The sequence below is a fragment of the Talpa europaea genome (genome assembly GCF_964194135.1).
Source record: "Talpa europaea genome assembly, chromosome: 13".
Classification (NCBI taxonomy): Eukaryota; Metazoa; Chordata; class Mammalia; order Eulipotyphla; family Talpidae; genus Talpa; species Talpa europaea.
In genome coordinates, this window is record NC_140080.1 from 46497876 (window position 1) to 46569964 (window position 72089).

The window sequence follows — 72089 nt, forward strand, 5'->3', positions numbered from 1 at the left end:
ACCACACTACTGGAAGACCACTGGACTAATGAGGAAATCAAAGAGGAAATTAAAAAATTCTTTGAATTGAATGACAAGGAGGACACCAATATCCTAAATGTATGGGACGCAGCAAAAGCATAATAAGAGGAAAATATATAGCAATAGAAGCTCACATCAAGAAACAAGAAAGAACTCAAAGAAACAACCTAATCTCGAAGCTCAAAGATCTAGAAAAAGAACAACAACAACAAAAAACCTAAAAAACCAGTAGAAGAAAAGAAATAATAAAAAACAAACCAGAAATAAATGAAATTGAAACTAAAAAAACAATCCAAAAGATTAATGAAACCAAGAGCTGGTTCTTCGAAAATATCAATAAAATAGACAAACCCCTAGCCAGGCTCACAAAGGAAAAAAGGGAGAAAGCACAAATAAACAGGATCGTCAATGAAAGAGGAGAAATCACAACGGACACAGCAGAAATGAAAAGAATAATCACTAACTACTATGAACAGTTATATGGAAACAAGTTCAACAATCCAGAGGAGATGGACAAATTCCTACAACTCTACAATCACCCAAAGCTAGATAAAGAAGAAATAGAACACCTAAACAGACCAATTACAAGCAGCGAAATTGAAATGGTAAACAAAAAGCTCCCCAAAAACAAAAGCCCAGGACCTGATGGATTTACAAATGAATTCTACCAAACATTCAGAGATGAATTAGTGCCTATCCTTCACAAACTCTTCCAAGAAATTGAGAAGGAAGAGACAATACCAAACACATTCTATGAAGCCAACATTACACTAATACCAAAACCGAATAAGGACAACACAAAAAGGGAAAACTACAGGCCAATCTCCCTAATGAACACTGATGCAAAAATCCTCAACAAAAGTTTAGCTATCAGAATCCAACAATGTATCCATAAGATAATTCACCACGACCAAGTGGGATTCATTCCGGGGACACAAGGATGGTTTAACATCCGAAAATCAATCAACGTTATCCAACACATCAACAAAAAGAAATATAAAAACCATATGATAATATCAATCGATGCTGAGAAAGCTTTCGACAAAGTGCAACACCCATTCATGATAAAAGCCCTTGAAATTCTTGGGATACAAGGAACATACCTCAACATCATAAAGGCCATCTATGACAAGCCAACAGCCAGTATCATTCTCAATGGTGAAAAGCTGAAAGCAATTCCATTAAGATCTGGAACAAGACAAGGATGTCCACTCTCACCACTGCTTTTCAATATAATACTGAAGTCCTAGCCAGAGCAATAAGACAAGAGAAAGACATACAAGGAATCCAAATAGGAAAAGAAGAAGTCAAACTATCACTATTTGCAGATGATATGATAATTTACATAGAGAACCCCAAAAACTCCACAGAAAAAATTATTCAACTCATCAATCAGTTCAGTAAAGTGGCAGGATACAAAATCAACACGCAAAAGTCAGTAGCCTTCCTATACACAAACAATAAATCTGAAGAAGAAGAAATAAAAAAAAAAATCCCTTTTATTATCAAAACAAAAAAAAAATCAAATATTTGGGCATAAATCTAACAAAAGAGGTAAAGGACCTATACAAAGAAAACTATAAAACACTGTTAAAAGAAATAGAAGAAGACACAAAGAAATGGAAAGACATCCCCTGCTCATGGATTGGAAGAATAAACATTATTAAAATGGCCATCCTACCAAAAGCAATATACAGATTCAATGCTATTCCAATCAAAATTTCAATGTCATTCTTCAAAGAAATAGAACAATTATTGATGAAATTCATATGGAATCACCAAAAACCCCGAATAGCCAAAGCTGTCTTGAAAAAAAAAGAAGGGAATGGAGGCATCACACTCCCAGACTTCAAACTATACTACAAAGCCATAATCATCAAAACTGCATGGTATTGGAACAAGAACAGACATACAGACCAATGGAATCGAATAGAAAATCCAGAAATAAACCCACAGATTTATGGTCAACTAATCTTTGACAAAGGAGCAAAGACTATGCATTGGAGCAAAGAAAGTTTGTTCAATAAGTGGTGCTGGGAAAACTGGGTCGTGTCCGGAGCCGCCTGGAGCATGCGCCGTGTTGCACAACACACGTGCCATTAATTAGTTTTCGCTTTACCGTTTCGCCTGCTGAGAAACCACAGGTTTTTCCTATTAATCAAATGAGACTGGGAGGTACGATGGGAGGAGCTACTAGGATATAAGAAGAGAACCACGAGAAGGTCAGGAGATTATTATTATTGCGAGAGGTTACCGCGAGAGGAGCAGAGAGAAGGTCAGGGAAGGTAGAAAGACAGGGAAAAGTAAAAGAAAGGTAAAGGAAAAATAAAGAAGCAAACGCTAGCGTCAAGTTGTCTCAAGCCCCTCATTTCAATCCTCAGCCCTTCTCTTTTTGTGCCTACGAATCCCGCGGGTCGGGACAGGGTCGCTACATGCAAAAGAATGAAGCTTGACCACTACCTCACACCATACACAAAAATCAACTCAAAATGGATTAAAGAACTAGACATAAGACCTGAAACCATAAAATACATAGAAGGAAATATAGGCGAAACACTACGTGATTTGCACATCAAAGACATCTTTACAGACACATCACCCAAAGCAGTGATAGTGAAGGCAAAGATAAACAGCTGGGACTACATCAAATTAAAGAGCTTCTGCACAGCAAAAGAGACAATAACAAAAACAAAGAGAAACCCCACCAACTGGGAGAAAATTTTTGTACACAACACTAATGATAATGGACTGCTCACAAAAATCTGCAAAGAGCTGATGAGACTCAACAACAACAAAGAAATAATCCAGTCAAAAAATGGGCAGAAGCGCTAAAAAGAAACTTCTCTGAAGAGGAAATGCAAATGGCCAACAGGCATATGAAAAAATGTTCAACATCACTTGTAATCAGGGAAATGCAAATCAAAACTACCATGAGATACCATCTTACACCAGTGAGAATGGCACATATTAAAAAAACTAGCAACAACAAATGCTGGCGAGGGTGTGGAGAAAAAGGAAGTCTCCTGCACTGTTGGTGGGAGTGCAAACTGGTCCAACCACTATGGAGAGCTGTGTGGAGATTTCTGGACCTACTAAACATAGAGTTTCCATAGGATCCAGCAATTCCACTCCTAGGTATTTACCCAAAGGACACAGAAACATCAATTCCAAAGAGCACCTGCACCCCTATGTTTTTAGCAGCGCTATTTACAATAGCTAAGCTATGGAAACAACACAAATGCCCAAAAATAGATGACTGGATCAAGAAGATGTGGTACATATATACCATGGAATATTACTCAGCATTCAAAAAAGATAAACACATGCAATTTGCAGCAACATGGATGGCGCTGGAAGGGATCATGCTCAGCGAAATAAGCCAGAAAGAAAAAGAAAAATACCGGATGGTCTCACTCATAGCAGGAATCTAGAAAACTCAAATAAGGGACCAGGAAAATGAATAACTGTAAGAAAGTGAAAAACAAAATCAACAAAACACTATGAACCAGAGACACTTTTTGGGGGTGGGGGGCAGGAGGGGAGGGACTGGGGTCAGAATGGGGGGGGCTGAAATTGTATGGGGAATATAAAAATAAAATTTATTATTAATTAAATAAAATATAAAAAAATAAAATTGCAACACTGCTCCTGATCCTCCCCAATCTTCCCTCCTGGCATGCCAACCTTCCTAAACTGGCTGTTTCTTTTTTTCTCCATGGCGTTGATCTTCTAGCCTTCTGTCTTATTGATTTATTTGATTGTGTGTTTTTTTGTTTATTTATTTAGATATTTATTTTACTACTTGTGCTCCCACGTGAACAGGCACTTCTCCTGTTTACTTCACTGCTGCATTCTGGAGCCTAGAAGAAAAGCGGGATGATGGCACACGGGAGGTGCTCAGTAAATATCGGCTCAAGGTAAAAATAATTAAATGAAGCTCTCCCCCCTTTTGAAATGAGTGAACTCATTAAGAGTGAATTTTCTCAATTTAGCACCACCACTCCCTTCCAGAGTTACCTTCATCCACACCCATCTCAGAATTTGTTTACTCCTCCTTCAAAAAATAATCTGTCCTTCCAGTCAAGGGGCAGTCTTCTATTGGTGTTGCAGATCTGATCTCTTCAGTCTTTCCAACACATTGTCCCTGTGTTTTCCTAGCGCTATTCTCTTTCTTGCACTTCAACTGCCCTCTCTTCTGGCTGCTCTCTTCAGCCTTTTAGAAAATAGGTCTGTCTGGAATATCTGCCCGATTTCCAATTATCCTCACTGTATTGAAGGATCTCCGGTTCAGAGTCAGAAATTTCACTGTTGTTTCTGAGCCACAGAAAAGAGCGATCAGAGAGCTCTTTGTAGATGCTGGGACTTCCCTCACAAATTTATTTCTCATGGTCCTGGTGAAAGACAGCCATCCCCTTTGTTCCACGCCAGAGTGGGTGAGCTGGCCTTGCATAATCAATCTACTCTCCTCTTCCCAACTGCTGGGTATCTTCCTCCACAGTGTACCAAGGCAAGTCTGGCATTTCACCTTCATTTAGTCTTGCCACATTTTGGTTCACGTTTCAGTCACCAACCACATGGCTGGTCCTTTTCAGTCCCTCAAGTTAAAGCAGTGAATCTAGAATCTCCAGTGATCCTCTATCAGTAACTTTGGTCTGATCCAATATTAAGTCCCTTCTACCATTAGCCCCACACCCTTCATATCCATTCTCACACAAATGCCCCAGATTTCTATGATTCACCAAAGCGAGTAATTAAGCGGGTACCCCCTCCCTGGTCCCAACAAAAGGTACAAGCAAAAGGTCAGGATGCAGCTGGTCTGACCCTATAAAGAAACCTGGCTCTGGAAAATGTCGTCTCTGAGGAAAAGAAGCATGTTTGAAACTACCACTTCCAGAAGAGTCAGCAACTTCAAAGAAGACTGACGCCTCAGAGAGGTGAGGGTCCAGAAGATAAGGCTCCAAGGAGTTAGGGTAAATTTTAACAACCCTCTTTGTTGCCCTCAATGCTCAGACAACATCAAATAGATAGACCAACTGGGCACCCACTGGGGTCCTTGAAATGTTTTCCTTGCAAGTTGGATAAAACTGGCATTGAAGAGCTCAAAGTTGAGGCAGCTTTCCCAGAGCTCCCCGAAGGCTGCTCCCAGACTCAAGTCCTCAGTCTTGAGTCTTCAATAAACTCACTTAATTTCTGTTTGCCACAATTTATTTAAGCCAACACTGTCCGTAGGAAATATATATATATATATATATATATATTTTTTTTTAATCACACAGCTTTTTGAGACCGTAGCTTACCTCATCATTGGTCTCGCTTTGTAGGTCACCCTTGAAGATCTGCTAGAACGGGATCTAATTATAGGTCTAGAAGCAAAGAAGGGTGGAAAGGGCAGCTCCTGAAAAGAATCAGGAAACTTCCTTGGGGAAGGCCATCACAGCTTTTTCAGGCCAAACAGGGATAACTGCCTCAAGTGGGTGGGAAGACTGCTTCTACTGGCAAAAAGAGACTGATCAAAATCTAGGGGTTCACCTCTCCCCAGCCTACGAGGACTGTGGATGAGCTTTACTGAGAGCTCTACCCATTCCTGCAATGTAACTGTGGTCACTGACCAGCAACTGACGCTCCCTTGGCACAGTCGCACACCACAGAGCACACAAATCAGGGTCAGTGGCTCCTCCAATCCACTGCACATGGGCCGTACACTCTGGATAGCACAGGTCCACGGTTGTCACACTGAGCACACCGCAATTACCTGCCTTGGCTGTGACCACACACCCCGCTAAAGCCAGGCTTGTCCAACAGTCTTAGGCTCTGTGCCACATCAACATAGCAGGAGGGTGGGTGCAGCCCGCACCGGGGACAAACCTGGAGTCCTAGCTTGGCTGGTCATGGGGGACTATGCTCTTGGCTCCCATGGGACAGCACGGGCACAAGGCCATTGCTATAAGGGCAGAAGACATAGCAGAATTGACTAATACACAGAACAAGGCCAGAGAATCAGGCAAATGGGGATACACTGGAAGAGATCTCACATGAAAGAGCAAGACCAAACAAAGCAACCAACCAACCAACAAACAAAAAACCCAAAAGACTGCAAAGAAACAAATACTAGCTAACAACCTGATGAACACTTCAGAATAAAGGTTAAAAAAGATGATCACAAAATCAGGAAAAGGATGGGTGAGAACTAGAAAATTTAAGGTCAAAGCAGAAGTCACAGAGTTAAAGAATACAATGACAGAAGTGGGGTCCAACAGCACAGCGAATGAAGCAGATAGAAGAGTGGACGAATGAGCTGGAAAACAAAGGACTAGAACTCATGCAGACAGAGCAGCACATGAAATGATTAATTTTAAAAAGCAAACACACCCTTAAGGAGCCGTGGGGACAGTATCAGGAGGAACAATATTTGCATTACAGGGGTCTCAAAAGGAGAAGAAAGAAAGATCCAGGAAAGTATTTGAGAAAATGATGGCCAAAGACATCTCTAATTTGGGGACGCTCTGAGAGCTCCCAGCAACAGTAACCCGAAGAGGTCCACAATAAGACAACGTTACAGGCCAGAAGCAAATAGCATAACAAACTCTGAACACTGAAAGGAAAAAACTTCCAACCAGGAATTCTTTACTCAGCAAGGGTAAAAATTCAGAGTTGAAGGTTTAATCAATTAAGAGTTTCCCAGATAAGCAAAAACTAAAGGAGGTCATTGCCATTAAAGGAGTCTTGCAATTGGGGGCCTCCCTGGTGGTGCAAGGGGTTAAGTCCTCTCCTGTCTCACCCGCTGCTCCCCTCAGCAGTGTATTTCAGTCAATCTGCCTGTTCTGCTCCCCACTCTGTCTCTGGTGAATCTTCTCACCTCCCCCCCTCCCCATCCCCACACTGCTGGCCTACACCCCAGCTCCTACATATGCATAAAAAAATAAAATAAACCTTTGAAAAAAAAGAAGTCTTGCAATTAACAAATGTTAAGGGAACTTCTATAAACTGAAAAGAAATGGTACTAACAACAAGAACATACACAAAAGAAAACACAATTCTCCAGACACAGGCAAAATGTAAATACCCGTATCTATCTATCTTTAGATGTATCTATGTTTAGATAAATAGACAGGGAGGGAGATCTGTTAGAAGTCTATATTATTATTTACCTAAATAGACAGGCAGATAGAGAGAGGAATTGGTTTTAAGGAACTGGCTCATGCAACTGTGGGGGCTATCAACTTGACACGAGTAGGGCAATTTGCAGACTGGGGACATGGAAATCGATGCTGCGCGGAGGAACGTTTTTTCTGCTTGAGACACCTCAGTTTGAAATACAGGCCTTCAACTTGTTTGTATGAGGCACACCCTCATTGATGGCAACTGCCGTTATGTAGAGCCAATTGATTACACATGTTTTCAACACCTTCAAAATACCACCACGACATCTAGATTCGTCTTCACTTAAATAACACAGTACAATACAGCCTGGTCAAACTGAAATATAAAACTAACCATCACACATAGTAAAGTCAACCAAATGGTCCTTCAACGATATGAAAACCCTTGTAAGCAAGAATATCTTAAGTGTTCCAAAATGGCAGTAAACCTTTGGTGAATGGACTGAAGGTACAGTCTGGAGAAGCAATCCTTGCATAAGCCGCTCTGTGCCCTACCTCCAAGAACACCATCGTTCTTAGGAAGCTATCACCTTCTGTCTGTATTTTAAGAAGTTTGTGTTCAAAAATGTGATCTTCACCCCTCTAGCAGAAGTCACACTTTAAAATTATACCTGAGTGCTGTCAAAGAGCACGTTAGTTTGAGAACGATGTAAAAAGAGGAATGGCATCGACTGAATCTGTTGCCTGCTTTCCTCGGACCAGAAAACTTACAAGTTACTACTTCATCTTCTCTCACTGACCAAAGTATAACCCAAACCAGGAGAACAGGCTTTGTAAGTGGGCAAGTAATGAGCCAAATAAACAAAATGGTACAGGAAGAAGTTTCACATATGGGTTTAAATAATCCTGTCATGTCCACTAAAAAGTGAATTTTTCAAAACCTTCCTTGGTAACGCCAACTAGGATTCACTGAGAACTTGGCACCTGCCGGGCACTTTTCAAGGCCCGATCAAATCATTGGACAAAATGATGATTCCCGAGTGGCGCTCGTACTGTGACAAGATAACTTCCCCATCCAGCTATTTTCTCTGATCACAAGAAACCAAACATGAAAGGGCCAAAATCTATGCGCCGGCTGCGCCAGCCAACTTCTAGTTCTGAATAAGGTCAGTTAGCCGGCACCATCTCTTGACTAGCGTAGAGTCTGTTTAAGCCGCACCGTTTCTTGCCTAGCATAGAGTCTGCCTAAGCCACAGCGCCTGAGTTTCAGTATACAGTAGGCGACTTGACACGCCAGTGGCAATCCGGGGGAACAGACAAACCTCCCACACTCAAGTCCAGCCCAACACGGAACACTCCACCCTGAGGAGCTTCTCCAGATGCGAATCGCCCCCCTCTAGGGAGATAAATGGCGCGGTTTCCAAATAACGAGGTAGGGGCGGACCCGCCAGGCCCTCAGGAGAAATAAGACGTTGCTCATTTTTAAAACGACCGCTAGGACAGGGGCTGGGGGCCGGGGGCGGGCTCACGCCGCCCCCCCCGCCCCCTCCCCCCCCCCCCCCCCCCGCCTCCGGCTCAGCTGTCTTCCTAGCAAGGGAGGAGCACACGTGAAGGGCACAGAGCAGAGAGCTGAGACTCAGTTACAGACGCACAGGGCCCGACAGGGAAGGGCGGAGGTCACGACTTCCTGCGGTCCCCGGCGTGGGGCGCGGCCGAGCGTGGACGCCCCCGCTTCGCCGGCTGACCTCCGCCCAGGCCCAGGAGCTGTCCGCGCCGGCCGGCTGCGCGGTTCGTGCCGGGGTCACCTCCCCAGCGTGCACCGGGCTGAAGGTGCCCTCGGGCCTCCCGCTGCCCCCTGGCGATCTCGGGCCCCGGCTACCTCTCAGGACTGTGCGGCCGCCGCCGCCGCGCGGGCCGGACGACGGCTCCTCACAGGCCACGCCGTGTCACTCGGGAGAGTGGCAAGGCCGACGGCGGGTCCGGGAGCCGGAATCTGCGAGACGCTGCCCGACGCGAGCCCCCCAGCACGCCTCCCTCGGCGCCGCGCCCACTAACAGCGCGCACGCGACCGCGGCGCCTGCCCGCGCGGCCTCAGCGCGCCGCCACGCGCAGCACCACGGGACTTGTAGTTCCAGGCGGGGCGCGCCGCGCCGCTCGCCGCCGCGTGGGGCACGTGGTCCGCGCCGGCCAGGAAGTGGCGACACAACGGCCGCGGAGCGTGGGAAAACCGCTTCCGCAAATAGAGTCAGTCTGCGGGCCTGCGGCGGCGAGGCGGCGCGGCGCGGCGGCGGCGCGGCTCCTTCTCTTTTTGCCTTGCGCCCCGCCTCCAGGGTCCAGGTGCCAGGTGAGCGCAGACTCCGCACGGCGGGCTCGCCGCCATCGGCACAGTGCCTCGGTGCCTCCGCGCCGCTCCGCGGTGTCCGCGGCCCGAGGCAAAACGGCCGGTTCCTGTGGGCGCGCGGCCTTGTTGCTCCGGGGCCGGGCCCGGCCGGGCCGCGTCTGGAGAAGCCCGGGGTCGCCCCGAGAGGGCGGGCCGGGAGGGGCTGTCGCGGCCGAAGAAGCGTCTGCGTGTCCCGTGCCGGAGGTCGGAAACCTGCCCTGGAGGTTTCCTGAGGCTGGGCCGCACCCTGACGGAAGAGGGTGAACTTAGCCCAAGAATTGCCTTCTTGCCTGTGCGGTGTCCTTTTCGGGCTCCCCCACCCCCAAACTGACCCCATCTGCAGAGCGAGCGGACGAGCGGAGCTCATCCTGCTGGAGCGTCTAGCCCGGCGGTCGGTCCGGTCGCCCTGTTGGGGCGTTCCCGGAGGAAGGAAAGTGACCCCAGCGGGGCCGGCCTCGGAGGGGTGGCTGGAGAAGCAGATCAGCGTGCCTTTGGGGCCTTGTATTTTCTGTCCTCCTCTGTGTCCGTTGACTCCACCCTCAGCTCCTTCCTGGCGGATTCTCAGAGGCAACGCTCTTCCGTTTGTAGTTTATTCATTTTTCCACTTGGATGCCTGGGTTCAAACGTTTTTACCCGTTTCTGCTGTCCTTTGGAATTCTGTGTCATTTATTCTGACTGGTGTTTTTATGACTTCTCTGCTGAAAGAAACTTGCTTGTATCAAGCAAATTCACTCGTATTCTCAATACTAACTTGGGGGACAATTCCAGCAAAAAGTGGTAAATCACATTGGTGTATTTGAATGTGACACTAACTTTTCATGTTACAAAGTGAATGGCAAGGGGGAGCCAGGGATTTGATAATTCGGTGCCAGTTTTATTAAATTGCAGTTTTATTATTTTTTTATTTTATTTTTTTTTACGATTTTTTTTTTTTTAAAGATTGATTTATTTATTTATACAAGCACTGGGTACAGTCAGAAGCACGGGAGGGTGAGAGAATTCACCAGAGCCAGAGCGGGGAACAGAGCAGGCAGACTGACGAAATACACTGTTGAGGGGAGCAGCGGGCGGCAGGAGAGGTCTGTCCCGCCATGTGGGACCCTCTCCGTGGCCAGGGATGGAACCTGGGCTGCAGAGGCTGCAGGCAGCTTCGCAGCCCAGTGCTCAACCGTTGCACCACAGGGGAGGCCCTAAATTGCAGTTTTATTAAATACAGTAGTTTATCTGAAAACTACTTTTCTCAGTTGATTGTTTTTGCTTCTTACTCCGTTTTTCCTGTTTGGCATGTACTGGTATTGTGTTACCCCAAATCTCGGGTGCTGAAACTAATAGCCTTTGAAACCCTTCCCGGTTTACTGTAATTTTTTTCCATAACTTACTCCATCGAGCAATTGTATTTATTCGGTTTGTTGTCAGAAGACTTTTTGCCCTCTGTTACCTTCAGGTTCCAAATATGCTGAATCTCATTGATTTTCAGACTTTTACTCTCCCTTCACTACTTGATTTCACTAAGAGACTTACCATTTTAGTAGTGGTGGTATAAACCGGCCTAACGGGTACAGTGCCTCGCTCATTGAGCTCCTCTGAACTAGGAGATAATAAAGTTCTTGAACTTAGCGAATGGATCACTGTTACACTTCCTGTCCGTTGGATAGTTCAGCTTCTCTCTCCCTCTCCCGCCACCGCCCCACCACGCCAGCTTTACACGTAGACCTGAGAACATTTGAAAGAGAAGTGGTCTCTAAGATGCAGGCCGGGTCTGTAAACTTCTTGTCCAAAGTCAATTCTATGCCTTTCGCTTTCTGCTTAATTCTGACACCTGTTACCGGCTGAGGATTTCAGAAGTCCAGTGTGGGTTCCCAGAATTTTCCTGTTCTTGGTGCCCTTGGTGTCTGGTTTGGTTTGGTCAGTTGGTTGGATTGTTTTTTTCCCCGGTATCTCAAGGCGAAGAGAAAATATCTGACAGTTCCAGATTTACTGTGCCTGTATGGGTTTGGTATGGGGCCAGCACACAGTGTCCAAACATACAGTGTAAGGACCCCGTAGAAATGCAACTAGGACATGTGCATCCCCATTTCCTTTGTCAGTTTTAATGCTAATAGTGATTTTTTTGGGATAAGATTGAAGTGTTTGTGGGTTGCAGTTAGCATAGGCAGGAGTTCCTGCGTAATTTATAGCAATTAACGCTGTTTTCAATGTTAGTCTCTCTAAAGTGAGATATTTTTTTAAACTTCCAGTTGATCACTGCAGTTAAGTGGCTTAACTTCTGGTTAAACTTGTCGAAAACTTGTCTGGTTAAACTTGTCTGGTTAAACTTGTCAGCGTCTTGTAATTACATGTAATGTCCAATCTTTTCCATTCCAGGGTTAACTCATGAAGTTTTGCCTCCTGTGTAATCAAGAATGGAAACTTCTGCAAACACAGCGGAATGTGAAAAGCTCTCTTATGGAAAGGCAAAAGCATCAATAGGTACAGAAACAGAATCTTCATTCGGTACTAATGAAAACACAACTGCTTCTGGGGCTGGGCTTTCTGAAAAGGCTCCTCCTACCTGTGGGCAAGTGGACACTGCAAGGAAGAGAAAAATGGAATCTGAAGGTGATCTTGTAAAGGAAGGTTCTAGATGTAGGGGAGACACGCCATCCAAGGAAAGAGCACTTGCAAAGGAAAGGTTAAGTGGTGGGGAAGAGGGCTCATTGAAGAAAAGAAAGCTCGAAGCTGAAAATGTCCTGGAGGAAAAAGGTTCTGGTGATGAGGAAGGCATTTCAAGGAAAAGAAGGCTGGAACCTGGTGATTTTCCAGAAGACGAGCCTTCTGCTGGAGCTGCCACTCAGAAAAAGAGAGAGACAGAACTTGAGGACGTTCCTGAAAAGCAGAAGGTACGTCCAAAAAGGTACCTTACTTCTTATGCGGTTTGTCACATTGAAATGTGGAGCAGCTGTAAGATAATTCCGGTATTTACAAAATCTTAGTGACTGTGGCCTTTAAGATAGAGTAGGCTTTTAACTCTTCTTTCTGTTTAGGTGACACTTCTGCTAGTGAGGTCATTTTTATCTTCTTTTCAAATTCTCAGTTTGATGAGAAACTTGAAGGCTAGCTTTTATAGTTGTGTTGTTCTTAGTGTTTTTTTTTTTTTTAAAAGACAAGGGTATGCAGTCCCTTTTTTTATCAGGTGTTCATCTCCCTTTTTTTGTGTCTGAAGTAATGGAGATTTTCGCTTAAAGTGATAAATTTCAAAGTCATATCCAGATTTACGTTCCTTTCTTAATGCAGTGCCTTAAACTATACAGAGTTGTTTCTAACTTCCTGATTGGGGTAGTTACAGACAGTTTTAGTAACTAGATGCAAGCGTCTGGAGCTTAACAGGGCTATTCTAGAGCAAGGGATTGCAAGTCATTTTTCTGCTGGGAACACCATTTTGTGAAGGAATCTGATGTCTCATATATTTTTCTCCCCTAGAGGTCAATCATGCGCCAAACAGCCGAGGGACGTTTGCTAAAATAGGGAGTAGGGGAAAACAGATCTTCTGCATAATGACTTCCGTGGCTAGTGCATTGCATACTGAGGCTTTTTGATTTCGTTGTATTGTATCCTTCTGTAGGTCAGGTGCCATTTCCGGCTTACTTTCCTCATGTTCTGATGCCTAATCTCGTTCCATCCTCTTTTTTTACAGAACTTGGAAGAGGGACACAGCTCCACAGTGGCTGCCCACTATAATGAACTTAAGGAAGTTGGTTTGCAGATGCGTAGCCAAAGTCGAATATTTTACCTAAGAAACTTCAATAATTGGATGAAAAGTATCCTCATCGGTAGGACTGGTTTTTGTTTTTATGGTGTGAGTTTTTATTTCAACTGCCGGCTTACATTTTTTGCCTTGGTGGTTAATCATACACCAAACTGCTAGGTCTTTAATTTCTATTTATTCTGTTGTCAAACCTCATTGGCGTAATAGGATTGGAGCTAAAGACTAAAGCTGGGCCTTTGAGATCAATTCTGTTCAGATTGGCTCTGGGTGGACAACATAGGCTGGGCTAAGTTGAGCTAATCAGGCTCAAAAGGCAGTGTGCTTATTTTTATACTGAGAATTCAGGTACCAGGTGGTACTGCATAATTATTTCATTTTATTCTAATAGTTCTGAAGCAGTGGCATAGCCAACAGTAGTTGGATTCAGCGTCCAGGTTCCCTTAAGTGAGGAAGGTGAGCAATGCCATGTTTTTTATCTTGAAGCCTTTCATGACCTGATAAAGGTCATGTGTGTTGACTGGCCATATGAACTTGTTTTTCTTATATGGTGTCTGGGGAGAAATAAAGTTTCCTTTGAGGGTTGGTGAAGACGTTCAACTGTTTGGAGGCAGCCCTTTATCTGTGGAAACTTGCCTCTGAAATTAAATGGAAGTCAGTGCAGAGAGCATGACTCAGAATATAACAGTTGTTGTTTTGTACAGCTAGTACTCAGACTCTTACACGAGTTTGGAGAATTTTAAAAAGCCAGTGTGTTTTGAAGTCATTCACAGTAAGGATTTTATTCGGTCGTCTTGTGTTTAAGCCCACCTCAGGGAAAGTGAGCAAGCTTTCTTGATTGCGTTCTTGATTACATCAAAAGAAAAAAATAAATGTGATAATTGTGGGTACTTTCTACGAGTCTGGATGATAGTTTGCTTCTTTGGAAAGCAAAATTATCCATTCTGAAAAAACAATAATAAATAAAGAGTATAAATAAACTACATTAACCATACAAATGTCAATTCTGCTGCTGCTGCTAAAAAAAAAAAAGTATTAGGAATGGGAATTAGGCCCATTATTTCAAACATACTTTAATATTTTCTGTCTCTCTTTGTTTTTGTTACTCATATGTTACGACAAAAATATCATTTACTTGACTGGCCGTAATCAGTGTCAGCTTCTGTATGTATTTATCTGTTTGTTTGTTTGTTTACTTGCTAGCTTACTTATTTTAGGTTAATGTTATGGCACTTTTAGCCCATACTTTAAAGGCAGTCGTGGGAACCTCGCCCTAACTTCTTTCCACCTTGTCACATCCTCTCCTCATTGTCCACAGTGATGCTGCAGGTAACTTACCCTTCCTTGGGTATTTTATCTGAAGTGTCATTTCTTCATTGTGCGTTGAGTGAATGTATTTAAGTTCAGCCATATTCTCCACATTGTGTGTTTATTTTTATAACTAGGAAGACAGATAGTTTTGGAAAGGACACCTTAAGGCTTAGCATAAAGTAATCTCTCGGCATCTTCACAGTGTTCCCTTCTGCTTCAGCTGTCCCAGTGGGGTGGTCGCACTGTCTGGGGTCTGTCTTTGGGGTCGTTGTACTCCACACCAGTCTTTCTGTCGTGGTACAGTCAGTGTGGTCTGTGCCAGGCTCGCTCTCTGGCTTTTCCGTTGTCTTCTCAATACTCGTTCTCTGTCATGTTCTCTTTCCGGTTGGTGCTTATACTTTAGTGAATGACTGAGCGTTCGCCTTGATTGGATGAAGATGTCTCTGAATGGTGTTTCATGAGGATTTCTCCTCTCTTACCGTGCGGAAACAAAGATTTGTAATTATTGTTGTTTTCCACTCTTTCAGTCTGATATTTATGTTCTTCAGGGTCATTGTGAAAGTTGAACATGGATCACTCGTGCTCCTGTTGAAGTTACTTTAAGATGTTAGAGGCGGGCCTCCCCGGTGGCAGAGCGGGTGGAGCGCAGTGCTGTGAAGCTGTCCGCAGCCTCTGCAGCGCGGGTTCGATTCCTGGCCGGCCAGGGAGATGCCCACATGGCGCGGCAGACCTCTCCTGTCTCGCCCGCTGCTCCCGTCAGCAGTGTATTTTGGTCCGTCTGCCTGTTCTGCTCCCGTCCTGTCTCTGGTGAATCCTCTCACCCTCCCGCCTCTCTGGCCTGTACCCCGGCTCTTGTATAAAAATAAATAAATCTTTAAAAAAGGGAAAAAAAGATGTTAGAGGCGATGAAAAGCAGAAGTATTGATGGAGATTGTTTCAGCAGTCAAATGGAAAGTATTAATCTCAGAGTGATAGATAGGGAGGGAGAGGAGCTCTGGAAGTGAGTATTGTCTCCGGTTTTTGAATGGCTGAGTACCTCAGTTATCGAAGAATATGACTGTGCTTCCAACCGCAACTTGAACCATTTGACTCCTGATATGTGATATTTATATTATATATGTAAATAACTGTGTGTATATAATATTTAAATTGTATATATAAGTAATTGTGTATATAATAATCGTGGTCTGGTAGATTGGGGTGAAAGATTCCATTTTCACTTCAGAGTGTTTGGTGTTCTGAGCGTAAAAATAAGAGGTTTGCACGGTTTTTTTTGACTCGTGCTCTTATTTCTTTTGGTGGTACGCTTGGCGTCTTTTATGAAAATCAGGTACTCGCATGGTCCCGTGTCCATTTTGATTTACGTAGGTGTACAATGAGCTAGACGCTCAGCGTTGGAATGTGAAAGGTACCGAAAATTATGAACAGCTAACTTTTCTCCTATGGACAAGTGTTGAGTCTTCTTATAAAGGTATTAGAATTTAAGGTGTGTGCCAGTTCACGTTGAATCAAATTTGGAAACCCATGTCAACCGTTTCAAATTCCAGAGACATATTCTTTCATCTTTCCTGCTGCAGGATCAGATAATTTATCTCTTAGTCATATTCTGAAATGTTTAGCAAAAGTCATGATTAATTACATCACTGAATGTGTTAATAGTTTATTTTCTTTTTATCACACGTCAGGCAGTAGTCAGTCACAGGTCACCAGGGTTGCAGTTTATGCTTTAGCAAATAACAGTAAAGCGATCGTTTACCAGGACTGATTTCTCTCTTTCAGGGGAATTTTTAGAAAAGGTGCGACAGAAGAAAAAACGCGATATCACTGTTTTGGACCTGGGCTGTGGTAAAGGTGGAGACTTGCTCAAGTGGAGAAAGGGAAGGATTAACAAGCTTGTTTGTGTTGGTAAGATAAATGATGGCATGGGGAAGAGTAATTTGTGGTCATTCGGGTAGGGGAAAATTGGAAGGATCTCATTATCAACATGACACGCAAAGTAACTCACAACAGGATAATCTGGGGTCTACACTGTAAGGGTTGTTTTTTTAAGATGAGTTAGGAGCCTTTACTGATGGTGTTATACTATGATTAATGAGCCTGAGATAACTTGTCCTTCTTACCAGGAAGGAAGCAGTCAAAGACGACTAGAGTCCTGTGTAAAAGAGAAACTTGAAAAGGCTTCCGCTGAAGAAAGCGAGGGCATTTTCAACATAAGTGATTACAGTGGATCAAAACACATCCCATAAAGAGGGGAAAATCCCATTGTTCACCCCTGGAGGTTGTTAGGGCCAGCCATTATTTGTCGTTCTGTAATTCCTACGATAAGGTGGGGGTGGGGATTGAGTACTTACTTATCTTCCCTACCCTGCATGAAAAGTGTTTCAGGGCCGCCCTGGCCCTGGTGGTGCAGGGGGTTAAGCACCCACAGTATGAAGCCATCCCAAGCCTCTGCAGCACGAGTTTGATCCCCGACCGGCCAGGGAGCAGCTCACATGGTGAGGCAGACCTCTCCTGCCTCTCCTGCTGCTCCCCTCAGCGGTGTATTTCAGTCAGTCTGCCTGTTCTGCTCCCCACTCTGTCTCTGGTGAATCCTCTCACCCTCCCCCCCCCCCTTGTCTCTGGCCTGTACCCCAGCTCTTGCGTGCATAAATAAATAAATCTAGGGAGAAGAGAAGAGAAGGGAAGAGTTGAGTTTCAGGGGAACCAAATGGTTGCAAAGGGAAGTTCCTCTTTATTAAAAAAAAGAAAATCATAATCCATCATGGCAGACAGAATGTTAGAAAAATCACCATTTCTCCACCCTTGATGAAATAATAGGTCTATGCAGCAGTCATAAAAAGAAGCTAAAGCTGGGCCTCCCTGGTGGCATAGGAGTTAAAGTCTCAGCTCTACCAAGCCATTGCCAGCCACTGTGGTATGAGTTCGATCCCCGGTCAGGGAGCAACCCATATGGCTCAGCAGACCTCTCCTGTCTCGCCCCCTGCTCCCCTCAGCAGCGTGTTTCAGTAGATCTGCCTGTTCTGCTCTTTACTCTTGTCTCTTGTGAATCCTCTCATCCCCCGCACCTCTGGCCTACACCCCAGTTCTTGTATGCATAAATAAATAAAAAAAGAATCTTTAAAAAAAAGGAGGAGGAGACGCTAAAGCTGTTGTGTGGAAGACTGATAAGAACTTACAACTAAATGAATCAAACACCCTAACTAATACTGGAATGTAGGACAAGCAGTCATCACATTCTTTGCTATGCCCAGAGTAGGAGGAAGTATAGAGCATCACCTCCAAAGTATTGCCTAAATTGAGGCTCCTCGGGCGCAAGGGATTAAGACGCAACCTATGAGGCTATCCGCAGCCACTGCAGCACGAGTTCGATTCCCGGCCGGGGAGCTACCCACATGGTACAGCAGACCTCTCCTGACTTGCCCACTGCTCCCCTCAGCTGTGTGTTTCAGTTAGTCTGTGGTGTATTCGCTCACCCCCCACACCTCTGGCCTGTACCTCAGTGCTTGTGTGCATAAATAAATAACTTAAAAAAAAAATAAGTTGATGCTTCTCAGACTTCTTGGTTGTGTGACCACTGTACACTTAAAAATATATGAGGACCCCAAAAATTTGTGTGTGTGTGTGTGTGTGGTTATAGCTATTGGTTATAGAACTTAAAACTGAGATGTCTTAATATGCCTTTAATTCATTCAAAAAGAAAAGTTAATGCAGGGCCTCCCTGGTGGCGCAGTGGGTTGAGCACAGCGCTGTGAAGCTGTCGCAGCCTCTGCAACACAGGTTTGATTCCTGGCTGGCCAGGGAGATGCCCACATGGCCCGGCAGACCTCTCCCGTCTTGCCCGCTGCTCCCCTCAGCAGTGTATTTCGGTCCATCTGTCTGTTCTGTTTCACTCTGTCTCTGGTGAACCCTCTCACCCCCCACACCTCTGGCCTGTACCCCAGTTCTTGTATAAAAATAAATAAATCTTAAAAAAAAAAAAACAGTAAAAAAAAAAAATGTTAATGCAAAGACTGGCATTTTCAAAATGATTTTGCAAATCCCTTTGGCATCTGGAAAGTAGGCGTCAACTGGATGCTCACACCAGTTTGTGCATTCAGTATGTTGTGGTGTTTCGTTTGATCGGTAGTTGTAAAATGTAGTGTTTTAGTTGCAAAATGTAGTCACCTTTGCAGACTGAAGTTGTTCGTCTTGGGATGAACCAAGACCCACTAAGGTGTGTTCCTTAAATTAGCTCCTGTGTGAAATTTGAAACCCTATCCACGAACTTTTCTTGGTCTGTACTTAAGTTGGGTGGGCTGTTGTGTGCCATGAACAAATCTGTTGCACTGCAAGATGCGGTAATAGTGGGAAAGTAACATTCCCTAAAGTTATGCAGACCTTCTTCTGGTTTTCCTTGAAGTCACAGATGCACTTTGTTGATTTTCAAGAATACATACTACCAAGTCTGAGTAACTAACAGGTTGTCTTTCAGCCATTCTTTTCAAGTGCAAATGACTTGATGAAAACAGTGGCCATTTCACCTCAACACAAGCCTGTCTTGTTGTTTTAACTGACTGTCAAACTTCCTTAGGTAGCAGAAATGTTTTTGTTGCTTCCTGCGCATCCCACAGAATATGAAAATGAGTGTTCAGGAACCAAGATTTAGTGAAATAATAATTCTTACTGCTTTATCAAGGACTTTCTTAAATGAAACTGGCTTTTCTGCTTTGTGGTCAAGAATATATCAAGTGTTATCAGTCCATGATAAGGTGCCAGCATTTTACCCCTCCCTTGCTTTTGCACCATTAGTGCAAATCGCCACACAGGAGAAAAGGCAAATAACATATCACTATGAAAGTTGAAACCTGATGTCTGTAAAACTGGGTGTACTGCTGGGTTTTGTAATTCAAGTTGGAATCTAAACTTTCTGCTTTCACTTTGGGTTTTTGTTTTTTGTTTGGTTGGTTGGTTGGTTTATTTTATTTTATTTTTTTTTTTAAAGTAAATATATACGTTCTTATTCATTTTTCTCTCAGGTGTAATCCCCATAAAATTCCCACCACCAAGTCACCTGTGCACCATCACCATCGTCTCCTGTGCTTTTCCCTCCCCTGTTTTGTTCCCTCTCCCTCCCCCTCACCTGCTGTATGTCTCCAATTTATGATTTGTCTGCTAGTTTGGTCTTTTTTTTTTTTTTTTTCTCTCTTTACCCCTTGTTTGCTTTCCCTATATTCCTCCTACAAGTGAAACCATCCGAGATCTTTCCCTTTTTCCCTCGATTTACTTCACTGAGCATAATCCCTTCCACCTCCCTCCAGGTTGCTGCGAATGGCATTGAGCTTATCTTTTTTGATTGCTGAGTAGTATTCCATTGTGTATATATACCACATCTTTCTTGGAACAGTCACCTGTTTTGGGGCATTTGGGTTGTTTCGATATCTTTGCTCTTGTAAATAGTGCTGCAATGGGACACAGGAGTGCAGGTTTCCTTTTGAAAGCTGTGTGGTCCTCCGCACAGCTTCCCATAGTGCTTTAACTTTGAATGAGTATTTAAAAATCACGATAAGACTTTTGCCTACTGAGAGAGCTTTTAATGTGTTTTGAAAAATAAGTGGACATTTGCGTTGGAGTAAAGACGGTCTTATTTTGAAGGAAATAGAAGATTTTTGCTTGTAGGAAGGCTTGCTAAGTTTCATGCTGAAACTTGCCAGTTGAGATCAAAGTCTAGAATTTTGCCATTTCTGCATTTGCATTTTGTTATCTCCCTGGATATTTGTTGATGGTTACTAACACCTGTCTTCCCCCTTCTAGATATCGCTGATGTTTCTGTCAGACAGTGTCAACAGAGATATGAGGACATGAAAACTCGTTCTCGCGGTAATGAATATATTTTCAATGCAGAATTTATAACTGCCGATTGTTCAAAGGTACAGGGTTTTTGTAAGATTGTTCACTTAATTTTTTCATGTTTTCATTTGGGTAAATGATGTGGTATCCTCTCAACTGGAAAGTCTGTCTCGATACATTTCCTTAAATGACCCACTGGGTAGTGGGGGAAGTCTTTTGCTTGTAATAGTTTGAACTTTTGAAATCACGGGCTGCTTTTTTGTTTGGAGGAGGTGTATTTTCCAGTATTTTGAAATAAAAGTGTTCTGTTCACCTTGTAATGTAATAGGGTAGTTTTCCAACATGCCAGAGTCTGCTTTTTCCCCACCTTCCACCTGTTTCTGAATCTCTAAGCATGACTGAAGTCTGAGAACTACAGGGGAATGGGGAAAGCCCCACCTTGAACTTGATGTTACTTAGTATACTCATCAGCTTACTAAACTATCACAAGGTATCTTTAACCCTATCACAAGGTATCTTTAAACATTTTTGGTTGCGGTTTTGAAAATGAGAAGGAAGAGTGGCTGAGTATAGTGCTAGAAGGCTGGAGAGCTGGGAAAACCATTTTGGGTATTGGCAAATGCATCCTACAAGGCCAGCTTTGTGGTTTTCTTAATCCCAAGTCAATGATGTGTCTTTTGACTTTTGACTTGCAAGTAAAACCGAGTAAAAGGATCACCTCCTTGAAAGGTCATATTTGATTGGTGTATTTTTAAGCATGCCTTCTGATTCCCTAGTTTTTAAAGTCACTGTGAAGCCAGATAACAGAATGACTCATTCTGACCTTTCTTGTAGGTACCGAATGACAGAAGGACAGATTCAATGTTAGGGTCTTAATTCTAGACACTAGTTCTCTAGAAAAAAATATGTAAATAAACCGTGTTGCACGTAGCTTCAAGATCTTAACCCATTTTAATCTGTTTCAGGAACTTTTGATTGACAGATATCGAGACCCAGAAATGTGCTTTGACATCTGCAGTTGCCAGTTTGTCTGTCACTACTCATTTGAGACCTATGAGCAGGCTGACATGATGCTCAGAAATGCTTGTGAGAGACTCAGTCCTGGAGGCTATTATATCGGTACCACTCCCAATAGCTTTGAACTGATGTAAGTACTTTAAAGTATAGTGCGGTTTATTAAATACTCAGGATTAAGCAGATTTGAAACTAGCAAATATCTGTTAGATAGAGTTTCTAAAATACGCCATGTTGAGCTTACAAGGACTGAACGTCGATAGTGTATTTGCATAGAGACGCAATTGAAACTTTAAGTTCAAAAAGTCAGGTTTACCAGTGAACTTTTAAAACCTCTGACTCAGTTGAAGACTGATGTCATGTGGAGCCAGCGTGTATTGCCCTTGGCCAAACTGCAGAGCAGATACTGAAACACAGAGACTTAACCACCTGTCGTGACAGCAAAACATTCTTCCAGTCAAATTTTATTAGTGAGATGATGATCTTCTGGTATGCAGCTTCATAAAAAAAATGGCTCGGATTCCATGAGAAGGCTAAGCAACTGTCTCTTTGAGATTGTGGCCGTGGGGATTTTTCATGTGCATGAACTGATCAAAGTAAGTCTGAGCTAGTAACGGTTTTAATCTTTTCCTTTTGATTTGGGGGACAACCCTTACAGAAGACGCCTTGAAGCTTCAGAAACGGAATCATTTGGAAATGAAATATATACTGTGACATTTCAGAAGAAAGGAGATTATCCATTATTTGGCTGCAAATATGACTTCCACTTGGAAGGTGTTGTGGATGTCCCTGAATTCTTGGTCTATTTTCCTTTGCTAAATGAGTAAGAATGTTATTTAATCTGTTATCATTCTCTTGTTTGTCGTAGGAGAGAAAGCAAAGGAATATTGAAAAAAAAAAAAAAAAGAATATTTCTGTTCATTCCTAACTTTAAATGGGACTTAAAAAGTATTGTAATTTAGAAAGGGGGTAGGGGGGCTTGGGTGGGTTGTGTTGGGATAGAGGAACTAACTTTAAATCCAGGGTTTGTGCCATAGGTCTCTCAACAGTTTACGTACTTAAGTCTTTTTCATTTCCGGAATTAATTATTTTATCCTGTGGTTAAAAAAAGAAAAAAAAAAAAAAGCCAACCTTTGACACTGCAAATGACAAAAGATTCCCCTCCCCACCCCCCTCCGTTTGGAAGTAACTGCTAGTAACTTTGTCAATAGAAAGTGAGTCTTCATCAGGCAAATGTCCTCCTTTGACAGGGAATTAGTATTAAAAGTTGTCCCATATTTCGCTATAGCTGTGAATTTGCCTGTGTCCCATAGGCAATGTTGAATAAGAGTCCTCATTCAGGAAAGTGTTCATTCATGCACCTGAATTCCTAGGAGCCCTGGCAAACCACAGACCTGGGAAAAGTTGGGCTAACTGAGTTTTCCAGACCTGTGAGACTCTTTGGTCTTGGGGATCTCCATGAGATGGGAGCAGAAGAATGCACTTAAACGTAGGCTGCGCGACACTTGACCAAACTTGATTTCCTAAAACAAGTCAAGTTTGTTTTATGAAATGAAAATCCTTTTTTTCCTGAGGAATGGTAGAAGGTTATTTGAATTGTGTCTTAGACAGCTTGTAAATTTATGGGCATAGGATGTTCAGTAGTTCTACAATATATGGAGATTTTATGCAGTAATGTAAGACAGTTCAGTGTAGCATGTGACATGATGCATAACACCCACAAATTATAAACCTAAGCCAACACTTAAGTATTTAAACATCTTTTTTCCCTTTAAAATCAGTAACCTTCTGGGAAATGTTACTGCTCTTCACCTCTGTGATAGAATGAGTGTTGTGGGTGTCTTGTTTGACGTGCTTGGTATGACAGCTTATTGGTTTTTATTTTCCTTTTAACAAGGTTTATAATTTTAGCATGCCCATTATGATAAGGAGTGAAATGAAAGTTTGTTTTTTTGGTCCATAATGCTCAGCCAGCACTCAAAACTGCCTAGTGATGGTGAGTGTATAAAGTCACACGTCCTCACTTAACTATGTAAAGTTTTAAAAAATGATTTACTGAAACAGGTATTCATTTGGTGAAATAGAATCTCAAACCTGTGTAGGGATTTTTAGATGCCCTTTTGTCATTTCGTTGAGAAACTGAACAAACATATGATTGACTTGTATAGGGCAAACCTGCTCACCATTTGAGTTCTTTGTATTTATTGGTGTAACACTTGCCTTTATGTCTGAAGCCTCATTTTGGAGCCTTAGGATAGCAAATGAACTGCCCGGAACAGAAGAGGCTTTTTGTCTTGCTCAAGTCTTTCTGAGGAGGGCTGACTCAAATTCCAGGGTATCCCTCCATACATAGGTCTCCTACACGCAAATCCCAGTGGCCCTGGGATGTCTCCCCTCACCCTGTCGCCTCACAGCACTTCCCCTTGTATGCTCTCAAGGGTCCCTCCCCATTCTTCCTCTCCTCATTAGCCTCTGGTCGGAAACCATTTCCCCAGACTCCCTCCCTTTGGCAGGCATGGGGAAAACAGAGAAGCCTGACAGGGAGACCCAGGGTAATTGAGGATTTCAGCAGGCCGCGTCTGTGAGGAAATCGTGTTTGTGTTCACATCTGAAGGATGAGTAGGCAATGGCCAGGTGAAGACTGGAAGGAAGAGTGTTTTCGCACCTGGGGGGCAATCTGTGTGTGAAGGCCCTGAAGTGACAGATAGCCTGCTTGGCTAGTTCGAGGTGGTGAAGGAAAATCACTGTGACTGGGACTTAGGGAATCAGGGGTCCACGTGGCTCAAGATGAGGCAGCAAGCGGCCCTTGTTACTCGCGTGCCGGAGAGGCCCTGTGACAGGCTTTGGGATTGCATCCTAAGAGTGCTGGAGAGCCAGTGAAGGGTGTTGCGGCGGGAAATGACTGACTAGGTGTGTAGGTTTGAAAGCTTCATCTGGCTGCAGCTGGAAACTGTGCTGAGGGGGAGCATAAATTTGGAGGCAGAAAAACAAGCCACCGTTAACAGCTGAGGGCTGATGGCGATTGAAGGAGAATGGTGTAAAAAACGGACCTACCTGGACTATGTTGTACCGGTAAATGATGATGTGTTGAATGCAGAGGGTAGAGGGGGGCGGGTAGCTCTCATGGAGAACCCCGAGGTTTCTGGCATGAATCGCTAGGTGGATTTACTGAAATAGCAAAGATTGGCAGGAGAACAAACCAGTGGGTTCAGCCTTAGATGTGGAAAGGAAGAGAAAGCCCGCGACACATCCTGGTGGAGATTTCTAGTAAGCATTGGACTAGATGAGTGACGAAAGAGCTGAGCTCCAGAGAGCTGTGGGCATGCTGTGTAAAGCCAGGGAGTGAAAATGAGTAAGGTTCTGAGCCAGACTCTTCAGAACCTTGAGGGGCCAAGCAGCCCCAGGTGAAGGCTAAATTAATAGCGTATCTTGCCGGGGTATGCAAGAGGTGAAACACTTACATTTTAAGAAGGAAGTTGGCAGCTGTCTTCAAAGCCACGATTAGAGATCAGGTTAAATAGGATGGCATCAGTAGAAGAAAGCCTTCATCATCCTTCCTGACCATTTGACTTTAGTAGGGTTACCTGTGATCCGTGGAGAGTTACCAGAGACATTTCTTCATAGGCCTGGTTACTGGTATGTTACTGCTCATTCATTTTGCGTCATGCTGTATTGAATTTTTAAAGGAGATGGTATTGCTCAGTTCAGCACAAAAGATGTTGCTGTGGTGTGGAAGTAAGCTGTTGAGGAATTACCAGTGTTCTGGAAGCCTTTGCATTAGTTTTTGTTTTGTGTTGTACAGAATGGCAAAGAAGTACAAAATGAAACTAGTCTACAAAAAAACGTTTCTGGAATTCTATGAAGAGAAGATTAAGAACAGCGAAAATAAAATGCTGTTAAAACGAATGCAAGCCCTGGAGGTAAGTCTTGAGAAAAGGTGCAAAAGTTCCAGGTCACAGCAGGACTGTTTGGCTATTTTTCAGGTTCTTTTCAGGTAGACACTAAACCTTTATATAAATTACACGAGCTATTTACAGCTGCCCTCTGGATCTTCAGCACCGAGGGCAGAGCTTGGTAGAGCAGCTTACCCTAGCAGGTACTACATAAATACAGGATAGATGGTTGGATGGATGGTCGATGGATAGTGCTGACCTCAGATTCCATTTTCTAGATAGTCCATCTTTCTAGATAGCGCTGTTGGCATATAGGACTGGCTAATTCTCTGCTGGCAAGGCAGGGGTGGGGACAGGGTCGGGGCACTATATTGTATGCACTTCAGATGATCAGCATTCCTGTCGTCTGCTAGATGCCAGTAGCACCCCTGTCCACCTAGGAGAGAGCCCAGAAATGTCTGAGACAATTGCTAGCTATCCACTGGGGTGCAAGGTCACCCCAAGTTGAGAACCACTTCTTTTCAGTAATGTCCTTTGGTTACGGCAGTAATTTAAAACCTTCCTGGCGAGGGTCCAAGAGAGGCTCGTGCCGTGCATAATTCTGTTCTGTGGTGACGGTCCAGCAAGATGCCAGTCTGTTCATGCTGGGACCTGCTTTAACTCCTGGACTCCTCTGTGCTTCCCCTTTTGCCGCGGTGAAGGGCACCTATGCAAGCTTTAAACTCTGCACAGCCATTGATTATGGTTTTTTGGTTTGTTTGTTTGTTTGTTTTTATGTCTTGACCCCTTTGTTACTGATCAGCAGACTCTTAGTAATGAGATGCTCACTGAACTTCTTAATAGAATTTGTGTAATTTAGACTTTTTTAAAATACTCCTATTTAGCCTCGTAATTACCCCCATGAAGTAACACAGCAGCCATTCCTCACACTTTCAAATGGGCGTTAGGAAGTTAAGAGGAGATAAATGACTTGTTCAAGGTCACGTGGCTGTCAACTTGCAGATTTTTCTTCCGTTTTTATAGGTGGCGTTCACATAAAAGTCCTTTTGGGTGCAACACCCCACCCCCATCCCTCAGTGGACGCGACCTCCTTAAGTGTTCAAATTGAGTTTTGCAACCAGCAATCACTAAAATGTTACAGTCTTTATTGGTTGTATTCTCGTGTTTTAGAATTAGAAATGTTTGTGTGTGTTTTATAGGAGAAGAGGCTCACTCTTGTTTGTTTCTAGGAAAAAGGGAAAGCTAGAGATAGCGTAGCTCCTTAAATTGCCACAGGTGCACACCATTCATACATCATTGTTACCTGGCAGTGCTTTGCATGTAAAGTGATCAGTTGGTAAGATGTGGTTTCTTCAAGGAACTCGAGGTACACTGAGGAGCCGAGCATGCGAGCAAACCAGTACAGTGTGAAAACTACAGTAAAGAAGGAATTCTGCAGTGGGGGTATGATAGGGCCCTTGGAGAAGAAAGTTAGGCAGTGGGAGTGAAGGCAGAGAAGCATGAGAGTGGGGGTGATTGAGGAAGTCTACTAAACTTTCAGCATTTCTTTAGCACAACAGCTCTCCTGTGTTCCTTCTCCCCCTTTGTCCGGCTTTGAGGATGTGGAGGGACGATGAGACCGGAGGTGGAATGAGCTATCAGGGATGCTGTTGCTTTAGTCCACGTCAGATATTGAAATGGACCCGCTCTGTTATGTTTGCTTAAAAAAGCGTTTTTTTGTAAAGCTGTCAGACAGCAGCTGGCAGAGAGTTGCAGCAAGAAAACCAGGAAAACAAAACCGCATGGTCTGCTCTTGTGGTGCTGTGAAACAGAGGGAAAGGAGAATGGAAAGACTGGCACTATAGTTATAAAGTCCTGACACCTGTGTATTTCTGAGAGAGAGAGAGAGAGAGAGAGAGAGAGAGAGAGAGAGAGAGAGAGAGAGTGTGTGTGTGTGTGTGTGTGTGTGTGTGTTTGTTCTCACCAGGGAACAGGTCTGGCAAAGTTACTGCCTTAGGCGGAGATACTTACTAGGGTATGTCTATTTTAGCAAGTTTTATTAAAAACAAATCAGTTTTGTGGCTTTGCAGTCTTAGATTGCTTGGTGTTTTAAAGTGATCGGTAGAGGAGAGGAGCCTGATGTCCGGTGATAGACAGATAATGAAATGACGGAGCCCTGCCCTGGCCGGTTGACAAGCAGAGGTACAACAGGGTAGTTTGGCAGCCATTCATTGGCGGTAGAGTTTTGAAGCTTTGCGATTGTGATGACCCCGCAAAGACTGAGATTGAAGGTTTAGAACAAACTCAGTGATAGGTAGTAGTAAGTGATGTTCTGTATATCCCTTGCGATCGGTTATGGTAACAACATGGACGTCCAAATCACTAATTGTGCTTTACTGTGAGGTCTTTCTTGAGATGATGAAGGTGTCCGGGCGGGGGGGGAGGCGGGGGGTGGGATAGGTGATAAGATACCTTTCTTGGGTCATTTTCTTAAAACCTCACCAGGCAGACCTGCACTTCAAGTGGATCCTTGCTAGCTGTTCTGTTGTAATAAGACAAGGAAAGAAGTTATAATGAGTATATAACCTTGAAACAGGGCACTAGGGGTCCTGCAGCAGATCAGAAGGACAGTGCCTGGTGGATGACAGGTCACTGCCCGGGTTCTTCACCCGTGTACACAATTGCAAGGCCACTGCGGCTCAGGGAACAACAGTGGGGTTTATTTAACAAATGCGGGAAACAGAGTTTTCGGAAGCCCTAAACAAAAAGCCGCTCACCCAAGAGGTCGCTGTCCACCAACGTGGGCCTGGACCTCATGGCAGCCAGTGCACAGTGGGCCAGGACTCAACTCACCGCAGCCAGAGGCGCTCATATGAGATGACGCCGCAGCAGCCCACAGCCATAGTCTGAGGTCGGGCTGATGGACGTCACCAGACGCTGGGCCAGACAAGCCATGGAGGCAGCCGCACTAGCAGGCGGTGTCAGACAACTAACACCTCCAGAGGTGACCCAACACTGAGTGCTGTTCACCCGTCAAGAGTGCTGGACAGCACCAGCCAATAGTGCTGGTCAGCACTGGTCACCAGGAGGCAGCGATGTCAGCAACACTGTCTCAGCAGCTCTTTGTGAGGTGTTGAGCCACACCCAGAACAAGTAGCTCTTTGAGATACCAAGCCCTGAGGCCTCTGGTGCTCCTTTCAGGGGATGTCCGAGGAAGGGCAGTGGCCCCCTAGGCAGCGAAGAGCTCTCTGGCTTCTCTTTTTCCTCCAGAGGCCGGCTGCTGGATGCTTTCTTCTTCAGAGGTCAGGAACAGAGTCCTTCTGTGAAAGTCTGAGTGTCTCTCCTGAGGCCAGGAACCGAGAGTCCTCGTCAAGCACAGAGAGAGACAGTGATGATCCAAGTCCCAAGCTGGCTCCTGCCCCTGCCTTATCTCCTCCTTCAGAATGCCCCGTCTACAAGTCTGATGAGACCATTTTCAGCCCTGGGGCTGATTGGACTGTTTACCAGTCAGCTCATAGCTCACACCAGATTGGTCCATTCCACGATCCAGGCACCAAATCCATGGGCCTCTCTACTGCTGTAGCTGGAGGGAGCCTTGGTGCTGGAGCTGGCCCGTGGGGCCTCGTGCTCCTCCCTAAAGCCCTGAACCGGGGACTGCATGCTCAGGGGGTCGAAACTGCCACCCGCTGTCACTGCCGGCCTTGGCCTGCCACCTGTGCCCCAGTGGGGCCTCTGGTGGTGGGTGCTAAAATGCCCACCTGCACTGCCCACAAGCAGCTTCTCAGGCCAAGTGCAGAGCCCCGAGGAGGGCAGGGGAACCCTGACTCCACCTTTGTAGGGTAGAAGGTATTTTAAATTTATTATTTTCTGCCATACATTATGTTTTGATACATGTGTATTCCAGAGCACTGTGCTTTGGAACATAAAGAGATAATACTTAAAATGGATTGCAAATAGTGCCTGAGGTCATTGGAAGAAGTCTTTGGCCAAAACTTGTTTGTGACTCGTGTGTGTGTGTGTGTGTGTGTGTGTGTGTGTGTGTGTGTGTTCCTTCAGATTCTTGTGGAAAACTGGACATTGCCTGTATTTTGGATGCTGGGTTATTTTCTTCATGTTCTTCAGCTCATTTGGTTAAACTCTATTAACTGGAGTGTTTCATTTCTATTATTTCTAATTGCTGCTCGTCTTTTCCATGACTGTTAAATCACCGTCGTGTTGAAATTGACATGTAACCTACCTTCGGCTTTGTGTGGTAATACACAATTTCCTTGATGGGCCATCAGGAAGAGATGAGTGTTTGCTGGTAACTGGTGGGGATGAATGATAGAATTGGGCCCAGCTCTAAATATGCTGTGATGATCAAAATTGATGCCAGCAGCAGCTTTGTTGTCACCCATTTTGTTTTCCTATTTCAGAAGTGTGTATACTTTGTATTCCTGTAGCAATATTTGGGGATTATTGTCTTAGTATGTGTCAGTGATTTTTGTATGTTTAAATTGTTAAATAATAAATTTCGATGAAATAGCTTTAGATAGGAATTTTGTTTGCGTCCTTAGCCATATCCTACACATGAGAATTCCAGACTTGCCTCTGAGAAGGTGGATGACTATGAACATGTGGCAAAGTACATGAAGAACACGCAAGTAAAGTTACCCTTGGTAAGTGTTCATTTTTAAAAAGCATATTTTAATGAAAATGGGGGCAACATTCCATACATGCTGTCTGGAAACTTGGGAGATTATTTCAGTGGTTTACTGGTTCACTTTGTTCCAAATCAGATACATGTTAGTCTGTTTCCCTAAGTTAGGATGACTTTGTATTGCTACAGACTGTAGAAGAAAGTGTACTTAATGTGACCTGAGGGTGGGGGCAGTTAAGGATGGGGGAGAAGTACTAGTCTTGGTTTCAGAGTTTGCTAGCTCTCCCATTATATCTTCGCCTAGGCACTACTGACTTCCAGTGTCCCTTGGATCAAATTCAGCGCCTGGTGAACCTGGGTGGGGAAAGGTTACGTCTTCATTTGCGCTGGCTTCTACATGGAAGCTCTCAGTTTCTTTAACTTTGAATGCCAGCCCACCACTGTGACGTAGTCCTCAAGAGATTTTGCATAAGACATCTCTGGGGACAGTTTAGGCTATTGTTTACACTCATCGCTTCTTCAAAATTATGCTAATTACTGGAATTTCCACCAGGTCTCGTTAGTCAGGGTATTGCTGTATGTGTCTATTACTGTATCGAAATGGTTTCAGATCTTCTACAACTTTCAAGTATATTTAATTTCTCTTGTATGACTTATAACTTTGTAACTCCTTGGTAAAACACAAAAATCGTATTTCCTCCAGCAGTACTGTTTGATGTTTGAAGCAAGATAGGACTTTTAATTTTTTCATTTTGCAAGTTAAAAATAAAAATGGATGCTTTTCCCAGTCGCACACACACACAGGACAGGAACACATGACTTCACACAAATTTACTGATCGCATGAAAATCGGTGGACTAATAAAACATTTGGCAAAAGTGCTAAGGAGATGGCATGAAAGGTGAATCTCACTGCTTTCTTTTACATGCTCAGATCAGTATGACATTCACAGTATTTTTTAAAACATCTGTAGCGAAGTGAGGGATGCTTGGGCAGCTCCATTGTTGAAACATAAGTACGTTTGTACTTGCGTGTTCAATCTAAAATTTTCTTTCTTTCTTCTTAATTTTAGGGAACCTTAAGTAAATCAGAATGGGAAGCTACCAGTGAGTATATCTCTTCAGTGCAGATTTATTGCTATTTTCAAAAAGTGATCAGTAAAATCTGAAATGAGAAATTTTCTAACAGGTTAAGGCGTGTGTGCACTTGTGTGTGTGTGTGCGTGTGCGTGCGTGTGTGTTTTCATATTTTCACATAGCTGCCCCATTCTTGCACTGTTGCTTAGGACCAAGAGGAAGATATATGCAGGGTGTTGCCTAATGTAAACTTTCACAAGCATGCTCAGATGCTTTTCTGCCTACTCGTTACCACATAACCATCTGTATCGGTTGTCTTTACCTCAGATGCCTATTGGACATTTCGGCTTGTAGAACACTGCCATGTATTTTATTTGATTCTGGTCACTGCGGTGTGGTCAGTGAAGGCACGCTAAGTAATAGAACCTTGAGTGAAGCGTAGTGAGCAGGGTATTTTAGAGGACTGGGGACGGGCATAATCCAGGGACATTCTGAAGCGAGGCCCCTGTCTCTGGAAGGGAACTCCAAGGCCTGGTGGATCTGTGAACTCCCATGGTTCTTCAACAGAAGTCAGCTCCAGAGTCTCACTCTTATCATGTTGTGTGGTTGCCCTGAAGACTTAGAAGGTAGTTCCCACCGTTCGTTTAAATGTCTGTTGATTATGTTGAAGGCACAGGTGGTCAGAGAGAATCCATTCCATAGACGTTTGAGCGTTGCTGTACGTTAACGGTCTGCGAAAGGGTGTTGGGGGCGCAAAAACGAGTGCGCGAGTTACTAGAGCTGTCTTGCAGAAGTGTGCTGTGTAATGCACACGTCTGCACTAATGCACAATTAAGTGCACTACAAGGCAAGCTGTTTTAAGGAAAGGAGGAGCGATTAATGAATTGCAGTGCTGATGACTGGATCACCTTGCCTGTTTTTCGTCTATCTGATCTACCTGCTGCAGTGCCAGCCATATTTCATTTCTCCTCAGAGAAATTGGAAACTAGTAGATAAAGGGGCATGACCAAAGTAGACTTTGAAATGGCTGGTGGTGTACTCCCCTCGTTGAGAAATGAACTCAAGGAGTGAAGACTCGGGGCCTGTTACCCTGACTTGCTAGTTGAATGCCCTGGTGCATGCCCGGAACATCTGTGTGATGTTTCGATGATTTGTCGTCTTTGCGGGTGCTTTCTGACCATAAAAATCTATCTGTATCTCGTTTGAAGACATAACGTGTTTGAACTTGAGTGTGATTCAGAATGAGGAGCCACGATGCTTTTAGATGTCTTTTTGAGTCAAAGCAGGAAGACTTGTTTAAGGGAGCATGCTCTTGGGGCTGGCTGCGTGCAGGAATATCGCTGTTGGGGCCAGATAAATCAAACCCTCCAGCCCTACAGTTGGATAAGTGGGTGAATGTTGGTGTGCATGTTATGCATGTTCCTTTTAATTCTTAGCGGTAGGTTTTTTGTTTTCCTTTCCTTAGAGAAAACTGAGTAACGCTGTCATTAGTACTCGTAGGGGTGTAGTTGTTATACCTGTCTACCTCACACCAGGTAAAAAGAAGTTAGTCGTGCACATTTTTTTTAGTTTTGATTTTCTTTGCTTTCCTTACCTTCCACTGTTTCAGAGATTTTGAGAGCTGTCGAATTTGTTTTCTCAAGGGCAGTGGTACCACCGGGTATTAGAGTACGCGGGTATTTGCTTCTAAGTAAGCACATGTACGTGATCCCGTATCTGCTTAAATGTGATGCAGCATAATGGAGAAACTCTTGGAAATAATGGGACTGTTGCTCTTTAGAAGCCGCTAAGACTTTTTTGACCACATTGGGTCCAGGACCAAGACTGTTGTTCTGTTTGCCCTGAGGATAGGAGAAACCAAACTCTGACTTATATTTATTCTCTTTTTTAGGTATTTACGTGGTGTTTGCATTTGAGAAGCAGCCGTAAGCACGTCTGCAGTAGCATCAGAACAGCTGTTGCATCCTTACGCAATTGTGAATGATCCATCTGAGATAGACTGGACAACTTTCCGTTTGCTGCTTTTCATTTCTAAATGTGCAGAATGCTGCCTGGAAACTCCGGCGGATAAATTTGACCCTGCTGTCTGTGACAGATGAACATTTGTGTGTGTGTGTGTGTGTGCGCGCGCGCGCGTGTGTATGAGTGGGGACCTTTACAAATCTTACTTGTACGTAATGTCCTCAGGAGTCCATTTGCCTGTACTGTCTTAGCTCATCAAAATTGTAATAGTACATGTAAGAGCTGCTGACATCGTTCCACGGTGCTCTGATTTCCTCACTGTTTCTTTACAGTATTAAAGTTATTGCAGTGGTGGAATTGATGAGGGAACACACTGGTCTGGGTGTGGGTGGGGTGCGGTGTGACCATTTCTGTATTTTTGTTATATAATGTTTTTCGAGATCAAGTGGATAGCATTCTGTGCAGGCTAATGTACGTCTTCAATATGTGTTGCTGAGTTGTGGTTAAAACAATTTTGGGCTGTCATAAAAGTCACTTACCTTGGAATTTCAGCCAGTTGTGACTAGTCATTATAAATAGCAACTGCCTTATTTGCTGGTATGATGCAATTCTGGAACTAAATAGAACTTTTTAGATCACAGCATATAATCTTGTGGGTTGGGGGGTGGGGGGGGGGCACGAGAAGGGCTTCTCTCATACGATATCCCAAAAGATTTATATTTCCAAGTGTGAAGACTGATTTGTGTTACTTATCTTCATTGAACAAAACTGCTGTACTTCTCCTCGATGTTAGATCCAGGTTCCTGATGCTACGTCCTTCTAGATCCGTTGCCCCATGCAGCCCAGAAAGAAGCCCTGCCTGTCCCTCTGTTTCAAGGGGGTCCTTTTCACAGTAGGAGCGGGCATCTCATCCCCATTCAGAATTTGTAATTGTCGTATCAGAACTGTTGGAGTACTTCAGCCCTGGCTCCTTGCTTGATGGCATTTCCACAGCTGCCCCCTGGGTGAACTGTTGTCCTTACTTGCATCTCTGTATGGAAAGGACACCTGCCCTATGATAGGTGTGAAATACTTACAGGCGATTATTGCATTATGTTTTTTAGAAGTCACTTAATTATTTAATGCATGGCTTAAAAAGACATTACCTTCTATGATTATCTATCGTGCTGGTTAAAAAAGCAGTTTAGTCTCCATTTATTTGTATAGGTTGATCGTTCAGTGTTAGAGTAGCAGATCTTTTATCAAGGGAACTCAGTTTACCTAATTTCCGTTGCTTTTACAATCTCCATCTCCAAACTGTTTCCAGTTTGCAAAACTTGAGTGCTTTGCCTTAGTGGTGCTTTGACCTAAGTCACTTGGGGGAGTTTAACAGTAGTACATCTGACTAACGTGGCTGCCATTATCTTGCTAAGGGTTCAGCAGCCGTGCTGGGGGAGGTGGGAGTGGAGAGCCCTTAGGATTACATGATGGAAGTGCATTTCACTTCTGGGGGAACTACCAAAAAATATCTGCGTAGGGCAGAGTGTGGAAAGCTTCCGATGGCGTCTTAATCCTAAATAAGTGATCAAATTGTTTTTAGCTTCCTTTGCCCTGTCCACTCCGTGGATGATGGGGGTGATGTGGAGGGATGAATCCCCCCAAGGGATGGTGTGAGCAAGCTTGCTGGTGATAGCAAGCAGAGAGAAAAGAAAGGTGGAGTCCCCAGGGCTTTCAGTGTGTAGACAGGAACACACGTTCTGTGTGGGGAGGGAGATAGGTGAGGTGGCGAGGTGCTTCTGCCACTTGCCTTTTGCCTTGCGCTTTGCTGGCCTTGCCTTTGTTGTTCTTCCCTCCGCTCCCAGATGTCTCCTGTCTCCAGCGGCAATGAAGTGTCCAGGTAGTGACTAGGGAAGAACTGTTTGGCAACGGCAGCCTCTGCCCCCATCTCCCATGAGCAAGGGAGGACTTGTTGGTAGGACATCCCCTATGTCCAGTCCCCTGCCCCTCCCCCAACACACCCGGCAGTCTAAGCATTGGAGGGATTTTCCAGGCGAGACTGGTAGCTGCTAAGAGAGGGACGTGACTTTTCACTCCTGGGGCAGTGATGTAAGCAGATCCTGGCGGTGAACGCAGGACGCTCCCAGACCCGCCCTTCAATTTGTCCTCTATGAGTGTCAGGTGGAACTGAAGATCAGATCAGCCGTTTGTGGAAAAGACAGCCTGAGATCAGTGTGATTGATCTGGGAACATGGCTGGATTGTGGCAGAACTGAGAATTCCCCATTGAATTCGGGCCTACGGTTATGCCGAAAGGAAAGGTGCCCGTAGCCTGTGCGTTCGTGGAAAGAAACTGGCCATTTCCACACCTCACCCTCACCTGCAGACCAGCCAGGGTGTGACTGCTCCTCCACCTGCCTCTACTTGTAGCCTGACTCCCCCCCACCCCCCGCAGAAACTTGCCTTCAGGGAGAAAAAGGATTGCCTCGAGAACTAATCTGTTTACTGACTGAAAGGTAGATATGGGGCACAGAGTTTCCTAACCTACCTCCTCCCCAGACCTGTGATGTGAGGAAGTAGGATTGTCCCCAACATGGGTGCTAACAGAGCCTCGGAGCAGAGGTGTGCAGCGTGGGCCCGGCTGTGAGGCAGGGCGCGATGCTGGTCAGCCCTGGGAAAGCAGCACGGCGTTGGCAGCTCCAGGGGGCCAGGTCTCCAGTCCCACCCACTGAACTCTTCTGGGGATTCATCCTCCTTTCTGTCCCAGCCCGCTGACTTCATGTCCTTCAGGTATGTCTTCAGGTATCCTCCTGGTGAAGATTCGGCTACTTGGGTAGGTCTGCCTCCTTGGAGAATACGCCGGTGTGAATATTCTAGCGGTTGAACATCTTTGTTGTTCCTCTTTGTTGATAAACCACTTACTGCCGTCAGTCTGAGACTTTGTGTCTTGAGCCAGTCACGGTCAAGGTCTCAAGGGCTCCAAGGTAGAGACCAGGGCCCTATAATAGGAGTTATACCCCAATGGTTGTGGGGTTTCCTGGCCATTTGGTCAAATAGGAAGTGTGGGTGTGTGATGTTACCACCTCCCTACTTGCTGTTAGGTCAGCTACTACATGCCTGAGAGGTGTCTTCTTTCTTGCCCTCTGGCAGCAGCAGACCCGATTCTTCAAAGTCTTTCAGGGAGGTGGCTGGCGACTGCTCTCATTTATTCAGTGATAAACTTAAACTTACTTAGCAGATGTGCTGGGGCCGGGGGACAGCCAGCTCTTCTCCATCTCACATCCTTGTAGATCTCTCCTCTGCTCCCCTTTACCCCTGAAGGGGGTGTCCCTGGTCCCCGCTGCTTTACTGACCGTGTGGGGGACAGCCCAGGAGTGCTCTGCACAGCTTGACTGTGGGGACTTTGGGATCGGCCCCAAAGCCTTCTGCATCCTGAGCCACTTTTCTGAATGTTCTAACATGTGTTGACTCACTGGGATGCTTTTGAAAACTATGCGGCTAGCCCCATTATCCTTATTTTAATGGTGAGGATAACAAGGCACAGAGTGGTTACAAGTTTGACCAAAGGGGCCCAAGATCTGAACACCCTGTTTGCCCCTCACCCAAGTTGGGCCTGCCCTCCAATTGCATTTACCTACCACGAGGGGTGTCTGAGAGGCCCGCATGACTCCTCGCTGTTTCAGTACCTGCAACTTGAAGTGTTATTTATGTCCTTTGAGAGGAATATTCCTGATTAAGAAGCTTTTGGGCAGAGGGAGCAGATGTCCACTTGATCTCACTAGAGAATGAGGGTAAAAAGTGATAAAAATAGACTTGGACTTCACATTTTGGTAGAACTACTTTAGCAACCAGACCTGTACCATATGGCATTCAGTTTTTATGTTTTGGGTAGGTGGGGGCAGGGTTATTGAGGGTGTTTGTTTTCTTCTCACTCTCACCTTTTATAAGAGCAGTTAGTAGCCGAGTGCAAGTGTGAAAGAGTGTAGTGGACAATGGGAGAGGCTCAGGGAGGAGGAGTCATTTCATCGTTCTGAGCTTCCGATCCAGGTAGAGGCATGTCATTTTAACCATTTCTACAAGTTTAACATCTACATAAATAGTCTGTGTATTCCCCTCCTCCCCCAACAAATTAGGACACAATGCACAGAATCAGCACCCAGAACAACAATGTAGTGTCAGGAAGGCACAGAGCAGGTTTTCTATGATTCAAGCCAATCATGAGTGTAAAGGAGGAGTCCTGAAGCCCTCGGTCCTTTCTCAAGCTTTTATTGAACTCTTACATGTGGTGCAGCAACCAGGTATATGGTAGGCAGGGGTACTGGGAGGCCAGGAGGCTGGTAGGCCTCCAACCCCTGCCCCCCTCCAAGTCTTCACTCTGGATTCCCTGGCTTCTTCTGGCTTTCTTTATCCCTTTCTCTCTCCTGCCTGTCTCCTCCTTCTCTTGGTGACCACCTCATTACTCCTCCCATGGCCCACAGCTTACAACAATGTAACAACTGCAGGTGCCCCATCAGGCAGGGCAATCCTAATGGTGGGAGGGCAGAAAAGCCTGAAAACCATTTACCCTACAAACAAACATTGCCAGCACCCAGGACACCCTCTCATGCTCTTTTCCAGTTTCTACCTCCCGAAGGGTAGGCAACCATTATCCTGACTTCTAAGAGAATAGATTAGTTTTTTCTGGCATCGGACATTATGTGAATGAAATCAAACAGTGTTCTGTAACTGGCAGCTTTGCTCAAAATGTTTGTGTGATTTTTGTTGACACTATATGTATTTGGTTGTTGGAAAAGTCATGTATTTCTTCTGTGTTTTTCAAACAAATGCATCATGACTTCTGACAACCTGATACATGCTTTGTTCTCACGGCTGTGTAGTATTTCACTGTGTGAATAAAACACATGTTGTAGATCTGATGGCGTTTGGTTCACTTCTGTAGTAGCAGGATGGGCACAGAGCAGGTTTTCTGTGATTCAGCAGATGGGGTAAAGAAGAGTCCTGGAGCCCTCGGTGGCTTTCTCAGGCTTGTATTGAGCTTTTACATGTAGTACAGCAACCAGGTACATGGCAGGAAGGGGTGCCGGGGGACCAGGAGGCCAGTAGGCCTCCTAGCCCCTAGCAAGTCTTCACTCGGGGTGTCTCTGGTGTTTTCTCCCCTTCTCTCTCCTGCCTCTCTCCTGCCTTTGCTTCTCTTGGCAAATATCTCAATATTGCTGCCATAGCCCACAGAAATAAACAGTACAACTTACAGCAATATAACAAATATAGGTGCCCCATGAGGCAGGGCAATCCTAATGGCAGGAGGGCAGAAAAGCCTGAAAATCATTTGCTCTATGACTTCATCTCCAGTTTGTGAACTGTTTTTAATAGTCTGCCTCAGATATTCCAGTGCATGAATTTTAATGTATAAAGGTACACATTACTGCCTAGGAGAGGAATTTTAGAATTCCAGTGTGTACATTATGTTCAGCTTTACTATAATAGATACTGCCAAACAGTTTTCCTAAGTTCCAGTTGTTCCATGCTTTTGCCAACACTTGGTAGTGTCAGTCTTTTCATATGGAGTCTGGTAAACCAATTAGGCTGACAAGAAATACAAGCAAGAAAAGAATGGAGCAACATATTCAAAAAACTCCAGGGCAAAAAATGCCAGGCAAAAATACTTTATCCAGTGAAGCCCTCCTTCCTTTATGAGGGAAAAATAAGGAACGTCTCAAACAAAGTCTTTGTATTTTTTCAAACAAAATCTTAAGAAATTTGCTCCTACTCACCCCCAATTCTAAGAAATAACACAAGAAGTCTTAAGATCTAAGCCAACACAAGAATGAATAGCAATAACAGCAAGATATTGAATAAGAACCACAGAACGATGAGCAGAACAGCAAAACAGCCTTCTATGTTATCACTAATCACCATAAACACAAATGGACTAAAGTCAAATTCAAAAGACAGAGTAGCATGTTGGATTAGAAAACAGAATCCAAACTTATGCTATTGCCAGGAAACACACCCAACTTCTAAAGATAAACAGATTGAAGTAAAGGTTTGGAAAACAATTCTACATGCAAATGGTCCCCCAACGATGGCTGGGGCAGCCATATTTATAATATCAGATAAAACAGACTTTAAGCTACAAAGGGTGACAGGAGAGACACATGGATACTATATATAAAGGGGACACTATACCAGGAAGACAACACTTCAACATATACTCACCAAATGATGGAGCACCAAAGCATTAGACAATGACTAGCAACGTTCAAAACAGTAAATACATATGGGGTAGGAAACCTCAACACCCCATTCACCAATGAACAGATCAGTGGGACAAAAAATAAGCAAGGCCTTATTACAAAAGTCTAAATCCTTAAGGACCTTATTATAAAGATCTAAAGCCTAAAATAAAGATCTAGACCTCATGGACCCAGCAGACATCTATGGGATTACAATTATCAAAATAGCAAATTTACAGATCAATAAACTTGCAATAAAAATCTCAATGGCATTCGTCAAAGAAATGGAACAAATATTGCTGAACTTCATATGGAATCACAAAAATCCTTGAATAGCAAAAGCTCTCCTGACTAAAAGGGGGAAGAATGGAGGTATAACACTACCAGACTTCAAACAATACTACAAAGCCCCAATAATAAAAACAGGTATGGTATTGGAACAGAGACATGCACACCAATAGAACCAAATTGAAAGCCCAGAAATAAAACCACACATACATAGCCAACTAGTCTATGACATGGGAGCAAAGAATATACACCATCAATCGATGGTGCTGGGGAAACTGGACAACCACATGCAAAGGGATGAAACTAGAGTACTGTCTCACACCATATCAGCATGGGTAAAAGACTTGAATGTAAGACCTGACACCATAAAATAAAAAGAAACCTCAGAAACATATTTGAGGACACATCTCCAGGAGCAGGAAAATGAAGAAGATAAAATAGCTGGGAATACATCAAACTAAAAAGCATCTATACAGCAAAAGAGACATAACCAAAACACATCCCAAGGAGTGGGAGAAGATATTTGCCCACCATACAACTGAGAAGGAGCTGATATTAAAGATCTGCAAGGAACTTATACAATTCAAACAAAGTGAAAAACCCAGTTTAAAAATAAACAAAAAGCTACAAATATGCTTCTCCAAAGAGGAAATGCAAATGGCATAAAAAATGTTTAACATTACTAATTATCAGTGAAATGCCACGTACTTGTGAGAATGGCCCACATTAAAAACACTGGAAACAGCAAATGCTGCTAAAAAGGAAAACTCTTACAGTACTAGTGGGGTAGCAAGCTGGCTTAGCCACTATGGACAATTGTGTGGAGGTTACCTCAGAGCACTAAAAACAGACCTACCATATAGGAATCTAGCCAAAGGACACAACAACATTATTTCAAAAGGAAACCTGAACCCCTATATTTATTGCAGCACTATTTATGGTAGTTAAAAATGGATTCAACCTAAATGCCCCCAAACAGATGACTGGCTCAAGAAGATGTGGCATATATACATAATGGACTACTACTCACCTATCAAAAAAGATACTCATGCCATTTGCAGCAACATTTTTTTCTTTTTATTTTTTTATAACATTCATTTTTATTTTTTATTTTTTTTTTGGACATTTTATTTTTATTTTTATTTATTTATTTTTTATAATAAATTTTATTTTTATATTCACCATACAATTGCAACCCCCCCATTCTGACCCCAATCCCTCCCCTCCCGCCCCCCACCCCCAAAAAAGTGTCTCTGGTTCATAGTTTTTTGTTGATTTTGATTTTCACTTTCTTATAGTTATTCATTTTCCTGGTCCCTTATTTAAGTTTTCTAGATTCCTGCTATGAGTGAGACCATCCGGTATTTTTCTTTTTCTTTTTGGCTTATTTCACTGAGCATGATCCCTTCCAGCGCCATCCATGTTGCTGCAAATTGCATGTGTTTATCTTTTTTGAATGCTGAGTAATATTCCATGGTATATATGTACCACATCTTCTTGATCCAGTCATCTACTTTTGGGCATTTGGGCTGTTTCCAAAGCTTAGCTATTGTAAACAGTGCTGCTATAAACATAGGTGTGCAGGTGCTCTTTGGAATTGATGTTTCTGTGTCCTTTGGGTCAATACCTAGGAGTGGAATTGCTGCATCATATGGAAGCTCTATGTTTAGTAGGTCAAGAAATCTTCACACAGCTTTCCATAGTGGTTGGACCAGTTTGCACTCCCACCAATTCATTTTTAAACAATATTTGCTTCCTCCTCCCCAGGTGTAGTCACCATAGAATTTCCTTCACCAATGCACCCGTACACCATCACCACAGTCCCCTGTGCTCCTCCATCCCTCTACCTCAGATAGCTCTCCCTCCTCCTCCCCTGCAGGATGTCTCTGACTTATAATTGTCTATTCTTGTTTTGTTGTTTTTATATTATTATTTTTTACACTGATGTCTTATTTGGTTCCCCTGTATTCCTGCTAGCAGTGAAACCATCCAATATTTTTCTTTTTCCTTCTGACTTATTTCACTGAGCATAATTCCTTCTAGATCTATCTATGTTGTTGAGTATATACACCACATCTTCTTGATCCAGTCATCTATTTTTGGGCATTTGGGTTATTTCCAAGTCCTGCCTATTGTAAATAGTGCTGCAGTAAACATAGGGGTGCAGTTGTTCTTTTGAATCAATGTTTTTGTGTCCTTTGGGTAGATCCCTAAGAGTGGAATTTCTGGGCCATATGGTAGCTTCATTTTTAGTAGACTGAGGACCCTCCAGACAGTTTTCCATTGTGGTTGGACCAGTTTGCACTCCCACTAGCAATGTAAGAGAGTTCATTTTTCACCACAGCCTCGCCAACATTTGTTGTGCTTGTTTTTTTTTGATATGTGCCATTCTTACTGGTGTCAGTTGGTATCCAATGTGGTTTTGATTTGCATTTCCCTGATTATAAGGGATGTTGAACATTTTTTCATATGCCTGTTGGCCATTTGCATTTCCTCTTTCGAGAAATGTCTTTTAAGTTCTTCTGCCCACTTCTTGACTGGATTGTTTATTTTGTTTTTATTGAGTCTTGTGAGTTCTTTGTATATCTTTATGATCAGTCCCTTATCAGTTGACTGGAGCGCAAAAATTTTTTTCCAGTCAGTGTGGTGCCTTTTTGTTTTGGTTAATGTCTCTTTTGCTGTACAGAAGCTTTTCAGTTTGATGTAATCCCAGGGGTTTATCTTTGCCTTCACTATCACTGCTTTGGGTGGCGTGTCTTTATAAAGAGTTGCTGAAATCTATGTCTTATAGTGTTTTACTTATATTTTCTTATATCTATTTTATGGTTTCAGATCTTATGTCCAGTTCTTTTATCCATTTTGAGTTGATTTTTATGCATTGTGAAAGGTAGTGGTCTAGTTTCATTTTTTTGCATGTGGAGGTCCAGTTTTCCCAGCACCGTTTTTTGAACAAATTGTCCATGTTCCATTGGATGTTTGTTGCTCCTTTGCCAAAGATTATTTGTCCATGTAAGTGTGGCTTTATTTCTGGGCTCTTTATTTTGTTCCATTGTTCTGTGTATCTGTGTTTGTTCCGATACCAAACTGTTTTAATTATTATGGCTTTGTAGTATAGCTTGTAGTTTAGAAGTGTGATACCTCCATTCTCCTTTGTTTTCGTCAGTAGGGCTTTAGCTATTCAGACTTTTTGCGTGTGTGTGTGTATGTGTGGTTCCACATAAATTTCATCAGTATTTGTTTTATTTCTTTGAAGAATGTCATTGAGTTTTTTATTGGCATAGCGTTGAATCTGTAAATTGCTTTTGATAGGATGGCCATTTTAATAATGTTAATTGTTCCAGTCCATGAGCAGGGGATATCTCTCCATTTCTTTGTGTCTTCTATTTCTCTTAACAGTGTTTTATAATTTTCTTTGTATAGTTCCTTCACCTCTTTTGTTAGGTTTATTCCCAAGTATTTGATTTTTTTGTTTCAATTATAAAAGGGATGGTTTTCTTGATTTTTTTTCTTCTTCAGATTGATTGTGTATAGGAAGGCTACTGATTTTTCCGTGCTAATTTTGTATCCTGCTACTTTACTAAACTGGTTGGTTATTTTTGAATTGTTTTTCTGTGGCTTTTTAGGGTTCTAAAACGGGTCCCAACATGGATGGAACTGGAAGGGATCATGGTCGGTGAAATGAGTCAGAAGGAAAAAGAAAAATTTCAGGTGTCTAGACTTATAGGTGGACTATAGGAAAGCTGAAAAAAGGGTTAGGAAGAAGTCAAAATTAGCATACAGCAGGGGAAGGAGAAGAGGAGGAGTCAAGATAGGGGAAGGGAATAGCACAAGGGAGTATGGTGATGGTTCTAAGTGATATGGTGTGGGAGAAGTACTGGACTGCACCTGAGGGGAGAAATCAAATATGTACAAAACACGAACAACTGTGTACGAAGATACAAATTAATATGTGCCATTCTTACTGGTGTAAGATGGTATCTCATTAAAAAAACTAGCAACAACAAATGTTGGTGAGGATGTGGAGAAAAAGGAACTCTCTTGCACTGCTGGTGGGAATGCAAACTGGTCCTACCACTAAGGAGAGCTGTGTGGATATCCCCCAACCTTCCATATGATCCAGCAATTCCACTCCTAGATATTTACCGAAGGACACAGAAACATAAATTCAAAAGGGCACCTACACCCCTATGTTTATAGCAGCACTATTTACAATATCTAAGCTATGGAAACAACCCAAATGCCCCAAAATAGATGACTGGGTCAAGAAGATGTGGTACATACACACAATGCAATATTACTCAGCAATCAAAAAAGATAAACACATGCAGTTTGCAGCAACATGGATGGAGCTAGAAGGGATCAGGCTCAGCAAAATAAGTCAGAAAGAAAAAGAAAAATACCAGATGGCCTCACTCATAGCAGGAATTTAGAAAACCTAAATAAGGAACCAGGAAAAAGACTAATTAATATGAAGTAAAAATCAAAATCAACAAGCAACTATAAACCAGAGACACACTATGGGAGGAGGAGGGAGGGGAGAGGAAGGATTAGGGTCAAAATAAGGGGGGGGGGGGTGCAATTGTATGGGGAATATCACCAAAATGAAAATGCACACATTGTGCAAAAATGAAAAATGATGTAAGAATTATAAAATAAAATATAAAAAAGATACACATTAAATAAACAATAAAAAATATAGATGCCTTAATTTGGTAAAAATCTCACAGTATAAAAAGAGATAATTTTGACAATAACAACATTAATGTGGAAGTCAGAACCAGTATATTCAAATGAAGATGAGATGAGATTAGCAGAAAAAGGGCTATTTGAGAAAAGAGATATTCTATACAAATCCCATGGTTAGCAAAAAACTGGAACAGAGATACAACACATAAAGGGGACAATAAGAAATGTAACAAAAGTGGCAGATAGAAATATAGAATATAGAAGCAATGAATATACATAACAATTGGTAAACAAAGGATGAATGGAAGTAGCAAACCCTCATATCACTAATCACCCTAAATGTCAATGGACTGATCTGAACAATCAAAAGGCACATTGTGCTCAGATGAATTAACAAGCAACCCAACTGTATGCTGTATCCAAGACACCAGCTTCATCTTGAAAGGCAAATACAGTCTTAAAGTAAAGCAGTGTGAAAGAGGTGGAAAACAATTCTCCAAGAGATGGAACAGCTACACCATATATCCAATTAAATAGACTTGGAGTCACGAAGTTGACAAGAGACAAAGATGCACACTATAATGAAAGAGGTCAATATGCCAAGAAGACGTAACACTTACTAATATAGATGCATCCAACGGAGGAGCACCAAAATATATAAAGCAAATGTTAACACACCTAAAGGGAGACATTGACAGCAGTGCAATAATAGTGGGAACTTTAAGACTGAATCAGGAAGAGATAGAAAATCTAAACAGAAATTCTGAATCACAAGTAAGGAAATCCAAATAGCAGCCAAATACCTTCCAAAATACCCAATTGTGGGAACACCTTTACCAGCAAACCTACCAAGCTTGCATAATATGTATCCTTCTCAAACTTTTCCCAAAAATTGAGGAGGAAAGAAAGCTTCTAAACATAGTTTTTTGAGGCCAACATTACCATCGCACCCACATGAGACCAGTACATCACACAAAAAGGGAAAGTATAGACAAATATCTCTGATGAACATAGATGCAAAAACCCTCGACAAAATGCTAGCAAACTGAAGTCAATAATACATTAAAAAGATCATAGGGCATGATCAACAGGAATTGTTTTAGGCATGCAAAATGCAAACATAGTTCAATATATGTAAATCAATGAATGTGAAGGAAAAAATCTTATGATCATCTCAGTAGATATCAAAAAAGCATTTTAAATTCTCAATAAAATGGGTATAGACGAAAGAGACTTCAACATAATGAAGGCCATATATGGCAAACCACAGCAAACTTTATACTCAGTGGTGGAAAACTGGAAACTTTACCTCTAAGATCAGGTACAAGGCAAAGATGTCCACTTTCACTGCTGTTATTCAGCATAGTATTGGAAGCCCTAGACAGAGCAATTAGGCAAGAAAAAGAAATAAATTACCAAATTGGAATTGGAATCTCTACACTATATGCAGATGACATGGTAATATGCATAGAAAACCCTAAGGACCTCAAAAAATACGATAAAGTGGCAGGCTACAAAACTAATATACAAAAATCTATTTGTATCTATACACAGACAACAAACCAGCAGGGCAAAGAAATTAAGAATATGATCCCACTGACAGTCTCATAAAAATAAAAGAATAAAATACCTAGATTAAATTCAACCAACAATACACTGAAACTGTACACTGAAAACTATATTGAAGTATGGTACACTGAAAGTATTGTACACTGAAATACTGAGTACACTGAAAACTGTATTGAAGTTTGGAAGTGTGATATCTCCATTCTCCTTTGTTTTCTTCAGTAGGGCTTTAGCTATTTGCATTTTTTGTTGGGTTTTTTTTTTTTTTGTGGTTCCATCTGAATTTCATCAGTTTTTGTTCTATTTCTTTGAAGAATGTCATTGAGATTTTTACTGGCATAGCATCGAATCTGTAAATTGCTTTTGGTAAGATGGCCATTTTAATAATGTTAAAAAACAAAACAACAAACAAAACAACAAACACAAGGAAAGACAGGCTATGCTAATGGAGAGGAAGGCTTAACATCATTAAAATGGCTATATTCCCTGAAGTTATATACAGATTCAATGTAATCCCTATCAACATCTCAATGGTGTTCCTTACAGAAATAGAACAGGAAGTTCTAAAATTTATTTAGAACTAAAAACGGCACTGAATTGTCAAGAAATCATGGACTAAAACAATACCAAAAATGGAGGTATCATGCTGTCTGACTTCAAGCTAGACCACAAAGTTATAATAACTGAACTAGCATAGTACTGAAGCAAAAACAGACACTCAGTATCAATGGAACAGAATGGAGTGCCCAGAAATAAAGGAATACATAGCTGGGCAACTAATTTATGACGAAGAAGTCAAGAGTATATACAATGGAGAAAGGAAAGTCTACCAAAATGGTGTTGAGAGAACTGGACAGCCACAACAGTTGCAAAAGTATGAAACTAAATTGCTATCTTATACCATAGACAAAATTAAACCGATTCAAGACTTCACTTTAAGACCAGAAACCACAAAATACACCTAGGAAAAGAAAGGTGGTAAAGTCTCTAACATCAGTAACGCTAATGTGTTTATGCAATGATCCCCAGTAGTAAGGTAAGTAAAAGCAAATATCATCCCCCGTAGTAAGGGAAGCATAATCAAAACTAAAAGGCAACATTCTGAGTTGGAGAAGACAGTTGCAAATCATGTATTCAACGATATATCCAAGACATAAAAAGGACTCAAACTCAAAACAATAGAAAGCAACTTCATTTAAAAATTGGCCAACAAGGTCTCCCAAGACATAACAGCCAATAGGCACATGAAAAGATGTTCATTGTAACATCACAGAAATGCAGACCAGAACAATAGCATATTATTGTGAGAATGACTATTATCAAAAAGACAAGAAGGAAGTGTTGGCAAGGGGGTAGGGAAAAAGAACATTGTACACTATTGGTAGTGGGAATGAAAACTGGTACTGTCACAGTGGAAAGTGGATTGAGAGTCCTCCTCACAATATTAAGACTGGAAATATCATATGGCTGGCTTATTCCACTTCTTGGTATTCATCCAAAGAACACAAAAACAACAATTTAAAGGGTCATTTACATTCCTGTGCTCATTGCAGTATTTATAATAGTCAAATTTGTAAATGACTTACATGCCCATTGATGGATGAATGATGGATAAAGATAATGTGATTTATATACACAATAGAATGCTACTCCTAGAAAAAGAAAAGAAAGAAATCTCGCCATTTGTGACAACATGAAGGAACCTGGAGGGCAGTAGGCTAAGTGAAATAACCCAGATGAAGAAACACATACACTATGACTTCATATAATGTGGAAGATAAACAAACAAAAACTCTTAGATTCTAAGAACAAAATGATTACCAGAAGGAAAGGGGAAGGATGGTAGACAAATCAGTTCAAAGGGGTCATTCGTATGGGAGAGGTTGCAACCAGACTTTTGGTGGTGATGATATATATATTTTATGATGCTCTATATCTGAAAGCTTTAGAATGTTATAAACCAATGTTACTTCAATACAAATTTTAAAAAGAATAGAATTTGAATTACTACTTGAAATCTCCCATTGAGAAAAGCTCAGGCTCAGATGACTTCCCTGGTGATTTATTTCTAATATTTACAGGAGAAATAATACCAATCTTTTACAAACTCTTCCAGAAAATAGAGGCAGAAACACTTCTCAAGTCATTCTATGAAGTCAGTAGTTCCCTGATACCAAAACCAGGAAAAGACCACACAGGCCTGTTGTGCTTTCCTGGAGCTGGTTGCTATGGTCTACTTCACCTTCCTGGCACACTTCCAACTGGGATCCAGTTGGGAGGAGCATAATGAGACGTGAGAGGAGCATAATTGGTGTTGATTTCTGGTCTTTCCTGTTGACAATGGTTCTAACAGAGTCAACGCCCCCTCACACTTCTGCTCCGTTAGGTAGTTCCTCCAGGGTTCTGGCTCTCACTTGCATCAGATCACTCCTGCCCCTGCCCCTACAGGCCTAGGAAGTGTAATGTTTGCCAGTTCTGCCCCTCACTTCTGCTCCCCAAAGATGTTCCTGTCTATATACCTCTTCATATGAGTTGTGGAGATGACAGAGAAATTGTAAGTAACTCTAAAGTGACTTTGTCTGGCTTCCACCAATTAATCACACACAAATTGTGGAAAAGCCAGTAACTGGCTTCAGGCAAGGGACACTTAAGGTGGGCCACACAATGGGAGAGGGGTAAAAATGCCCTGAGCCACACTGGGCTTGAGAGCAGCATGGGTGCCCTGGTTTTATGGGGTTGACCACCAGGGTGAGAGGTAGTGGGTATGCAGGCTGCCCAGGGCTTTGTAAGCAGGGTTTTGGCTGGCAGGGTTTAGGGTTCTGTGCATTTCAATAAGAGGAAGGTAAAAAAATAAGGACTAGGCTAACCCAATAACACAAACAAGGGCCATGTTCCAGTGGCCCTATAACAAAATCATGACATTAAAATTGATAAAGGGAATGTGCAAATTGCAGTCAGGAACCATGATTTATGCACTTCTACCATGCCTGACCATTTCGTACCCTACACTTATAACCACGAATACCACCCTTGGCAATCCGGCATACTGGAGACCTGGAATTGAGGAGTTTAGAAAGAAAGTACCAAACATCACGAGAACTGATAAATGCTAGATATATCTTCAAAGAGGACAAACATCGATTGCACTGGCATGCAGACATCTCTCCCTTTTGAATTTTATTTCTTTCCCGTTGATAAAAAATATGAAACCTCTTGGAGCCATTTTGGTCTGGGTAACTAAAACTTGGTCAGGAGGCTATCGAGAATTAGGCCCCAGGCACCTCTGGACAAGTTGTGGACTCTTCCAGATCAGGGAAGGAGCTGAAACAGCAAACCACCACAGAAGATGGAGGGCTGAAATGTGACCAATCAGTGCTTAAACTCTCCACCAACCAGACTGCACTGGATGAAAACCAGATTTGCAAAAAGCAGACCTAAGTGTGAACTAGCACTCCTTCTTGTGCACATAAATGCTCCCCACCCCAGGGAACTCAGGCACACTACTTCTTGGGTTTGTGTGCCCTGGGCTTCAAACATCATAAAACACTGGATAAATGCTCACAGTTTGCTTTAACCAGGTCTCATTCATTCTGGGAAAATACCATTTTAAAGTACTTTCTTACTTTACTTATAGAAGCCTGCTCTGTCTGTATAAACTTTGTATGCTTTCCGCAGAGCAGAACACTTATTTGGTCCTGCTGAATGATGTACTCAAACTTCACTGCCTGAAGGACCCCAAGTCTTGTGCTCACTTACATGTGAAGTACTCTGACTCATGGCCAAATTATTAAAAGAGAACAAATTAACAGTAGAACTCATGGTTCTGCTGGGATTTGCTAGTTTCTCAACTCCTGTAGTTGTCAATGCTTCTGTTTACACATCCTGTCTTACAGAGTCATCACTCTGTGCTAATTTCTTCTTCTATTGTACACTCCCTGAGGAAGAAATGAGGCTTCTAGCCCCTACCCTGTGTTCTATTAATTTTATAGAAGAGTTATACCTCAGAGAACTCAGAGAAATACTTCATTTACCAGATTAACACTTTGTGCAAGTCAGGAGCAGTCAGATGGAAGATATTGTAGGGAAAGGTGTGGAGAGAGGGTGCCAAACCTTTGAACCCTGTGGACATAACACTCCCTGAATCCCTTATGTTCACCAGCCCAAAATCTCTCTGAATTCCATCCTTTTGGGCTACTATGGGAGGGCACATTACCACCCTGGGGGCCTAGGTTGGAGGGTGAGATTCAAAGGGCCAACCTCTGATCACAAGTCTCCACTGGTAACCAGCACCCATCCCTATGTGTTGCCCAAAGTCACCTCATTTAAACAAAAGATATTTGTATAGCTTTCATCACTCAGGAAATTCCAAGGGACTTAGGAACTGTGTGCCAGAACCAGGACAAAGATGAAGTACATAAAATCACAACATCACAGTGCTTAAGAATAAGTTAATTATGTGGGTTAGCAATATGGCTCCAGCTGCATGCTAGCTATTTTCTACCTGAGCTAGTCTCTTGTGTGTGTACCACAGAAATCTAGAGTATAAAATTTAAGACATAGCACTCATTAATATATACTCAACCAATGAAGGAGCACCAAAATATATCAGAAAATTATTATCATCTCTGAAAAGAGACATTAGAGAAAATACATTTGTAGTAGGAGACTTCAAAAACCACTCTCATCAATGGATAGATCAACGAGACAAGAAATAATTAAGGACACTAGAGCTCTAAATAAGGACCTATATGTGCTTAACAGACATCTATAGGGCACTGCACCAAAAATGTGAGTACACATTTTTCTCAAGTGCACATGGCTTGTTCTCCAGGATCTATCACATACTGGGACACAAGACAAACTTCAACAGATACAATAAGATCAAAATCATACCCACTATCTTCTCTGACATAAAGGTAACAAACTAGAAATAAACCATGAAAAGAAACCAAGGAACCTTCCTCGTTCATGGTAGGAAGATTGAAACACACACTCCTGGAAGACATTGAATCAATGAGGATATCAAGAAGAAATTTTAAAAAACCTTAATGAATGAAAATAAGGACACAACATTCCAGAATGTATGGGACACAGCAAAAGCAGTTATAACAGAAAAATACAGCAATACAGGCTCACATAAAGGCACAAGAAAGAACTCTAACAAACAACCTAATCTCCCACCTTAAAGAACTGGAAAAAAGATTAATAAAAAAACCCAAAAGACAGCATAAGAAAGGAAATAATAAAAATCAAAGCAGAAATACATGAAAAAGAAACTTTAAAAAACAACCCAAAAGATCGATGAAGGCAAAAATTGTTTCTTCGACAAATTAAACAAACAGACAAACCTCTAGTCAGGCTCACAAGGTAAAAATGGGAGAAAGCGCAAAAAAATAGGATCATAAATGAAAGGGGAGAATTACACCAGACACAGCAGAAATCAAAAGAATAATCAGAGATTACTATGAACAATTATATGCAAGCAAGTTAAAAAATTTAGAAGAGATGGACAAATTCCTAGAACTATACAATCCTCCAAAGCTAGATATGGAAGAAATAGAACACCTAAACAGACCAATGACGAGCACTGAAATTGAAACAGTAATGAAACTCTCCTCTAAAACAAAAGCCTAGGACCAATGGATTCACAAATGAATTCTGCCAAATGTTCAGAAACGAACTAGTGTCTGTCTTACACAAGCTCTTTCAAAATATTGAGAAAGAACGAATACAACCAACATTTTATGGAATCCAACATTATTTTGTGAAGCCAACATTACACGAATACCAAAACTGAACAAGGACAACACACAAAAAGAAAACTACAGGTCAATCTCTCTAATGAACACTGATGCAAAAAATCCTCAATAAAATCTCAGCCAACAGAATTCAACAACACATCAAAAGGTTAATACACCATGACGTAGCGGGATTTATTCCAAAGGCATAATTGATTTTCAACATCTGAAATCACTTAATGTAATGCAACACATAGACAAAAATATAAACCATATGATCATATAAATAGATGCTGACAAAGCATTCAACAAAATTCAAAATCCATTTATGATGAAGGCCCTCAAAATCCACAAAATAGAGGAACATACCTTACATAATTAAGGCTAAATACAACAAACCCAAGCCAATATCATTCTCAATGGTGAAAAGTTCTATTAATTTTATAGAGGAGTTCTCAGAACTCAGAGAAACACTTCATTTACCAGATTAACACTGTGCAAGTCAGGAGCAGTCAGATGGAAGAGATTGTAGGGAGAAGTGTGGAGAGAGGGTGCCAAGCCTTTGAGTTCCACTGCTTTTCAATATAATCCTGGAAGTCCTAGCCAGGGCAATAAGACAAGAGAAAGACACACAAGTAATCCAAATAGGGAAAGAAGTGAAACTGTCACTATTTACAGACGGTATGTTACTATACACAGAGAATCGTAAAAACTGCAGAGAAAAACTAATCAAAATTATAAACCAGTTTAGTAAAGTAGCAGGATACAAAATCAACAAGCAAAAATCAATAGCCTTTCTATACACAAACAATAAATCTGAAAAAGAAGAAATCAAGAATCCATACCTTTTATCATTGAAACAAACAAAAAAAATCAAATACTTGAAAACAAACTTAACAAAAGAGGTAAAGTACTTATAGAAAGAAAACTATAAAACACTGTTAAAAGAAGGGCCTCCCCGGTGGTGCAGTGGTTGAGCGCTGGGCTGCAAAGCTGCCAGCAGCCTCTGCAGTGCCAGTTCGAACCCCGGCCACCAGGTGAGGGTACCACATGACGTGGAGACCTCTCCTGCTGCCTGCTGCTCCCCTCAGCAGTGTACTTCGTCACTCTGGCTGTTATGCTCTCCACTCTGGCTCTGGTGAATTCTCTCACCCTCCTGCACTTCTGACTGTGCCCAGTGCTTGTATAAAACAAACAAACAAAAAAACCCCCAAAACCAAAAAACAAACAAACAAAAAAACACTGTTAAAAGAAATAGAAGACACAGAAAAAGAAAGACATCCCCTGCTCATGGATGGGAAGAATTAACATTATCAAAATGGCCATCTTGCCAAAAGCAATTTACAGATTCAAAGCTATTCCAATAAAAATTTCAATGACATTCTTCAAAGAAATAGAACAATTATTGATGAAATTCATATGCAATCACCAAAAAACCCAGGTAGCCAAAGCTCTCCTGAAAAAAAAAGAGAAGGGAATGGAGGCATCACACTCCCAGACTTCAAACTATATTACAAAGCTATAATCATCAAAACTGCATGGTATTGGAACAAGAACAGACACACAGACCAATGGAATTGAATAGAAAATCCAGAAATAAACCCACAGATTTATGGTCAACTAATATTTGACAAAGGAGCAAAGAATATGCACTGGAGTAAAGAAAGTTTGTTCAATAAATGGTGCTGGGAAAATTGGGTCACTGCATGTAAAAGAATGAAGCTTGACAACTACTTCACACCATGCACAAAAATCAACTCCAAATGGATTAAAGAACTAGACATAAGACCTGAAACCATAAAATATATAGAAAAAAATATAGGTAAAACACTACATGACATGCACCTCAAAGACATCTTTACAGACACATCACTCAAAGCAGTGATTGTGAAGGCAAAGATAAACAGCTGGGACTACATCAAATTAAAGAGCATCTACACAACAAAAGAGACAATAACCAAAACAAAGAGAAACCCCATGGACTGGGAGAAAATTTTGCACACAACACTAATGATAAAGGACAGATCACAAAAATCTACAAAGAGCTGATGAGACTCAACAACAAAGAAAATAATCCTTTAAAAAAATGGGCAGAAGAGCTCAAAAGAAACTTCTCTGAAGAAGAAATGCAAATAGCCAGCAGGCAAATGAAAAATGTTCAACATCACTGGTAATCAGGGAAATGCAAATCAAAACTACCATGAGATACCATCTTACACCAGTGAGAATGGCACATATTAAAAAAAACTAGCAACACCAAATGTTGGCGAGGATGTGGAGAAAAAGGAACTTTCATGCACTGGTGGTGGGAGTGCAAAATGGTCCAACCACTAAGGAGAGCTGTGTGGAGATTCCTCAGCCTACTAAACATAGACCTTCCATATGATCCAGCAATTCCACTCCTAGGTATTTATCCAAAGGACACAGAAACATTAATTCAAAAGGGCACCTGCACCCCTATGTTTATAGCAGCACTATTTACAATAGCTAAGCTATCGCAACAACCCAAATACCCAAAAATAGATGACTGGATCAAGAAGATGTGGTACATATACACAATGGTGTATTACACAGTAATCAAAAAAGATAAATTCGTGCAATTTGCAGCAACATTGATGAAGCTGGAAGGGATCATGCTCAGTAAGTAAGCCAAAAAGAAAAAGAAAAATATCAATTGATCTCACCATAGCAGGAATTTAGAAAACCTAAATAAGGGACCAGGAAAAAGTTTAATTATAATAAAGAAAAAATCAAAGTCAACAAGCAACCATAAACCAGAGACATACTACGGGGGTTGGGAGGTGGGGAGGAGAGGAGGGATTAGGGCCAAAATAATGGGGCTGAGAATTGTATGGGGAATATAACCAAAATGAAAATGCATACATTGTGCGTAAATGAAAAATGATGCAAGAATTATATAAAATAAAATAAAAATTTTTTAAAAATCATGTAAGCAATGGAAGTGATAACTAATTCTGTTGTGGTTATCATTCCCTAATTTATATGTCAATGTATTGATGTATGTACACAATACAGCATACTTCATTTTGTATGCCTGAACTTGCATATGTTATATTTTAATGATATCTTCATTAAGTTGGGGGTAAGAAGAATTTGCTGATTTGTAGGTGATGGACATGGACATGTAGTAGTACCATGCAAACCCTTCAAGAAGGACTTGGGTGAGGTCAACAGATCCTTCCAACCATAAGCTCCTCAAAGTTGGGTGTATCCTGCCAGACCTCACGCCTTCCCAAAGGCAAGTAGCTTCTGGTGATGAGCCAGAGTACAAATATCTAGCCATTTTGACTAATATTTGACAATGGGTAAATTTTTTTTATCTCTTAGATATTCAAGTGGGATAGACTGAGGCTATTTGCTCTACTCTCCCACATCCCCCCCTTTTACAGGTACTGACCCAACAATGTGCTTCATAAGTGTACCCAGCATAGTAAACCTTACCAGAGAACCCAACCTGTGACATAGCATCAAAGAGATTCCACCAACAGAGGATGTCCATTGGACAAGATTGCACTTGTTTTCTCTGGGCATTTGAATTGAGGATCATCTCTTCTGCTGTTTAAGAAACACAGCCAGAGTTTATTGCATGATTGTTCTGCCGTTCATTCAAGAAAAGGGTTTCTATCATGTGGAATTGGGCAACTCATGGAAAGTCAGGTTATTGTGTGTGTTAAGCACTGTCATTAGGATGTTAATTTAGGAGGCAAAGAGTGCCCAATGGCAGGTACAGTTGAAGAGCTTAGTATATAGTCTCAGTTCTGTTGACCTTAATTGAATTATTTTTCTGCAAGAAACAGAAATTTCCCACCCCACTTAGAATGGTTTCAGAATAGAAAAATAATTCAGATATTTATCCAATTAAATTAACAAAGCCAGGGTAACTTGAAAACCAAAATTTGGCAAAGATAGTACAAAGATAAAAAATACTGCAAAGCAAATCCAGCAGCATTTTAAAAGAATAAACCCAATACTGTAAAGGAGGTACTTGGTTTCTAAGTTAGGCTGCCAGGGTTCAAGCCCTAACCCCATGCTTTTTTCCGGAGTTGGAACCTTGGGTTGCTAGTACCTCTCCAAGCATCATTTTCATCATTTGTGAAATGGAAATGATAATAGGACCCACTTCCTGGTTTCTGTAAAGATTATGACGGTAATTTGTACGCAGAACTGCACATGGCCTTAGAGATGAGCACATAGTCAGACAGGTACCTGGCACCTGTGCTGTTATCTGGATGATGACTTAAACAGGACACTCCATATTTGCCACTTTATTGGGAAACCAGGATCTTTTGGAGAACCTTTTCTGGTTTGGAAATGAAAAACAAGTAGAGAATGCTTGAAAAGGGAAGTCCAAAAACTATTGATAAAACCCGGGATATTTGGCCAGAGAAATGTCTCTTTTCTCTTTTTTGCTAGAGCAACTAAAGCCTGTGTTTGGTTTACAACCTGGCATGGTAGACCCAGTCCTTGGCAGGATTTAAAGTCAGGCTAACCGGGGATGTGCATAAAGGCCCCAGTGACAGGCTTCCAAGCTCTGGTCTCCAAAATGCAGTGGTCAGGTTGCTGGTGACTGGCATCCTCAAGAGAAATGGCTGACAGCTGATAAGGGATGGAGAAGCTGAGCTGTCACGTGATTTGACAGCATTTTAATCAGGCACAAGAGGAAGAGAAAAGAAGCAAAGTCAGTGTAACAATAAGCTAGAAAAACATTTGAATGCACATTAGGGGAAGGATTTTTTTTATTTTTAAAAAATTATGTTGATTGAAGTAAGGTTGATTTACAAGAGTTTCACACCTCTAAAAATGTATGTTGTCATACCACACCCACCACAAAAGCACCAGTAATTCTCTACCTCAGTCTGTTGGACCCCCACCCCTACTTGCCTTCCATCTCTCACTCACTCCTTCTGGTAGCCTCAATTTGTTAGTCAGATTTCTAGGGTTTAGTTTTGTCTGTTCCTTTGTTTTGTCTCTTTCTATCCCACATATGTGTGCCATGATCCAGTATTTTTCTTTCTCCTTTGATTTATTTCACTTAACATAATACCTGTCCATTTCTATCATGCTATCACAAATGGCAAGATTTCATTTTTTTTTAAATATTTGAATAGTATTCCATTGTTGTTTATACACCACATCAGTTGCTGGGCACTTAGGTTGTTTCCATGACTTGGCTATTGTAAGTAAGGCCACAGTGAACATAACTGGCTATATATTCATTTGAGTTAAAGTTTTTGTATTCTTCAGGTAGATTCCCAGGAAAGGGATTACTGGATCATATGTTATATCTATATTTAATGTTTTGAGGAACCTTCATACTGTTTTCCATAGGGGCTGGATTAGTTTACATTCCCACAAACATTGTAGAAAGATTCTATTTTCTCTGCACACTTGTTTCTGGTCTTTTTGATATGGGCTAATATTACAGGTGTGAGGTGGTACCTCATTGTGATTTTGATTTGCATTTCCCTGATGAGAAGTGATGAGAAGCGTTTATTTTCATGTCCTTATTGACCATCTGTATGTCTTCTTTGGAAAAATGTCTGTTTGTCTCTTTGCCCGTGTTTTTGATTGGGTTATTTTTGTCATTGTTGTTGATTTGTATGAATTCTTTGTACATTTTGGATATTGGCCCCTTGTTGGATATATGATATTAAGCATAAACAAATGAGACTACATTACATTAACAAGCTCCTTATAGAAATCTCCTTATAGAAAACAAACTATCACTAAAACAAAGACTCCCCCCAAATGGAAGAAAATTTTTGCACATCATTTCTCTAATGTGTGATGAAGGATTTTCCAACAACAGGAGAATCTTGTTCTATGCAGTGTCACTGTGAGCTCCAAAGACTCACAGCCAGAGCAGGTGTCTGAGTAGGAGGGACAATGTCATGTTCTACAACTCTGGGCCACTAGATGGTACTTGAGGCCAATGGCTGAGAAAAGAGCAAGTTCTGGGAGAGGAGGGACAGATTCTGGTTTGGAGTGGGTGGAGACAGAGGGGCAGGTCTTCCAGGCTGAATAAAGGCAAGGGAGTGGTGACTTAAGACTTAAAACACCTTTGCCTGTGTTTCGAGAGTCCCCATTCTAGGGTGATGGCATTCAGTTCCAGGCAGCCATCACAGTCTGTGGATGCCAGGTGTCCAGGCTGAGCCAGCATCCCCAGTGAGCTGCTGTGCAAGAGAAGCGGAGTGAGGGAAGGCACTGGTAAATAGCCACAATTTTTATTTACTTGAAATTGCTTTGAAGGCATGTAAAGTCCTGCTTAGCCTACATGTGGAAGAAAGTTCCTCGTCAGTGACTTTTTAAAACAGTTTGATACGATGTTTAATAAAATAATTGGTTGAGCTAACTGAGATGCAATTAGACATAAATAACAAATGATTACAGCCCAACGAATACTTGTTTATTGATGATGACAAAAGTGGACAGCAATTCTAACTCTTGAGCTCTGAGTTTGGAGGGCAAGGGGTTTTTTTTTAATATAAGTTATGGCAGATTATTTGGGCAACCAAGGAGTGAAATATCAGTCTCTAGTATTTAATGAATTGAAACCCTTGTTTCTTTGTACCAGGCTTATGTGGAACTTTTCAAACTAGTAATCAGACTTGTGGAATTTCAAATAAAGAATCAGCGAAAATATCGAGGGAAAAACAACATTCACTGTGCCTCAAATTTAATGTGTATGTGTAGCCTAAATTTATGAACTGAGAACAGTTAACTTTTCATATGCGACTGTACTCATGTTGGTCACAATCTCAGTTCAAGTATGGAGACAATCGTGGTGGGTTTTAGAAAAGGGAGGGCAAATGTTATGAAGACTCATTATCTGTCCTTTTAAGAGGATAAGAGCCAGTATATCCTTCCAAAAATCTGAGCTGACATGAGGAAAATTCAGTGCTGGAGCCTTAGGAACATGAAAATCAGGAGATTGAAGGGATTTTGTATGTTGTGAGTTGGTGATACCATTGACGGTGAACCTGTGTGCTGGTTCATAACACAGAAAGCCAAGTTGTCCAAGGGCCCCGAGTATAGTCCCTTCATGTAAGAGGTATGTGAAAGAACAGGATCCCAAAAGAAGGAGGGCAGAGGAAGTTGTGAAAATTTCAAGCCTGCATGCTGAGGCATGCTTTTGCAGGGATCATGGATACAGGGCAGAGTGGCACACTTACCTCACACTAATGCACTGAGTCCACTCACGCCCATTCTTAGGCTGTGCTTGCTTTTGACATGCTGTTTCAGTTCTTTGGTGGGCTGTTAACCTCTCTGAATCATGAATTAAAAACCTGTTTTACAGTAAGTTTGCGGCCAAAAAGAAGAGCAATGAATTCCTCATTTCACCCGCATTTTTTGGATTTCCACTTGAACACCACAGAGGGTAACCTGTCAGGACCAAATGCCAAGAACAAGTCTTCACCATGTGGGGATATGGGCATTGCAGCAGAGGTGTTCCTCACTTTGGGGCTCATCAGTCTCTTAGAGAACATCTTGGTCATCAGTGCCATTGTAAAGAACAAGAACTTGCATTCACCCATGTATTTCTTTGTTTGCAGTTTAGCAGTAGCTGACATGCTGGTGAGTGTGTCCAATGCCTGGGAGACCATCACCATATACTTAATAAATAATAAGCACCTCGTGATAGCAGATGCCTTTGTGCGGCAAATCGACAATGTCTTGGATTCCATGATCTGCATTTCTGTGGTGGCCTCCATGTGCAGTTTGCTGGCTATTGCTGTGGATAGGTATGTCACCATCTTCTATGCCCTGCGCTACAACCACATCATGACAGTAAAGCGTTCTGGGGTGATTATTGCCTGCATCTGGACCTTCTGCACAAGCTGCGGCATTGTTTTCATCATTTACTACGAATCCACTTATGTCATCATTTGCCTCATAGCCATGTTCTTCACTATGTTGTTCCTCATGGTGTCTCTCTATATACATATGTTCCTCCTGGCACGGACTCACACACAGCAGATAGCAGCTCTGCCGGGATTTGATTCTGTGCGGCAAAGGACCAGCATGAAAGGCGCAGTCACCCTGACCATGCTTCTGGGTGTTTTCATCGTGTGCTGGGCTCCATTTTTCCTCCATCTCATTTTGATGATTTCTTGTCCCCAGAACCTCTACTGTTCTTGCTTCATGTCTTACTTCAACGTGTACCTCATACTCATCATGTGTAATTCAGTGATTGATCCTCTGATTTATGCCTTCCGCAGCCAAGAGTTGCGGAAGACCTTTAAAAAGATTGTGTTGCCATGACTTCAGAGTGCCCTGTAGGTTCCCTGGCAGGTAAACCAAAACTCTGTGCAGCTCTCTTTTCTCCTTTCTATATCTTATGACAAATTCAGGTAGGTACAGCCAAGAGGGAAAACAAAATAACTAGAAACCCAAACTGTGCATTTTTCTTTCCCTTTATTCCAGCTCAAGTTTGTTCTTAACATGTACTACTTTTATTGTGTGCAGGGGGCAAATTTTGGGTCAGACATGCACATGTTACTTATGATTTGTGACAATTTCTTACTCTGCTGATTTCCTCCTACTTTTATTTTTTTGCTCTCACTCATCTCTGTAGGTGTGTGTTTGGCCAGAGTGCAGGTCAAGACTTGATAAAAAGCTGGCTTAGAAAAACTAAAGAAAAGCTGTGAATCATCTAAAGAAAAACTGTGAATATCTATATCATGTCTGCCAGGTCTCTCTCCCCAAAACCTGGTCCCTAATTTTGCTGAATGCTTCCGGTAGTTATGCATACTTTTGGGGTGGCATAGAGGAGGGAAATTCTATCCATTTGAAAGTATCCTTTTATTTGTTGTGGGATCTTTATAGCTCTCCCTTCCTAAACTTTTGGTATTATGGCTTGTGTCCATAATTGTCCTAGTAGAATGTTCTTAGACATATTTCTGTGCTTGTACTTCCACAGACATAAAACTTCACACCATGATCTTTGCCTCATTTTGTGTGAAAGTCTCTGGATTCTTTCTCAACATCTTATTCTGACTCAGTCCAGGATTTACAAATGGTTGTTGGGGTAGGGGATATGGCATTCCGGGGGCACAGAGCACCCTCTGCACTGCATAGAGCTCATGCCCATAGCCAATAGTCTTTGTCCTTCTCAGACTGATTCTGTCTTGGAATCTGAAGCCCTGTCACTCTATATTTTGCACATCACAGTCTAACTCCGTCAGCCAGAGAAGGTCAATTGCCCAATCTATAACTCTGCGATTCCTTCTTTTCCAACTTAGAGTGGGGTAAGAAAACCTTAGTTCACATCCTGCCTCTGTCATTAATGGTCAGTGTAGCCTTAATCATCTCATTTCAGGTTGTACACCTGTGTCAAGTTCACAGGACGGTCATGAGAACTGCATGAGAAAATGTGAAAACACCTTGGAAACCAGTAAAGCACCATAGGGATTGGCTGTTTTTTTAAAAATAAATGTTGCAAATGGAGTAAACACTAGGGGAGGATATAAAGGGTAGTGGTCAGATTAGTGGCCTGGACACCAATGCAGGCATGGGCCCTGGGTATATCACTAACATCTCTAAGTCCCAATGTTATTATCTGAAGTGAAAGACTTGGTCATTATAGCTTTGTTTTCCAGTCTATCCCTTTAGGTGTTCTCTTTTGTTTTAGATATTCACATCTACAGTGCATGCCATGAAGGAAAATGTAAATTGAGCAGGATTCCATTAAGATCACACAAGGATGAACTGCTGAAGCCTATAGGGCAGTGAAATTTCCTGGACAGTACATATAAATAACTTACAGATTTGCCCTCCACCCATGGCACCTCAGAGTCTGGGGGAAAAAATGGTCCTAGCATAAGCAGGAGAGTGCATAAGACATCCAAACCTTTGGAAAATGGCAAATTAGCAGGTTGTTAAAAAGCAAGGGTTGATGGGGGCAGCTTGCCCTTTAGATTTTTCCTGTTCCTTTTAATTGAACATGAACATAGGTACCTATGAGTGGGACGTGAGTGACCCACTACTGGGTGGTTGTTATGGGAAACCACAGTTCATGGTTACAAAGGATGTCTCAGGAACCTGGGTTCTGTGAATAACACCCTCTTGGCTACCCTGCTTGCCCTGCTCATCTTTGAGATCCTGTTACCTACTGCCATCTCTGGTCCAAAGTAGGCCATCAGATGATGTTTGTCATTGGTGCTGAAAAATGTGTACTTAAGCTGTTGCCTAATAACTCCAATTGCTAAGTGAGAGCACTGGAATTCTTATCTGATGGGTAGAAGTAAACGTTGGCCCTTGTGATATACATGGGTTCCATTTGGCAACTCAGTTCTCACTTGGATAACTGTGTTCTGAGCACCGTGTGCTCAGATAAGGTTTGACCTTTTCTACAGAAGCAGTAAAGGAAGTGCTCATCTTTTAATCTCTATATAAAGAGTGCAGAAACAATCTAAGTAAATTCAGATGTGTCTTCATTTGAAAGGAATTCATGACTCAGTAAATATCTTCAAATAAGACAATCCCTATAACTCCAACATGAAGTCCAACAAACAAATGGGCCATAGAACTGTCAAATATTATATGATCCTTTCTGCTTCTGTAGGAACTTTACTTGGTGTACACATGTGTGTTCAAAGGATTGGTTAAAAAGATAGAAGGACCAGTCCCACCCCCATCTGAACTCCCATCATTCTGATGTGTAATAATCAGTGTTTTTTGGTCTCCCTATCAATGTGTCAGCCACTACACCAAAATGAGAAGGTATAGTCATTGGTGAATTATAATGAAGTCTTTATTTGACAGTATTTACGGCCTGAAGGATGGACATTTCTCAGTTAAAAATAATTTAACTCCTAAAAAGAAAAAAAATTGCACTTGACATTATATATGGCAGTAAACAAGAAAATATTTTGGGAATATTGCTTATTAAGACTTGGTATGGGACTAGAAGCACTGCCCACTATAAAGAATCTCTGCTATAAAAGAATCTCATGGAGTGTGAAATATTTCAAGACTGTGAATATTTCAAGACTTGTGGAAACATTGTCCGCAATGCAACATACTACATAGATGAATTTATGATGCACAAACTGTACAGTTCTCACTTGTGTTGGCTACTGTTGGATGCATTTAATGAGCTACTATGGAAAAAAAAGAGACAAGAATGAACTGAATGCAAACAGGAGTAAAAGGATTCAAGATGATTGTACAACAATGTAATGGCACTTAATGACACTGGATTGTAGACTTAAAAATTCTTGAGGGTAAATTTTATATTATGTGTATTTTACAACGATTTTATGAATAAATAAATGAAATTTCTAGTGATAGATTTGAAACCCTCTTAAAAAAAATTCAAGAAAATCCATAGTCAGAGACTTCAGAATGGGAAGAGATAGCTTGTCTCAAGTCAATAAGTAAAAGATAAAATTAAGAAACTTAAGTAACACGTTACAGGGCACAGAATAATCAGGGCTGGGGAGGGTGTGGGGGCTCTGGAAACTTAGTGAATAGGACAAAAGAGAGATGAAAGAGTACAGTTTTGCCTAACTGATGTTTTACTCTTGTTCTTGGTCATTTTTTCCTCTCCTTTCCTCCCTTTTCTATAAAACTCAGCATCTTTATTACAGGTTTCATAAAGTCTCTTTTTAAAAAATTTATTTATTTGCCCATTGTTTACATAACTATATAATTCGAGGGAGTACAGCTCCATACCTCCATATGTGCAAGGGCTTTACTCACCCTCCACTAGAGCACCAGTGCCAATACCCTGTCACTGGCCCTCTCCTATTTCTTCCCTCATCCTCTCTGGAAATCAGTACACTTTTCACAGACTCTAATAATTATTTTTATTGTGTTTTGCCAGTTTTTTTCCCTTTGGATATTGCTATTCCACAAATGAGTGGAACCATCCAGTACCTGTCTTTCACTTTCTGACTTACCTCACTTAGCATAATCACTGCAAGATCCATCCATTTTGTCCCAAAAGGCACATTTTCATCTTTCTAAATAGCCAAATAGTAGTCTATAAAGTGTATATTCCACAGTTTCTCTACTCAGTCATCTGTCATTGGCCATTTAGGTAGGTTCCATGAATTATCTACTGTGAATAATACTGCAGTGAACAAAGGAGTGTATAAGCCTTTTTGTATTAGCTTTTATATTCTTTGGGCAATTATCTAGCAGTAGTGTTGCTGACTCATGGTATTTCAATTTTTATTTTATTCCCTTTTTATTTAAAAAAATTATTTATTCATGCATACAAGCCAGATGTGCGGGAGGGTGAGAGGATTCACCAGAGACAGAGCGGGGAACAGAACAGGCAGACTGACCAAAACACACTGCTGAGGGGAGCAGCAGGCAAGACAGGAGAGGTCTGCTGCGCCATGTGGGTATCTCCCTGGCCAGCCAGGATCAAACCTGCACTGCAGAGGCTGAGGACAGCTTCACAGCGCTGTGCTCAACCACCTGCACCACTAAGGAGGCCCTCCCTTTTTATTTTTTTAAAGGAATTTCCATACCATTTTTCAAAGGGGTTCCACTACATTAACACTCTCATCAACAGTGTATGAATGTTCCTTTTTCTCTGCATCCTCACCAACATTTGTTGTTTCCTTTCTTTTTGATAGAGGCTATTTTCATGGGGTGTGGTGCTATTTCATTGTGACTTTAACTTATAGTAAGTGATGTGAAATTGAAAATTTTTCCTGTGCCTATGGGCCACCTGAATGTCTTATTTGGAGAAGTGTCTACCTAGGATTTTTGACAATTTTTTGATTGGGTTGTTTGTTTTTGTTGTTGAGTTGTTTACATATTTTGGAAATTAACCCCGTCAGATGTCTGATGTGCACATATCTTCTCCCAGTCCATAGGTTACTTTTTGCTTTTTTGTGATGGTTTCTTTTTCAGTACAAAAGCCGTTTAGTTTGATGTTGTCCCATTTGTTTATTTTTGCTTTTGTTCCCCTTGCTGCCATGGATGCATCCCCAAGTACATCTCTGTGGTTGATATCCAGGTGTGTATATACCACATCTTCTTGATCCAGTTATCTATTTTTGGGCATTTGGGTTGTTTCCAGGTTTTCCCTATTGTAAATAGTGCTGCAATAAACATAGGTGGACAGGTGTTCTTTTGAATCAATGTTTTTGTGTCCTTTGGGTAGATCCCTAGCAGTGGAATTGCTGGGTCATATGATAGCTCCATTTTTGGTAGACTGAGGAACCTCCAGACAGCTTTCCATAGTGGTTGGACCAGTTTGCACTCCCACCAGCAATGTAGGAGAGTTCCTTTTTCACCACATCCTCGCCAACTCGCCAACGTTTGTTGTTGCTCGTTTTTTTGATATGTGCCATTCTTACTAGTGTAAGGTGGTATCTCAGTGTGGTTTTGATTTGCATTTCCCTGATTATAAGGGATGTTGAACATTTTTTCATATGCCTGTTGGCCATTTGCATTTCCTCTTTCAAGAAATGTCTTTTAAGTTCTTCTGCCCATTTCTTATCTGGACTGTTTATTTTGTTTTTGTTGAGCTGTGTGAGTTCTTTGTATATCTTTGTGATCAGTCCCTTATCAGTTGACTGGAGTGCAAAGATTTTTTCCCAGTCAGTGGGGTGTCTCTCTGTTTTGGTTAATGTCTCTTTTGCTGTACAGAAGCTTTTCAGTTTGGATGATGAGTCTTTGAAGATGTTATTGCAATGTATGTCTTGTAACATTTTCCCTATATTTTCTACATATTTTATGGTTTCAGGTTTTATGTCCAGTTCTCTTATCCATTTTGAGTTGATTTTTGTGCATGGTGAGAGGTAGTGGTCTAGTTTCATTTTTTTGCATGTGGAGGTCCAGTTTTCCCAGCACCATTTTTTGAACAAACTGTCCATATTCCATTGCATGTTCTTTGCTCCTTTGTCAAAGATTAGTTGTTCATATAAGTGTGGCTTTATTTCCAAGCTCTCTATTCACCTCCATTGGTCTGTGTGTCTGTTTTTGTTCCAATACCAAAGTGTTTTAATTATTATGGCTTTGTAGTATAGCTTGAAGTTGGAAGTGTGATACCTTCTTTCTCCTTTGTTTTTATCAGCAGGACTTTGGCTATTCATGGTTTGTGTGTGTGTGTGTGTGTGTGTGTGTGGTTCCATATGAATTTCATCAGTATTTGTTCCATTTCTTTGAAGAATGTCATTGAGATTTTTATTGGAATAGCATTGAACCTGTATATTGCTTTTGGGAGGATGGCCATTTTAATAATGTTAATTCTTCCAATCCATGAGCAAGGGATGTCTTTCCATTTCTTTGTGTCTTCTTCAATTTCTTTTAGCAGTGTTTTATAATTTTCTTTGTATAGGTCTTTCACCTCTTTTGTTAAGTTTATTCCCAAGTATTTGATTTTTTTTTTCAATTATAAAAGGGGTGGTTTTCTTGATTTCTTCTTCTTCCAATTGATTGTTTTTGTATAGGAAGGATTTTTGTGCATTGATTTTGTATCCTGCTACTTTACTGAACTAGTTGATTATTTTGAGTAGTTTTTCTGTGGAGTTTTGAGGGTTCTCTATGTATATTATCATATTGTCTGCAAATAGTGATAGTTTTACTTCTTTCCTTATTTGGATTCCTTGTATGTCTTTCTCTTGTCTTATTGCCCTGGCTAGGACCTCCAATATTATATTGAAGAGCAGTGGTGAGAGAGGGTATCCTTGTCTTGTTCCTGATCTTAAAGGAAAGGCCTTCAGCTTTTCACCATTGAGAACAATGTTGGCAGTGTGTTTGTCATGTATGTCTTTTATCATGTTAAGGCATGTTCCTTCTATCCTGAGAATTTCAAGGGTCTTCATCATGAATGGATGGTGGACCTTGTTGAATGCTTTCTCAGCATCTATTGATATGATCATATGGTTTTCATTTTTCTTTTTGTTGATGTGGTGAATTACGCTTATTGATTTTCATATGTTGAACCATCCTTGTGCCCCTGGGATGAATACCACTTGATCATGGTGTACTATCCCTTGATGCATTCTTGGATTCTGTTGGCAAGGATTTTGTTGAGGATTTTTGCATCAGTGTTCATTAGGGAGGTTGGTCTGTAATTTTCTTTTTTTGTGCTGTCTTTGTTTGTTTTTGGTATAGCGTAATGTTTGCTTTGTAGAACATATTTGGAAGTATTCCTTCTTTTTCAATGTTTTGAAAGAGTGTGTGTAGGATAGGCACTAAATCACTACTGAGCATTTGGTAGAATTCATTTGTGAAGCCGTATGGGCCTGGGCTTTTGTTTTGGGGGAGTGCCTTGATTACTGCCTCAATTTCGCTGCTTGTAATTGGTCTGTTTAGTTGTTCTACTTCTTCTTTGTCCAGTTTTGGATGTTGTATCATTCTAGGAATTTGTCCATCTCTTCTAGGTTGTTGAATTTGTTTGCATATAAGTGTTCATAGTGATCTCTGATTATTCTTTTGATTTCTACTGAGTCTGTTGTGATTTCTCCTCTTTCATTTATAATCCTATTTATATGTGTTTTCTCCCATTTTTTTCTTTGTGAGCCTGGCTAGAGGTTTGTCTATTTTGTTTATTTTTTCAAAGAACCAACTTTTGGTTTCATCGATCTTTTGGATTTTTTTAAATTTCTATTTCATTTATTTCTGCTTTGATTTTTTATTATTTCCTTTCTTCTACTGGCTTTAGGGTTTTTTGTTGTTCTTTTTTTTTTTTTTTAAAGATTTATTTATTTATTTATTTATTTATTTATTTATTTATTTATGCAAGCATTGGGTACAGTCAGAAGCACGGGAGGGTGAGAGAATTCACCAGAGCGGGGAGCAGAGCAGGCAGAGGGACCGAAGTACACTGCTGAGGGGAGCAGCGGGCGGCAGGAGAGGTCTGCGCGCCATGTGGGACCCTTCTCCCGTGGCCGGGGAGCAGCCGGGGATTGAACCGGCGCTGCAGAGGCTGCGGGCAGCTTCGAAACCCAGCGCTCAACCGCTGCGCCACCGGGGAGGCCCTTTTGTTGTTCTTTTTCTAGCTCTTTGAGATGTGAGATTAGGTTGTTTCTTTGAGTTCTTTGTTGTTTGTTGATGTGAGCCTGTATTGCTATACATTTTCCTCTTATTACTGCTTTTGCTGCATCCCATACATTCTGGAAAGTGGTGTCCTCCTTGTCATTCAACTTAAGTATTTTTTAATTTCTTCTTTGATTTCCTCATTAGTCCAATGGTCTTCTAGTAGTGTGGATTTCAATCTCCATGAAGTGGGAAAGTTCCTTGTTTTCTTTTTTTTTTTCTTTTTTTTTTTTTTCCTTGTTTTCTTTTTATGATTTATTTCTAGCTTGATGCCTTTATGATTGGAGAAGATAGTTGGAATGATTTTGATCTTCATGTATCTGTTGATGTTTGTCTTGTGGCCCAGTATGTGATCAATTCTGGAGAATGATCCATGTGCACTTGAGAAAAATGTGTACTCAGATTTTTTTGGGTGCAGTGTCCTATAGATTTCTGTTAACTCCATGAGTTTTATGTCTTTATTTAAGGCTCTAGTGTCTTTGTTTATTTTTTGTCTCGTTGATCTGTCCATTGGTGAGATGGGATGTTGAAGGCTCCCACTATATATGTATTTTCTTTAATGTCTGTTTTCAGAGCTGATAATAATTGTCTAATAGATGATACCACATTATTTTTATTAGTATTGCTGTATAATATAGTTTGAAGTCAGGGAATGTGATACTAACAATTTTCTTCTTTTCTCTCATGATTGCTTTGACTATTTGGATCCTCATGTGTTTCCATAAATATTTTATAATATTTTGTTCTATTTCTTTGAAAAACATAATTGGGATTTTTTTTATAGCTATTGCATTTAGCTCTTTAGCTCACTTTAATAATACTTATTCTTCCAGTCCATGAATATGGATATTTTTTCCATTTTTTTGCACCTTTTTATTTCTGCTAAGAGTGTCTTAAGTTTTTCAATGTATATGTCCTTTACCTCCCCTGGTAAGTCTACTTCTGGATTTTTCATGAGATTGCAAATGAGATTTAAAAAGTCTATTTCTTTCAATTCGTTGTTTGCATACATTGCAGTGCAAATATATTGGCCCTCTATCCTGCTACTTTATGTATTCATTTCTTCATTTTAGCATATTTTTGGTAGAATATATTGGATTTTCTATGCATATTATCCTGTAATCTGCAAATAGTTATGGTTTCACTTCTTTTCTAACTTGGGTTCCTTTTATGTCCTTTTCTCGCCTAATTCTCTGGCTGGGACTTTCAATACTATGTTGAACAAGATTGGTGAAAGTTGACATCCTTGTCTTATTCCTTATCTTAGGAAAAACACTTTTAGTTTTTCACTTTTGAGCATGATGTTAACGTGGGTTTGTCACTTGTCGGCTTTATTATGTTGAGGTAAGTTATGCTTATTCCTATGTTATTGAGAGTTTTTATCATAAATGGGTAGTGAATCTTGTCAAAGGCTTTTTTGGCATCTATTGAAATAATCATGTGATTTTTATTTTTCTTTTTGTTGATTTTGTGAATGACATTTGCATTTGTGAATGACATTTGCATTTGTGAATGATTTGCATATGGTGGACCAACCTTGCATCTCTGGAATGAATTATACTTCACCATGATGGATGAGTCTGTTAATATATTTTTGGACTCAATTTGCTAAAATTTGTTGAGTCTTTTTGCATATATAGTCATCACAGGTATTGGTCTAGTTTTCTATTTTTGTACTGTCCTTGTTTGGTTTTGGATCAAGGTAATGTTGGTCTTGTAAATGTATTTGGGAAATTCACTCCCTCTTCATTTTATTTTTAAGAATAAAGGATTATAGGTAGGTCCTTTTTTATGTTTCAGTAGTTAAGACATCTGGTCATTTTTTTTTTTTTCTTAGGCAGAAGATTTTCATTTCTCTTTTGATTTCTGTGCTTGTGATTGGTCTGTTAAAGCTGTTTCAACTTTGGTTCAGTTCTGAAAGATTGCATGATTCTAAAATGTGACCATTTCTTCTAGGTTGTCCAATTTGTTTGAATGTAAATGTTTACAGTAGTCTCTTATGATTCATTATATTTTTGCAGTATATGTTGAAAATGTATTGCTTTCATTTCTGATTCATTTTATTTAGGTTTTCTTTTTCTTTTCTTAGTTAGCCTAGCCAGGGGTTTATCAATTTTGTTTATCCTTTCAAGGAAACTGCTCTTTATTTCATTGATCTTTCATGTCATCTATTTGGTTTCTATTTCTTTTTTTCTTTTTTTAAGATTTATTTAATTATTTATATGAGAACCAGGGTACAGGCCAGATGCATGGGAAGGTGAGAGGATTCATCAGACACAGAGCGGGGAACAGAACAGGCAGACGGATGAAATACACGAGGGGAGCAGCGGGCATGACAAGAGAGGTCAGCAGATGGGAACCTCACTGGCCAGCCGGGATAAAACCAGTGCTACAGAGGCTGCCGATAGCCTCAGCGTGGCGCTCAACTGCCTGCGCCACCAGGGGAGACCCTTTTTTATTTTCTTTCTAATACTGAATGTTGGCTTTTGCTTGTTCTTTCTCTAATCCTTTGGATATAAGATTAGGTTATTTATTTCAGACTTTTTTTGTTATTTATTATGGTTTCTATTTGTATGTACTTCCCTTTTAATACTATTTTTGGTAAATTCATAGATCTATGGTAGCTTGCTTTTTAATTTTGTTGGTCTTCAGGTATTTTTAAAATTTCTCCTTTGAATTTTTGCACACAATATAACTGATGAGGGATCGATTACAATGATCTACAAAGAGCTCACATGACTCAACAAAAATGAAGTAAACAATCCAATCCAAAAAAAAAAAAGTGGACAGCAGAGCTAAAAAGACACTTCTCCAAAGAGGAAATGCAAATGGCCAACAGGTATATGAAAAAATGTTCAGCATCACTGATAATCAGGCAAGTGCAAATCAAAACTTAAATAAGGGACCAGGAAAAAGAATAACTATAAGAAAGTAAAAATCAAAATCAACAACTATGAACCAGAGACACTCTCTGCGGGGGAGGGGGGCGAGAAGGGGAGGGATTAGGGTCAAAATAAGGGGGTCACAATTGTATGGGGAATATAAAAATAAAATTTATAATAATAATAAAAAAACACAATGAAATACCACCTTACACCAGTGAGAATGGCACATATTAAAAAAAAAAAAACAAAAAAAAAACAAGAAACAACAAATGTTGGTGAGGATGTGGAGAAAAAGAAACTCTCCTACACTGCTGATGGGAATGCAAACTAGTCCAACCACTATGGAAAGGAGGTTCCTTGGACTACTGAAAATGGAGCTACCATATGACCCATCAAATCCACTACTAGGGATATGACCAAAGCATACAAAAACATTAACTCAAAAGGATATCTGCACCCTATTTTTATTGCAACACTGTTTGCAATAGGTAAAATATGGAAACAACCCAAATGCCCAAAAATAGATGACTGGATTAAGAAGATGTGGTATATATACATAACGGAATACTATTCAGTAATCAAAATGATAAACTTATGCCATTTGTGTAACATGGATGAAACTAGAAGGGATTATGCTCAGCAAAATAAGCCAGAAGGAAAAAGAAATATATTGGGTTGTTTCACTTATAGGAGGAATATAGGAGAACTAAATAAAGGATCAGGAAAAAAATAACAATAATAAATAAAAAACCAACAAAATTAGCAAACATCTATAAATAAGAGACATTCCGCAAAGAAGGGGGAGGTAGAGGAATCAAACAGAGAAGGGAAGAGCACAAGGGACTATGGTGATGGCTCATTGGTGAATTGGTGGTGGGAATTTTATGGGACTACACCTGAATGGAGAAAGCATACAAGGGTGCATTGTACAAAAATGAACTATGATGTTTTATATATATATAAATCATAAATATGATTATAAATATATATAAATATTATATATAAAAATATATAATATGATGTTTTCTAATATAGATATGATAAAAATTAAAAATAATTTCTCATCTGATTTCCTCATTGACCCTGTGGTTATTCAAAGTTTTTATTTCATCTTCACGTTTGGTTTTACCCAAGATTTCATTTTTCTAGCTTTATACCATTGTTTTCTAGCTTTGTACCATTGTTATCAGAAAAGATGCTTGATATAATTTTATTTTCATATAATTTTGGAACTTGTTTTGTGTCCGCACATATGGTCTATCCTTGAGAATGTTCCATGTGCACTTAAGAAGGAAGTGTATTCATTTCATTTGATATGAAATGATTTTCAAATGCCTATTAAGTCCATCTGATCCATTGTTTCATTTAAAGCCATTGTTTTCTTGTTTACTTTGAACAAAAATACTAAAGGAAAGTCTTTATTTTTGTATTCTGTCTGGCTTTAAGTGCTGTGTTTAAGTACCCTACTATTATTGTGTTGCTGTCAATGTGTTGATTTAGGATTGTTAATAGTAGTTTTACATATTTAGGGTGCAAATAAGTTGGGTGCATACCTATTCCTAATAGCTAAATCTTCCTGATGAAGAAAGCATTGCATAGTGCTCATCTCTGTCACTGATTATTTTTTCTTTTTGGCTGAAAGTCTAATCTATCAATTATGTTAATAGAATTTCTGCTTTGAAATGAAAGCCTCATATGTATAAAAAATTGATCATGTTTTTTATCCAATCTGTCATTCTGTGTCTTTTT

The 72089-nt window shown here is 41.2% G+C and overlaps 2 protein-coding genes across 2 annotated transcripts; both read left to right on the forward strand.

Moving 5' to 3' along the window:
• Positions 1 to 11903: 11903 nt before the first annotated feature.
• Positions 11904 to 32910, forward strand: RNMT (RNA guanine-7 methyltransferase; the record flags this gene model as incomplete). The annotated part of the gene is made up of 10 exons (XM_084252575.1): positions 11904 to 12380; positions 13175 to 13310; positions 16334 to 16459; positions 20345 to 20460; positions 21346 to 21527; positions 22053 to 22217; positions 25197 to 25314; positions 29823 to 29924; positions 30978 to 31011; positions 32873 to 32910. The coding sequence occupies 10 exons, from the start codon at positions 11904 to 11906 to the stop codon at positions 32908 to 32910; spliced, it is 1494 nt and encodes a 497-aa protein (XP_084108701.1).
• Positions 32911 to 58773: 25863 nt separating this feature from the next.
• Positions 58774 to 59712, forward strand: MC5R (melanocortin 5 receptor; the record flags this gene model as incomplete). Its single annotated transcript, XM_084252093.1, has 1 exon — positions 58774 to 59712. The coding sequence occupies one exon, from the start codon at positions 58774 to 58776 to the stop codon at positions 59710 to 59712; it is 939 nt and encodes a 312-aa protein (XP_084108219.1).
• Between the last annotated feature and the right edge of the window lie 12377 nt (positions 59713 to 72089).